This window comes from Somniosus microcephalus, chromosome 9 (assembly GCF_052327205.1).
Source record: "Somniosus microcephalus isolate GS21.2 chromosome 9, FLI_Smic_1.0, whole genome shotgun sequence".
In the NCBI taxonomy this organism is placed as follows: Eukaryota; Metazoa; Chordata; class Chondrichthyes; order Squaliformes; family Somniosidae; genus Somniosus; species Somniosus microcephalus.
The window spans coordinates 90054611-90126699 of NC_140995.1; the positions used below are offsets into that span (position 1 = coordinate 90054611).

The 72089-nt window shown below is 45.6% G+C and overlaps 1 protein-coding gene across 1 annotated transcript; it reads right to left on the reverse strand.

Annotated features, from left to right (window-relative positions):
• Window positions 1-17878: 17878 nt before the first annotated feature.
• Window positions 17879-29834, reverse strand: gdf7 (growth differentiation factor 7). The gene is made up of 4 exons (XM_085996214.1): window positions 29415-29834; window positions 22740-22747; window positions 20456-20473; window positions 17879-19078 (listed from the first exon to the last, which is right to left on the reverse strand). Exons 1-4 carry the CDS (start codon window positions 29737-29739, stop codon window positions 18197-18199), a joined length of 1233 nt encoding a protein of 410 aa, XP_085852340.1. The 5' UTR covers window positions 29740-29834; the 3' UTR covers window positions 17879-18196.
• Between the last annotated feature and the right edge of the window lie 42255 nt (window positions 29835-72089).

Consider the following 72089-nt stretch of genomic DNA (forward strand, 5'->3'; position numbering starts at 1 on the left):
ATCTGTGACCTAACTCCATATACTCGTCTTTGCACCATATCCCTTAATACCTTTGGTTAACAGAAATTTATCAATCTCAAACTTAAAATTAACAATTGATCCAGTATCAACTGCCATTTGCGGAAGAGAGTTCCAAACTTCTACCATCCTTTGCATATAGAAGTGTTTCCTAGCTTCACTCCTGAAAGGCCTGGCTCTAATTTTTAGATTATGCCCCCTATTCCTAGATTCCCCAACCAGCAGAAATAGTTTCTCTCTATCTACCCTATCAGTTTCCCTTAATATCTTGAAAATTACAATTAAATCACCTCTTAATCTTCTAAATTCCAGGGAATACAACTCTAGTTTGTGTGATCTCACCTCGTAAGTTAACCCTTGCAGTCCAGGTATCATTCCAGTAAATCTACGCTGCACTCCCTCCACAGCCAATATATAATTCCGAAGATGTAGTGCCCAGAACTGCTCACAGTACTCCAGGTGTGGTCTAACCAGGGCTTTGTATCGCTGCAGCATAACTTCTACCCCCTTGTATTCTAGTCCTCTAGATATAAAGGCCAGCAGGCCATTAGCCTTTTTGATTATTTTTTGTACCTGTCTATGAAATGTTAATGATCTATCTACATGGACCCTTAAGTCTCTTTGGACCTCCACTGCTTCTAGCTTTTCACCATTTAGAAAGTACCCTATTCTATCCTTTTTAGGTTCACACTTGCCTATATTGAAATCCATTTGCTACAGTTTTGCCCATTCGCTTAATCTATTAATATTTCTTTGCAATTGTATGCTTCCATCTACACTGCTTACAATGCTGCCTGTCTTTGTGTCATTGGCAAACTTGGAAACGTGGCTCTCTGTCCCATCATCTAAGTCGTTAATAAATACAGTGAATAGTTGAGGCCCCAACACAAATCGCTGGTCACATCCTGCCAATTAGAGCACCTACCCATTATCCCTACTCTCTGTCTCCTGCCGCTCAGCCAATCTCCTAACCAGATCAATAATTTGCCCTCAATTCCATGAGCTTCAACTTTTTCATAGAATCATAGGATAGTACAGCACAGAAGGAGGCCATTCGGCCCATTGAGTCTGCACCGGCTCTTTCAAAGAGCAATCCAGTTAGTCCCACAGCTGCAGGAGTGAAGCTAGGAAATACTTCTACACACAAAGGGTGGTAGAAACTTTAGCTAACAGTCTCTTATGAGGGACTTTATCGAATGCCTTCTGGAAGTCCATATAAATAACATCCATAGACAATCCCCTCTCTCTTACTATAGTCAGTCAAATACTTTCATTTCTTTATGCTGAATTATAATCTCTTTAATAAGTGATGATGAAAAGATCTACTTTAATTTTTTTATTAATACATAATTGGAGAAGTTGATCTATTCCACATTAATCAGTCTAGTTGAGAAAAGACAAGTCAAAAAGATATGCCATAGTACCCTGAGAGGAAAACAGGACTGGAGCATCTTGAGTGCCCGAAAGGCAAAGTGGACCTAATTCTTTACATAAGTGGATAGTTACAATTTTAATGAAAATTATGTTCATTTTAGCTTTACTTTTAAAATAATTATTTTCTTTCAGAGGCACAAGTTTGTGGAAAGCTAAACACCAAAACCAGGCTTCATGCAGTCATGACTTCACAACGATGCATTGGATAAAGGAAAACCAATGGTGGCACCTCCCCTATCCCCCCCCCCCCTGCCCCCCCCCACCGAGTACAATGATATAAACTTGATTTCTGCATGTCACAGATTATGATTCAGGACACTTGTCAGAATACTAGGTTCAGAAATCCATGGGCCCAACACCCCAACATAAGTTCCAGGATGTGCCTGCCTTTGGTCCTGACCCCACCAAAGTTTGTGGAGTCAGGGGGAGGTCACGTAATTTTGGTATTATGGGAAGGCACCCATGCCACTAGGGGTGCATTTCAGCCATCACCACAGGGGAAGGCCGAGAATCCTAGTGAAGTGTATCTGATCTGGGGCGGGGGGGGGGGGCGGGGGGTGGGAGGGGGGAGGGGGGAGGGGGGAGGGCACCTCCCCCAGAAAATGTCCGAGGTTTGCTCAACGGCCCCCAATAAAGCCCCACAGAAACTATTGGGGTAGGTTGGGACCTGGTATATTCAGGTCCCAACTTAAGTCATTGCCCCTCCATCACACTCTCACCAGAATTAGATTGAGAGTGCATCAAAAATACTGTGAATTATTGGCCCCATTGTGTTTGTGAGTAAAGTATAATATGTATAATCTTTTAAACAAAGTTCAGGTCTCCTTAAGCAAACTGCTACTGATTACATGACTCTGTCTATGCCCTAGCAATAAATCTGAAATGTGCAGTGAGATATTCTGATTATATAAAAGATAATCTACTACAGTACATCATTTAGGTTTAAGCCATTTCATCTCTTATTGTAAGAAATCTCACAACACCAGGTTATAGTCCAACAGCTTTATTTGAAATCACAAGCTTTCGGAGCGCTGCTCCTTCGTCAGGTGAAGTGGAGAGATGCATAAAAACACAGCTTATATAGTCAGAGAATAATGTCACCCCAGTCCAACACCGGCATCTCCACACCATGGCACCCCAGTCCAACACCGGCATCTCCACACCATGGCACCCCAGCCCAACACCGGCATCTCCACACCATGGCACCCCAGTCCAACACCGGCATCTCCACACCATCTATTACTGTGCAATCTGTGTAAGCAAGCTTCTGTGTGTACATATGGAAATTTCTGTCCATTTGAGTAGGTCAGACTGTTGAATCAGCCCAAAAGTTCTGCTTCAATAATTGAACTTCTAGTAACTTGCTTTATACTAACTTCATCTCAAATTGATTTTTTTTTTAACATGGAGAGTTTGAGTCTGTGCCAAAGAGAGCTATTTTTTTCCTTCACTAAATGGTCAATGTTTGCCCTTTCAGGCAGATTCTGTTACAACATTTTTTCGGTTTGTCTTAATTTTTATTTTTCACATGCTTATTCACAAAAACGTTTACACCAGCAACTACAAAATGTTTTGTTTCTTCTGAAGAATTTGGCCGTGCTCAGGTTTCAGGTCCGTTTATATTTGCTAATGCAATGATCCTGCCAGCGAGTAAGTGCACTAATATATTTCTGGGTTGTATAGGCATAAAGTTCAGAAAGTATTTGAAAAACCATGCTACAAAACTGCATGTCTTTCTTTTGCTATTGCATGTCTGAGGAAGCAATTTTACACAGCGACAAATTGTGTCTTTCATGAGTTTATCCCCAAACTTGAATATTAGCGCGAGGCCTTTGATTTATAGTTTTCATGGAAAAATGGACCCCCAAAGTAAAGGTAAAATTCCAGAATCCCATATAATAAAAACAAAATTCAGCTTCTTCAGCCACTATAAATCAGTGATCCTACTCATGCACCATTTAGTTCACATTGGTATGGCTAATCTTTGGCATTGCACCAGTGCAAAACATGCAATACAGCAATGCTGACTTAATAGAAATCAGAAGTTTTGCACCAGCAACGAGATTACCTGATAAAGCAAAACTACTTCTAGCTTTGCACATTAGCTGCAGCTTCCTAAATTTCAAGAAGAAGCTCGGGTGGTCCACTGTATTGCCATTCAAATTTCTAATGATTGGAAAGTGTTGGCTATCTCAGCAGCCTTTTTCAATCAGTGATTTCATCAGCAATTGATGGACAATAATCATAGAAACTTAGCAATGTACAGGCCCATAAAAGACTATTGGCAACCCACTCCAATTGTTTACCATCCTTTGTGTAAAGTAGTTAAATCTAAAATTGCCAATTTTCCTATTGGGACCCCTGCAAGGCACAACATATTGCGCCTGCAATTTTCCTGGCCTAGACTATTTGCATGGTCCTGGCACACTCCTGGCAAGGCCTGGCCCAGCCCTGCCCTGGGATCGGAGGGTGGCAACAGAAGTGTACTTGCAGGCCTGGCAGGGTGGGAAGAGAATACATCAAAAAATGTTAATACCTGCTGTTCTTTTATCTTCGGGCTTCTCATAGGAACCCTGCAGGCACCTTTGTCTACTGAGGGTCCCAGCATAAGCTCCATCACCAGGTGTCTTCAGGTACCCCTCTTCTTAAGAGTACCACGGGTTGATGAAGAAAGCTGGGAACTCTCCCTCCCACCTCATTAACATTCTTACACTAGGTGTGTGCCTGTTCCAGGTGCATATCCAGTATCATCCATCTGGGGAGGCCCCAGATGTCTTGACACAACGCAGGGGAAAATCTCCCCTAGACCATTTTTTTATCTTCCCTTTTCTAAAGTTAAGGCCATGCACTCTTGCTGTAGAATCTCTTTCTTCATCTTGTCTGTACATTTTAGGATCTTGAATGCTTTTATAAGGTCACCGCTAAGCTTTTTCTTCTCCAGTGAAAACATTCCCAACTTCTGCAGCTCTCCTTATAATGCAGATTGCTAATCCCAGCTAACATGTATTTGATTTTGTAGCACTATCTCTTACTACACTCAGCCATTGTGGGAAAAAAGCATGTGGGGTAAATCAAAACTACTTGTTTCTATACACACATAAATCTTTGTACTCTGTCCTGAGGTCCCTTTATTAGCAATGTCCTATTTCAACACTGCTAAAATGCTGAGACTTGGCAGGGTGATTTTCACTGAATACTTTAGGCGCTAAAGAGGTGGCCAAGATAGGGTCTTAAGCTGAAATGATTGTTTAGCCCGTGTTTAGCGCAAGTTGCCATCTTGGTAAAGAAGTTGAAGCCAGCACTAGGAACGGCCAGACTAGAGGCTGATTAAACAGCTGATTGCCACTTAAAATGTCTGCTAGCACTCCTTAAAGAGGCTGCATGGCATTTTGATGGCTAGCGCTTCAACTAACACCCTCTGTTTGTAAAACTGGGGGTTACCCGTGCCTGCTTGTGGGAGCTGCCTGTCTTCTACCAGGAACTGCTATGGGTCTGGAACAAGGTCGCCTGCAGACAGAGTTCTCCCCCGTCAGGAGTGGCGGCTGTCCTTTGGGAGCCGCTGTTCAGGAATCTGCACCTCCACGACCACGGGTTCATGTGGCTGGCGGAGGGCAGGGCTGTGTCTGGCAAAGTGACCAGAGTCGGGGACCTGCTCGATGACGGAGGAGCGGGCTGGATGGTGCCGGAGGAGCTGGTGCAGTGCCTGTCTTGGGCCAATGTCTGGCTCATGGCCAAAGCCATCGAGTCGCTGAAAGTGGCACTGGGCCCTGACTCCACTAGGTGTACCGAGGAGGCTCAGGCACATGGGGCGATCCCATCCGAACTGACCCCCATTCGGCCGGAATTCCTCATTGGCGTCTGGCCCTGAGACCCCTCACGGGAGCCGACACCTCACAACTTGAGCCATCTTGGGGAAATCCCCTCCATGCCTTTTCATTCTGCGCGGAGGGGTTTCCTGTACAGACTGCTCTTGCACACCCTCCATTTTGCCATCCTCGTCTGCCATCCGGACACACCTTGGTGTACCATCTTGCCGTCCAAAGGAGGCGGGTTCCCCAAAGGAGGGCTCTCTATGCGGGAGTCCTCCCTTTATCTATTGGGGACTTGGCCTGGAGGGTGTTGCACGGAGCAGTCCCGTGCAATAAATTTTTAAGTCGGGTCACGGACTCTGAGGCTGCCTGCCTTTTCTGCGGCTTGGAGGAGTCCGTGTTCCACGTTTACATGGAGTGTGAGAGGTTGCAGCCCCTCTTCCATTATTTGAAGGGGCTGCTCCTTGGTTTTTGGCTGCACTTCAGTCCCACGCTCCTGATCTTTGGTCACCCGGTGCGGAGGGGAGTGGGCAGGTCAGGGGACCTCCTCGTAGGACTGCTCCTGGGCCTGGTCAAAGTGGCCATCAACTGGTCCAGGCAGCGGGCAGTCAAGGGGGTCATTCGGCCCGACTGCCTGCCTCTCTTCCACGGTCACGTTCGCGCCTGGGTGGCCCTGGAGATGGAGCACGTGGTGTCCACTGGCTTCCTTGAGGCCTTCCATCACTGGTGGGCACCGCAGGGACTGGAGTGCATTATCACCCCCAGAAACCAAATTTTAACTTAATTTGTTTAGTTTCATTTGATGTATTTTTGTTAAGTTACAGTTTTTGTTGATCGCACCAAAAACAGCTCAAATAACACCGTCCCCTAACTGTAACCAATTGTCTAGGAGTAAACATGGCATTGATGTCGATTTCAAGTGCTGCTTAAATGGATACTCAACATTTAAAAGGATACTCACCATTTCATAATCATTGCTGCTGGATCTCTGAAGAGGACCTCTGAAACACATTGGTAGACTTTCTGGGACACTTGTCAAGACTTCACCCAACACCCGAACAACATTTATTTCAGCAATTCCCTGAGGACTTCACCTAAAAACATAAGTGCTGTGCTACTCCCTCTTATAGGAGTCACCAGGAGAAAGACAGTGCTTGGTCATGGGCATCTTGCTAGGGCTCCCCTTGGTCTGGACAAGAAATGGGAGGAAGACATGAGACCACCTGCTGCAGGAGAGAGGGTCAGAAGGGCGAGGTGGCATCCTTCACCCCTGCGAGTCAGGACATCCCTCCTCCTCTGGAATAAAAATTGAAAATGCTGGAAATAATCAGCAGGTCAGGCAGCATCTGTGGAGAGAGAAATAGAGTTAACATTTCAGGTCAATGACCTTTCATCCTTCCTCCTCTGGATCTCCTCCAAGGGAACCTCCAGTGCTACATCCGAGAACCTGTGCGCCCTCTCTTTCGGACCCTGAGCCAACCTGAAACCTGCTGCTGTGTGCCAGCCAGAGCACTCTACACCTTCAGAGGAAGTGGATGTGAGGAGCCCACATCTACTGCGCCACAAAAATTCCATCTAATCAGCACTTGAGTGCTAAACCTGAACGTTTCTGGTTAGTGCCTACAGGCACATTCAAATCCTGATAATCATCAATTAGCAAAAAATTATGTGCTAAATCCAAACTTTTAATCAGGCATTTTTGATTAGCATTGCACCCATTTAGAGCCTGTTTTCACCAAAATAATCCCCTTGATCTCATTTAGTCAAAAGGCTTTTAATTAATTCAGTGTCATAATCTGAAACAGTCTGTGACTTGTAAGCATTAATGAACTTTGAATTGGGTAATATTGCCCTAGATCTCCTGACTTGATTTTGCTTACCCAGGCATCTTCAGCTAGGTATGTTGGTCTTTGATCTGTAAACATTAATCACTGTATTTATATTGTTTTCATGTTGTTATTGCCTATGTAACTCGTTTTTAGTATCATTATGTTGTGCTAGCTAACCAGGATACCTGTGTAAAGAAATCAGACATACATTGTTATCTTAACAAAATATCTTAAAGTGGCATGAGATCACCTCTGTTACATTTTACCTGGAATTCAAGTCTAGACTTTTAAGAGCATTCTCATCTGATCAACAGGCCATTTTTCAAATAAATATTTTGACACCATAAGTGCCATTTTGAGTTGTCAGGTGTGTTAGTAGACAGACTTCAATTTGAAGGTTTGTGGGTTGTCATTGCAAGTACTGTAATATACCAGATCATTTTTAATGATTCTGTAACTTGAACAATTTGAACTAAGAATTCTGAAATGTGAAATCTGGTCACCTAATTGAAATCACAATATAAAATAATCATTTTACATGTCAACCTGGTGGAACAATTGGGGCCTTTATGCCGTATGACTTATTTGAATATAGTGTATATACAGTAAATACTTTGAAATCACGCTGTTTGGCGTATGTTTCAATGTAATAATATTGCTGCTTAAAACCGAACAGGCATGTGATCTTAGAATAGAATGATACAGCACAGAAGGAGGTAATTTGGCCCATCGTGCCTGTGCCAGCTCTTTGAAATAGTTATTCAATTAGTCCCACTCCCCTCTGCTCTTTCCCCATAACTTGCAAAATGTTCCTTTTCAAGTATTTATCTAATTCCCGTTTGAAAGTTATTGTTGTAACTGCTTCCACCACCCTTTCGGGCAATGCATTTTAGATCACAACAACTTGCTGCGTAAAATTAATTCTCCTCATTATACCTCTGGCTCTTGTCACTTTCTCGCATTCCAGACACCTTGAAAGGACTTGGAGTGTATTCCCCCTCACCCTCATGTACTGTTTTGGAAGTGATTTTCTTTCCTAAAATACATTAAATTGAAGTATTTCCAGCGTATAGATCCCTGTGCCTGTGGTGATCATGTTTTCAACAGATGCACCTACTCCGATTAGACTGTAATATTCCCTTCATTCTCTTCCTCCTCCCTGGGTTCCTGATGAATCTGCCTGCCCTTCACATTCCGTGCTGAATTCTACCATTACAGGCTGCCCTATTTAAACCCCAAGGTGTGCAGTTACAAGCACCTTCTGATTCGCATCCGTATCACAAATGAGCAATTAGAGAGCTTCCCAATGTTTTAAGACTGATGTAGCAATTACAATTGCACCGCCCTCTAAAATGTTTTTCCTTGCTAGTGATTAGCTGTGTGTAAAAAAAAACAGCGATTTAACTAAAAGGTGCCGAACATCCTGAACAGGCAACAATTATGTTAAGTCGTGAAAGTGGAAATAGCATCATTATTCCATGATGCCATTTCCTCCAAACTTGTTGATTTCTCGGAAAGATGTTACAATTATCTGCTCGGCCCAGTCATGCAAATGGTGTTTGTTGCAGAAGCGACTGGAAAATATCTGCGTGTGCCCTTGGTGGAAATTCCTCATCCTCCTGTTCTAGTAACAGTGGCCGAGAGTTGCCAACAGGACGATGTAGCAGAGTGTGCCGACAGGTCCAGCGACCCACTCTCTCCTCCAGTCACTGAAGAAGACAGATACTTCGTGTAAATGTTTACTTTAGCTAGTCCTAGACAGAAGCCAACCCGAGTGAAGAGAGAGCTTGTGTGTGTGCGCTTATGTGTATCGGGGAAATGGGGGGGGGGTGGGGGGAGGAGAGTAAAACCATTAACCAAAAATGCATGAAAAATGTTTTGTTCTCCACTTAACTGTGCCGAATAAAACCACACACACTAACAATTTTCAAACGGCTCAGACAGCTCGTGGAAGTTAGACTTCAAATTATATTTCGGATCTTTTTAGCGATTCAGTGGAGCAGCCGCATTGTCGCCCTATAGCCAGACAGGTTGGTACCTGATGATCAGAATTTTGGGTGAGCCCAGAAGAATAACGAGGATTGACTAATGTTCGTCCAGTTAGTATTGTATTTTCAAAGCCGCCTTTGCATCTACTGCCACCAACTAACAAGGAGAAGGAGACACCAATACGAGTACCTTCCGCAACCTAAGCTCATAACTTGAGTCAGCGCCTTTTTTGTCCTCATTTCGTAGGCTACAGTAATACTGTAGTTACTGAGTTCAGATTGGTACCTACAGTATCGATTTATAGCCAACAGTATCGATTTATATTGCCTGCCCGTACACCATCAGGAGAGAGGTCTGCCCGTGCGTACTCGCCGGCTGGTACATTTTGAAATGTATTGGGAGAGCAGGTGGAAGCCTCCCTATTGCCATAATATTCAACTAAGGTGAGCTCCAATGTATAAAGTGACCAGGAGGGCCAGCGGAAACCACTTATAGTAATGCAAAAGTAGCAAGGAATCGCGCCCTGTTTATTCACCCTCTCAAAGTTTTTTTCCTAACTAGATCAGGTTTGCCTAAATGAAGAGAGAGCTTGTAGTTATAACAATAATCATTTAATACAAGCATTTCATCCTTTATAAAAATGAATGATTCTGCCCTGAACCCCTCTATCGGTGTGTTAGTATTTGGGTCTCGACTGGCACTTCTAACTTAAAGGTGATTCGCCTGTTGTTTCCAAGTATCAAAGTGCAAGACTGTCGTGGCTTGTTCTGTTACTTTTCTTGATTTCTGGTTGTTTTTGAAACGTTTTACTTTTATCTGCCTTCTTATTTACGTCACCCCTCTTCGTTCTGCTTCTCCTTGCTCTCCGGATGAAAGAGAATCCATTGTGCCACGGGAGACGACCCTCTACTTATGGGAACCGATGACAATTCTCTACTGGTTATTGAGTCATTTCACCAGTGCTAATGAGCATGAGAAGTCTCTGCCTCCCACGGAGGAACTCTTAGTTCCGCTTTGTCCGGGGAGTGAGCAGGATCAAAAAGAGAATGCAAAAAACAATGAGTGCTCAAGATAGGAAACAGAATCAAGAAAAACTGAGACAAGCTGGGAAGGAAAACTAGTGACAATGTGGCCAGATAATCGTTGCCAGTTGTGCAGAGGTTTTCTGGGAACATGTTTGAGTTCCATACAAACACATTTGGTTTGATAATCAGTAAAAAAAAATGTTTTACGGACTCCTTTTCTGCAATTGATTACTGGTCGTGGTAGGGGAAACGTTTTATTTTCACATGCAAAACTTCAAACCAAAAATGCAACAGCCAAAACTGTGAACGGTACCCCTAAACTGTACTCAATATAATTGAAATCACAGAGAACTGTGATATCACAGTAAATCTCATCGCACAATGGGTTATCTTTCATTGGAGAAGTAGAAGTAGAAAAAGGATAGCTGAAAGTAAAAATGCAAGAGGAATAGAAAAGTGGCAGAAAGTAACACAAAATCAAGAAAGGCGACAGAAACGGGTTCCAGTGATGAGGTTAGGTTGCGAAAGGTACTCGTGCTGGTGTTTCCTCCTCATCGTTGGTCGGTAGCGGTAGATGCAAAGACGGCTTTTTACATACAACTATATTCAGTCCCTTAGCTCCTTTGCTCTTTGTCTATTGAGCAATCTTGCTAATCATTAATCTGCCTATTTGAGTCTTTGCCCTCAACATGTTGGCCTTTACTATTAATGTTGGTATTTGCATGGATTTAACATTAGTGGTCAATGTAGGTGGCACAATCATTGCCGTTTCCACTCTGTGGTAATGGCCCACGGTTATGCTTTTATCACCAGTCATTAAAAGCCCATTAATCTTCTAATGAGGGGGGCATTCTTGAGGGTTGCCACTCAGTGCAATTTTCAGTGATAAATTCCGGCATTAAATGCTCATGGCTTTATTTCAAAGTTAATTCGGCCCTCAAAGTACTAGAACACTGTGAAAGTATTCTTCGAAACGTATTCAAAGCACAAGCGTGGGCTCGCCTCAAAGGCCAAGAAAAGAATGAAAGCAATCTTCCAGTTCCCATGTTACCTCTAACCGGAATCATTTTAAATTGGAGATCGGACACTATCCTTGGTTTTAGGGTGCTGTTTTTTTTTAGGTAGAATTTTTCTTTATATTTCCCGAGCAGCATGAGAGCAAGTCCCCGATGTCAGGTCGAGAATATTCAGTAAGCAGTATTCCTACGGTAGGCAATTAATTGCAAACATTTACAACTTCAAAGCAATGGTCCAGAAAGAGATGGGACGGTATGATGGGGGTGAGATGATCTCGCCGTTTCCCACAGCTTCCCACTGAGGCTAGTGCTATTTTTCAATTAAGGATTGTCTCATGTCTGGGTGGTCAGCCTGAAACTTGAATTTGATTAAACCACTAAAACTGCGCCTCCAGTACTTACAGCTCATAGCAGAAGACGGAAATGCGACCAGCCAATTTACCGCCAGGCATTGAAATCCAGGTGATACTAGATGGAAGTTACATTTAAAAGTGATGCTGATTATGATGGTTCAGCGGATAAATACGGTGTTTTATGTTGTACCGAGTCACACAAACCAGAGAAGGCTGAATGTTTGATTCCTGGTTGTGATTTTATATACTTGCGTTACCAGAGGGAAACCAGCCAGTGTTCCAAATCACTATCTGGTAATTCCGCTGGAAAACGCAGGCTTATGGACATCAGGCGAGGCAGGGATTGGACTAGGTTGTGATGGTTCACGTTGTTAAATAGCCCACCAGCACTCATTAGGGTTGATTCTGCGGCCGGGTGCTAGCCGAGAACGCTGGCCAGGAAATCGTAAGCCACGGGGGATGGGTTTTCCACTGGAATCGGACCTGTTGTTTGCGCTCAAACGCGCGAACAATGGCCAATTGGGTGAATTACAAGAGGGCGGAGGATGCTCCGGGACATCACCTTCAGAGTGGAGAAATAAAATAATCGTTCCTTCTAAATAGGTATTGATCTAACACGTAGGACGGAAAGTCCCCTTTAATCCCCTTCCAGTCTGACCGGAGCTCTGCGTGTAGCGTTTTCTAAGCTAGAGGAGACGAACATCAGTCAAATGCTGCAACAGCGAATGAAAACTGGTGTTACAGTGCTCAACTCTGAGTCCAGCTTTCATACCAGCAAGTCGCACTAAGATACCCTTTTATTTCTGCATTAATTTATACTTCACTTGTTTTGAAACTAAGAAAAGTGCCCCTGGCTGAGAGCTGCTGAGATCTGGAGCAAGCTCCCGGAAAGCGTTTCCTTGGTCCAAGCCATCCCACAAACCCAATCCAGATGCCAAGTGATTCCAGCGACAATTCATTGAGATAATAATGAATCTGCGCGTTGTTTGAAGGTGCTCTCTTTAATTATTAATAAAAATATTTAATAAAACTTATAGTCTGTACAAAACAATTTTAAAAAGAGTATTAGAAGAGATACAAAGAGTGCTTACTTTCAATATATACTACTATATAATATTTCCAGGAAAATAGATTGCCGTTTACATTTAATTTACAGTTCAATATATACAGTCAATATAAAGCATAGAATACATATAAACAGTCCATGAATATCTGCTGCAGAGTTGTGGCACCAGTCTGTGCAGAGACTGCGAGCTGTGACAGTGAGGCTGCTGCCTTCTCAGCTCTGGTGTATTGCAGTTTCATTCTCAAAACGAGAAGTGAGTTATCTCACGCGTGGGTCACGCTGGCGGCTCGAAAGTTATTTTACCAGCAGAGTGGATTATTGGCAGTGTAAATAATATTTCTATCCGATCTATACAACCCAGGATGCGGGGGTGGGCGTCGCGTCCAGTTCCCGACAGCACAACCATAGAACCCACTGTGCACTTTACACGCAAAACTGTTCATGTTACAATTGTCTTCAACGGAGAGATGTTAACGAAACGACATACTTTATGCATAACTGAAATGTGAAACTATCCAAGCAAATATATACCGTTTCCCGAAAGGCCCCCAACCTTCGGTTGCATGGGACATTTTAGACAGAACCGGGGTGAAGAGTGGAGCTGTGGAACTGTAACCATATTTGACTAATTTATGTTTAAAGCACAAAGCACTTCAGCCGTTAACTGAGTAGAGAAGAACATTGTTTAGATTTGATTTGAATCCAGCCTAACCAGGCCCGCAAAAGCCATACAAGTCTCTTCGCATTGTAAAAAGCTTGTAGATTGTATAGTGCAGTTGAATTCCGATTAAAGCGTGTTGGTTTTTTCAGTTTGATCATGGTGATGCACCAATCAGGTCTTCGACGTACTGAGATTGGATGTGAATGGCACATTGGGATTCTCGAAGCGCTCTGCGTTTATCCAGAACTCAGTGCATAAAGAGTATTGTGCCAGGATAAAGAGATCCTCCCAACTGGAGACAAGCTTCTTCTTTGTGATAAAAAGTCTCCATTACTATTCCTGACAGTTTATACCCTGTGCATCCACTGGAACACGAAAATGCGCAAACTTAACTTAAAGACCAGGTAGAGTCAATTCAGCAAAATGTTTTTAATTTGCTGCTGTCGGGAGCATTTTGGACTAGCATAAGGTTTACAGTGTGTGTAATAGAACACAGATGGTTCCTTTAAGATGAAGATTCGGATAAATGTTAAGGTCAGGATACGGGCTGGTTTCATACTTGGATTTAGACTGATATGTCAATTGCTTTTATGGATGTCTCTAAATACACATATATATGGGAAGGAGTTAGAGCTGTAAAAACACAAATGAGAGCGCCATGTGGTGTTATCAGTTTGATAGTCTACACTTCGCCTATACTGAAGGCAAATGAAGATGTAAAAAAAAGCGAACGTGTGATGGGGGTGGGGGACTATAAAGAACAGAGCCAGTTTAGGGCATCCGCTAAGAACCCTCAGCTCACCATTCTTGCTGGTTTCCTCAATTTCCAGTGGCACGAACAGGGTCGAGGTCCGTGTGATTGATGCACGGGGCCAGATTCCAGGTTAGCGCCGGTGCACTCGCCGCCGATCAGCCGGGGCAAAAATCAGTTCAATCAACAATCGGCTACTGATGCGAACGCACGTGGCTATGGTTAACAAACGAAATGATCTTAGAAATGGCACATTGTAACAATGACATTTTTTAAACTGAACAGTTTACCTAGTCATCGTTTTTTTGTAATAAGGGTCTCGCTCGCCTTTACAGCAAGGCACAAACCGCACTCGGGTTTCCTAGTTTGTGAACCGTTGTCATGAATGGCCTATTTTAGGGGGGGAAAGGGTTTCCTTTTATTCCCTTGGTTTTCTCAGAAATATATTTCTCGAAGTTAATGCATTGCATATTCAGCATTTCTATGCCAGTAATCTTGGATAATTACAGGCAGCCATTAGATCGCGGGTGACTGTTGCCGCATTCAGGAAATTATAAGTAGACTGCAGATATTGAAAACAGGACTTTATAAAACATAATTCTTTAAAGATGCAGTATCCTTTCTTTCTGCGCCTGCATGGGAAGGATGTAAAACCGTGTATAAAATAAAATCTATTTTAAGTCCTCGTTTACAAATGTTACATTTTTAACATCGCGTCTGTAATGAGAATGCACAGCCGTCGTTTGATTTGACCACACAAAGCAATAGCTGAAAGCTTGATTTATCTCTGGCACTGGGAATTCCAAAAGCAGTGGACGCTTTTATGGAAGGTGTGCTGTGGCATACCTTGAAACCAATTGTAAAAGAATGCCTTCAACTTTAAATACTAATCTCCTTACTGAGTTTATGATCCAGGCATCTGTTGTCATTTTAGGCGAAGTTTCAGCGCTACATTGAATACACTTCATCTGCGCTCATGACCTTGGGCCACGTAGGAAAGTCTATCGACCAATTAACTAGCAAAAGAGGTCATGGGCAATAGGGGGGTCCTTAGAACACGGAGTTGGTGACGTTCATAACAGTGAACACACAGATTTATGTGTAATTGGTCTCTCGTCAATATGCAAAGTCTGAATTGAGCACATAAAGTGCCATCATTTTATAGTAATAGGTTTGTTTTTGTTTCAGACCGTCCTTCCAGCCAGAAGCATTGCATATTGCTCACTTCCAGCGTTTGGATCAGGCGCCTCTTTGGCTCTACTGGTATGATGGAAGAGCGCACGTCAACCCAAGCACCCCACCCACCCGCCCCTTCAACCACCATCTGCCCCACCTGTGACAGAGACTGTAGGTCCCGCATTGGGCTAATCAGTCACCTGTGAACTCATTTTTAATGTGGAAGCAAGTCATCCTCGGTTCCGAGGGACTGCCTAAGAAGAAGAAGACTGGTAGCTTTTTTTCTTTAATAATGTAGATATATGTCCCAGTGTCACAGAGGTGCGGCACCGAGGCTTCATATATTTGCAGCTAGATGCCCGAGTCTTGGTGAACACAGGCCAACTAGCTGAAGGCATGTAGGCGCGGGGAGGAGGATGTTCCCTGCTACGCCTCCCTCCACGTTCAGGTGCACACAGCCTCTCGGTGTTACCGTTTGATAGACTTTAATTCGCCCAATATCTCAGCTGGAGGTGGAAATAACACGGCCAGCAATTTATAAGTGCACTGGGGTTAAAGGGAGACTGGCACAATGAGTTGATTGGCCATGATAAAAATTGACCCTTAGTGTTAGGGGGGATTAAATACGTGGGGTTACGGGGTTATGGGGATAGGGCTTGGGTGGGATGGCTGTCGGTGTAGGGACCGGGTGCTAGGGTTTGGATGATCAGCCATGATCGCATTGAATGGCGGAGCAGGCTGGAAGGGCTGAATGGCCTACTCCTGCTCCTATCTTCTATGTTTCTATGTTTCTATGAGACGCCGAATTTCCTGTATAGTCGAGCCGTAGATATAGTTAAATTTCAAGGATTTCTAGGGATCAGGGGTATCCACTGCTCTTTAGAATTATTACTGTAGGGTTTTTGTCATCAGAAGGCCAGAGAATGACGCTTCATTTCAACACATCACCCAAATGGCAGGGCTCAATGAGTGAAATAACCTTTAGCTTCACTGCTCCCTGGCTGAAACCCTAAGTCTTCTAATCTGGAACTAAACAGTCACTTATAACTGAGTAAATCGCAACAATGAACCGAGTTTCTCCTTATGCCAAGATTGTCCAAAGCCATAATAAAGGCACAATTTCCTGATTACTTTTATTTCATCCTATTTAACACTAAATGATCGAGATCGTTTAATTTCCGACCCTATGCCAATTCTTCTGCCATCTGACGTAAGTGTTATTGTACAGTACGAAACAAGAAATTAGGGGGGAATACATTAAGTAAATTTGAACAAAAGAATCAGCCTCTGATTCACACACTTCACACGTTTGTGCGAAGTGTTGTATTTATATTTAATTCGTGAGGTATAAAATCTATGGATTCGGTTAATTCTACAGGAGCTTTGCCATCTTTGAACTGCTTTTTTCGTGTGCCTCTGGTGTATAAATACAGAGCTGCAAAATCAGTTTAAAGCTGCACTTTTCTGGGTTCTTTCTGTTGAAAAATAAAATAAAATTAACACTATGGCCGTTTACATTTCTGAGTTTATTTCATTCTCAGCAGAGCAAGGAATTCTCCAAGTTTGCTGGGCAACACGCCTCCTGCAAGCAGCAGCACCCAAAACAGATTCCTGGCCATTCATCTCATTGCTGCTTGTGGCAGGTTGGTGCGAGTAGAATGGCTGCCGCTTTTGTCTACATAAGTGACCGCACTTCAGAAGTAATTCATTGGATGGGAAGGCTTTGGAACACAACGAGAGACTGATAAGGCGGTATGCAAATCTAAGTTCTTCAATATTTTACTTGCATTTATTATAATGGTGGGCAAAATCAGACCGACCACTTATTAGTTTGCTGACTCTTTTTAATTACTCCAAATGTTTAGTGGAAATTCGTTCCGACCTATTTAAAGAAGCAGCCTCCCTTTAGGATTATGACAATTTCGTGTCCATTTCATATGCCTTAATCAATGACGTTGAATGGTCAGTAATACTTCACTAAAATAAATTAGAAAAGGGCTTTAAAAAGTATAAAAATGGGGGCAAGATTAACGTTTCCAGTAGTTGCTTTTGTTTGTTTCTATTCGAGTCTGAGCTCAATGGACATGTTACAGCTGAAACGGCGGCAGCATCCATAAATACTTGGTACAAATAAAAAGCTTTAGAGCAGGGGGAATGTTTTAAATAGTTCGAATCTAACACTGGTGCCAGTTTACTGTGAAGTTGATATTGAACGTCCTAATCAGACTTTCCCAATGGTTTAACTGATTTAGAATTGTAATGGAGTAATATTCTACCTAATCAATTTTTAAAAAGTCACTGTATTTGGTTTCCTCTAAATACAATTGTACTTCTGTGCTATTTCAACAGTCGAATTTTTCAGATTCACGAGGGGAGGGGTGGTATAATGCCCAAACAAGTTTGCGTTTCAGTCCTCGAAGGGTTAATTTGTGATATGTAAATATGTGATCTTCGCAAGGAGAGAGCTGGGCTTTCTTTTCAATGAATGCAGTCTAGGCCTTCCGCTTACAGCTGACTCACATTTGTTAGCACATGTTAATAATGATGAAAACCAGATCGGCCGCTCCTCCGCTACAGCAGGGATGCCCCCGCTAGGGCAAGTCAGTGATCAGATTGCAAATAATGACTGAATGTGGGCGCTAAGTCACGCTACAGAAATAGCAGATGGAATGGATTTTACGTTTAAGTGAACTTCCCAACCTGTCAGCACCCGTCCCTGGAGGGTTTAAAAAAAAAATCTGTAAGCATCAATTGGCACATTGGGGTCAGTCTTTCCATCTCATTTCAAATTAAGAATATCTGTGTGTTTGTGTGTGGCTCGTAATCCAATTCACAAAATGTTGAGACGCAAGACTGTTGAGTCTTTCGCTGATTTGGTGCAAGGTCCCTCAAACCCAGAAAATCGCCATTCCCTTTGACCAAAGGTGAGCATCCCTTCCGGCGGGACCTCGGTGAGATGCACTTTCGAGCAATTTGGCGCCTTAGCATTCATCAACTCGCTGCAGTATTTAGCTTCACGTAAAATCCGATTGTGGAACCACTGGCCTCTCGTCGACCAATCGCAGGGCGCTACCTGCATCCACACGATTCCACCACCATGTCTTCGTACTGTTTATAAACCACATTGTTGCCCGAGTCTATGTACAAAATGCTAATGGGGCTGAGTTTGGATGGGATACAGCAGCTGGGCGGCGTGGACTCCGGGTCCATGGAGTTCATCAACGTTTGTATGATGGCATGGTTAGTGGGTTCAAGGTGGGATCTGAGCGGGAAATCGCAGATCCCTTCACAATGGTACGCCTCGTAATCTAGAGGAGCAATGATCCAGTCGTCCCAGCCCAGCTCCTTGAAGTTGACATGAAGAGGTTTCCGGCTACATCTCGATCTGGCTTTTTTCCCGCTTCCTCTGCTGGGTCTGCTTGAAAACGCAGTTCTCCTGTTCCTACGGCGCTTGACACTGGGTTCCTGACTGGCGTGTAGTGAATCCGACCCACCCAGCGATTTGATCTTATCTCTGATCTCCCGGAAGAGGTTTTCCCTTTTCCTCGTGTTGCTGAACGCCACCAGAAGGGCTTTTTCCTGAGGCTGGAGATCAGAGCGATTAAATCCCAAAAGTCTGGGATCTAAAGCCTCCTGGGAGTAATCGGAAATAATTTCCACATCTAAACACAGTAGGCTTGCAGTGATGTGGCCTTTCATTAATTCCCACACGTCAAACACTTGCCATTTGGATGAATCGGCGTCCAGGATGTCAACTGTCCGCGAATCGAGTCGTTTTGGTGGGTGATTTCCCAGCTCTTTACAGGAATAAAGTAAAACCCGATACATGCTGCCTCCCCGGGACAGCGTCGCGTGCAGGTTTTCCGGGAACTTTCTGAAAATCCTCAGCTCGGCTCCCACAAGCTCGTCAGTGTTTGGCAGGTTGGAGATATCAAACAGGTATCTCTGCTTCTTCTCAAAGGAGGCTCCGTCTGAAAAAAGCGAGTGATTCAACTCAGCAGAGGTCACGTATGAAGCAATGGGAGAATAGTGAAGGAAGGAAGGAAAATGCGTGCAGACAGGAAACAAAGAAAGATAAAATAAAACCAACACTGAAATAAGATAAATAGATCGTGAAAAAGGACTTGCAAGTTAAAGATAGTTGTACACATTTGTAATAGTTGTGCACACTTTGATAATTTTCTAATTGGTCGCTATTTAATGCAAAATACTGCGGATGCTGGAAATCTGAAATAAAAACAAAATGCTGGAAATACTCAGCAGGTCAGGCAGCATCTGTGGAGAGAGAAACAGAGTTAACGTTTCAGGTCGATGACCTTTCCTCAGAAAATATATATTGGCCCCAAAATTGCGGTGGGCGGTGGAGCTCTGGAGTACGCATCGGACCTGTGAAAAGAATAGGCAGCTCCTTGACGGGGGCCCTCCTGTGTCCACTTGCTCTCTGACGCTGCGTGCTGCAGGGCGGCTCCTGGATCCCCGCGGCGCAGCCTGTGTGGAATCATACCTAGGATCACGCGGGCCTGGTCCTCCAATCAGGAAATAGAATTAGATTTTACATCATTTCAGAAAGGAATCCCGTAATCAGATTTAATTACATTACAGGATTGGAATTTAATTCCTAATTAGCTTCACCAACTGCTCTACATCTTAATTCTGTTAGTGAAAATTTAATTTTGCTTATAATTATCTACATCTTTAAAACTCTAATCTTCGCAGAAACAAGAAAACCTCGTGATACAATTAATCTATCCAATTTCTGAGATGAATATGGTTAAAACATGCCTGAGGTATCCTCTTACGCTGATGCAAACAGGCCCTGCCTCTGTTTGCATCACCCATAAAATTTCATACGCAATTGCTGGGCAGTTGGTGGGCAAATAGCCCAACTGCGCAAGCAAATGGTTTTTTTTGGCCGTGCGGATGATCTGTCAACGTGTATGTTGACAGATCGCAAGTTCAGGATCTCGCACATGCAAAATCCCAAACTTGCGGGCCATTTGAAAGGCAGTATGATGGTGTACTCTGCGCCGTCATACCCATTGCAAATTCTGGCCCATCGTTACACTGGGACACAGCTAATTGGTCGCATTTTATTATTTTATTTTTATTTGGGGTCTGCTCTGCAACGTTAACCTGTCTTTTCTCTTTTCAAATGCTGACCTACCTGCTGCATATTTCAACCATTTTTTAAACATTTTGGATATTTTATTCAACATTTAGGTTAGGGGCACTGCCCAATCACTAACCTAAAGGAGAATAACGGCCTTTCATTGAGGCAGCAGACTCTGGTGCGGTTTTTACTCTTCCCACCTGTTTGAAAGATTCAACATTTCTGTGAGAATGTACCTTTAGATCCTTACTCATCCTATTCACGTTGTAGCAAAACAAAACAAAAATAAAGTTGTGGTTATGCTCTAAAACAGTTTCCACTGCATACAATGCCACAATCAGGCCTGGTGTGGCTGTAGAGACCATGTACGAGATGTCAAACTTGCTTTGTAAACCTACCCCAAGTTAATTTAAATGTCTGGAAAATGCACGCACTGCAACCAGTACTCTTAAACATTTAAATTTTAATTGTTGGACAGGAGGATTCCAGATAATGGCAGAATAGCAGTTCCAGTTAAGCAGTATCAAAAACACAAGAGCTGAATGCCAGGGAGATTGAGAGCACCTGCCCTAACTGTCACTGGCATCACCATTGCCGGGTCCCCCACCATAAATATCTTTGGAGTCACCATTAACCAAAACCTTAATGGGACCAGCCATATTAACACCATGGCTATGAGAGCAGGGCAGATGCTGGGGATTCTGCAATGAGTTGCTCACCTCTTGACCCCTCAACGCCTCCCCACAATCTACAAGGCTCGTCAGGAGTGTTATGGCATGCTCATCACTCGCCTGGTTGTGTGCTGCCAAAACAACACTCAAGTAGCTTGAAACCATCCAGGACAGTGCAATTGGCTTGATTAGCACCCCTGTCATTGAACTCAGCATTCACCTCCTCCATCATCAGTGCACTGTGTCTATATCATGTGCGGTCTACAGGATGCACTGCAGCAAGTCACCAAGGTTACTTTGACAGCACCTCCCTCACCTGCCACATCTACCATCGAGATGGATGGTAAAGCAGTACTAATGGAACACCATCATCCCCAAGTTCCCCTTCAAGTCACACACCACACTTGCCATTCCTTCTTCGTCAGTAGGTCAATATCCTGGAATTCACTACCTAACACCTTTTGGGAGCCCCATCAGCACAAGAACTGTAGAGGTTCAAAGAAAAGCTCCATCACCATCTTCTCAAAGCAACTAAGGATGGGCGATAGGTAGAACCGTGCCAGCATCACCCATGCTCCAAGAAGGAATATTAAAAAAGTGGTATTGCCTGTCTAGAACAATAAATGCACCAAAACTCTGCCAACAGACAACATGAGTGCCCATAGTTGTAAACCTCTACATTCTGCATTAAATATTTCATTATTACAGTAGCCTGGTGTTCCATAACCAGTAAAGTGCATTCTCTAATAAATCAAACAGAAATGCCCATGTATCTAACGTTATTTTTGTTTTTATTTTTCTTACCAATTTTCTACTTTCCCCTCTTCTGAAGACATATCGTACTTCCTGGGTGCAGATACACAGATCACTCATCATTACCTCACCCAAGCGGCTATTATTGATGCATGAGCCTTGTCCGTGACAGTCTATTGGTTCACGGGGTGGGGGGCATCACAAAGCTTCCCTTTCCTGTCGTTGTCCAGTGTCCACACACACAACTTCCAGCACGGATCACTGGAGTGATATGGAGTGGAAACCCTGCATGATTTCTCCTCCGTAACACCAGAGTGCTGAAGCCAATTTTAACCCCGTCAAAGATCAGCGAACCCAGCACAAACCGGGGATGGACACTGGAATCCTTTTGGTCTCTATGATTCAGCTACTCACCGAGTCATTAATGAGCGTTGTGCTTCGTAATTAACATTTTCTAAATTATGACAAAATATGAGGAGCACACAAGCAAATAAAAAAATACATTCCAAAACTAATGCTGGGACTAAGATGTATTTTTGTTAAAAATCTGTGTCAGTAAAACCGCCGAGTCATTACGTTGGTTTCCTTTGCTTGAGAAAGTACTAAATAAAAGGAACTAAATTCAACCGTGCGCCCTTTATTCTGTGTTTCAGCGCACACAAGACACAATACGGGCTGTTATGGACAAGAAAGATTGTTTAATGAATATTTCCATTATCTCCCAAACGAATTGATTGTCGCGTTGTATAATTATATTACGCTTTATTGACTCGTCTCTGTGTTCAATTTACTCTGCAGTTATTTTACACAGAAGTCTGATGCACCTGTAAGTGAAACAACAATCGCTGCATTTTGGTACAAATATCCCATGGCTTGGAACTCAGGAAACTGGGGCAATGCACTGTAACAGCAATGATAAACCCGGTCCCACAACAGCGAGCATTCCTATTTATTTTGGTAACTGCTGTATATTCCAATGACGAATTTAAGGATTCGGGAAAAGGAAGGTTGTTGCCAAAGGAAAGTGAGGAAGGGCCAATCGCCGATTAAAGATATTTTTCCGCCCCAGTGCACAGACCAATTCGTCTGTTTACTACCGTCCAAAGCCCAAAAGACTTGGTTTGACCTGCTTCACCGCGAGTCGCTGTCAATCTGTTCTCTGTTGTGATCTTACAAGCTGATAACAGCTGAGGTTAGACGTTGTTACACTGCTCTGCAGTTTATATTGAGTGGAAACGCATCTGCATTTGCCAACGCATGTTCCTGAGCCCGTGATACACTGCTCATAAAATGCTCAATTATAGATCCCAGCACAGTGGAACCTCATTATTATAATAAATTCCGATTGTGCAATTATATTATTGATCGGGTTTCAGCCCAGGGCCACAGGCAGCAAAGCAGACCAGAGTTATACTGCCATAGGTGTCTCCGTGGACAGCACTGTGCTCAGCGACAATGGAACTTGAACGCATGCACAGCCCTCCATTGCCCTGGTGACTCGTTTTTTAAATGTTCGGGTTGGAAGCGCAGCAGCGTCCATTTTCTGATATTAAAGACTGTGGGCCAGAACATCCACTTTCTTCCAAGATTAGAAAGTACAGACATGAGTGTTGCTTTCTTCTAACACTAGAGAGTGCAGGAAGAAGTGCGCGCGTTTTTTCTTCCTAACGCTGGAACATCCATTTTCGCCTCACGTGAAAGAATGCTGGAGGGGGCACGCACTCGCTTCCAGTAAAGGCTGCGGAAAGGATTGTCAGCTTTCATAGTCTTACAACATTCAAAACAGTGAGATATATACCTCTAACATTCCCGGAGCTCCAGTGGACTATCTGGCCATTTCTAAAGTCTCAGTTTGCACTGGGACAGAAATCAGACTGCAATAAAAACAGGAACGCTGGAAAAGCACCTCAGATCCGTCAGCGTCTGCAGAGAGAAAATATAGGTTTCAGACGGTAAAGGGCCACACACTGGAAACATCATAACCTGTATTTTCTCTTTACACACACTGAATGATCTGCTGGGAACTTTCAGTTTTCTATGTTTTTATTTTAGATTTCCAGCGTTTAGGTTTTTCATTGTTATTTTATTGAAGTTATACTGCACCTGGTGCCAAGTCAAACAGTGTGAGATAACATCTTTGGAGTTTCAGTATATTTGGGAGGCCGGTCGCGACTTTATTTCCGAGTTTAGCTGGGGATCTTTTAATATTTTGGGGAAGCCAAACTGGCTGTCGAACTCACCAAGTCACAAAAGGCGAGAAGCCAAGAATGATTGGGAATTGGCTGTGCATTCATCATAATGTAACCAGGCAATACAAATCTCTTCCTGTCACTAACTTGCTTCTTTCTCGTTCTGGGAAAAATATCGTTTAGTAACCCCCTTGACTTATTAACAGAGAAGACTAGCATATCTGAATCTGAGATAAAAGCCTTGGTCCCCGTCGCATTCCCTCACTGAACTGCATGGCAGTTCTCGGGGGAAATCTTTAGTATGCGGTAGTTTGATTCCAGGGCGCGCACTGGGTGAACGCGTTATTCGCGATGTAATCGAACCAGTGCTGATGAATACAACATTTCTCGCAGCTAAACACAGCGCTGAAATGCTAATTGCACATTAACCTCTTGCCTTCTGGTGAGCCGCATTTTAAACACATTTCTTTCTGATAATTTACTTAGATACAAACCAGATAAGGTTACCTGTGCACCTTTGCCCGCGGCTATCAGTCATTCGGCTTTTGTGTAAACTGTGAATAATAAATTATGGAGAGAGAAAAAACCGCGTTTAAACAAATCAATGACCGGGTCAGGTCCCGACTCCCCAGTAATATCGACTTTCTCATGTCATAGTCTGGTATTTAAATGCAATTCCATCAATGCTAGGGTCACCTCGGGATTTTCCTCTCGTAAATTCATCTCAGCAGTGCTTGACTGGGGAAGTAAAATGAAGTAATTTTGCTAATTCGTGTAATACAGGAGCATGGTGCTGGATTGTAGAGTTTGCTGGATCTTTAGTTAAGGCCTATTTTGGTTTTAAAAACGCATGAGTCTAATTGAATTCTTGCAGCTATTTAAAAGCCCGAACGCGTACACTCTCTGTTGGGTTAATGTGGGTCAGAGTAATAACTGGATGTTTAAAGCGGCTCCGTCGTCTGCAGGTATCAGATATTTGCACGCAATGGCTTGGAAACTAGCTCCAGGATGGCAACCCCCGCCACCTCCCCCCTTCCCCTAACAGCAGCTGCGGCCTGAGTAATGACACTGAACAACGACATGTTATGGATCCGTATCAGGAGCATCGAATCCAAGCTTTCAAGTTTGTATTTACGAAATACAAACGCAAAAACGTGGATGTGCCGCCTGTGTGTGTGAAATAGGTTGAGTTACTTTCACTAACAGCTTCATAATCAATCAAATGGCCGTTCAATGCGCCCGCGGCCCTTACACCGAGTAACGATGCAGACTGAGGTTGCTCTCATGTGCCAGGGACCAATGCTTTAACCTGGGGCTAAATACTGCACTCAAACGCTTTTTATGTGGAATATGAACAGTCCCATTTACTTCATTTTTTCCCCTCTCTGCGGTTTTAAACTATGTAGAATGTCAAAACGATAATGTGATGTCACCAGTAATCTGATATGAAAATAAAGCACAACAGATTCATTGCCTATTTTTAAAAGTCTATCTCCTACAGGTTATTGTCGGGTGCCAGCATATGATTGAAATATGAATGCACAAATTGTCCTTTATTTGGATTCTAATCATCAGCGAGGTCACCAAACATTAAACAGCGCCACATTAAAAAAAAATCGTAAATAAACTGCCGGTGTTTTGTGTGGATAAATACAGCCACTTAACACAATGTAGCCGTACAGTACTTTTAGAGTTATCATGAGAGCGAGTAATTGCCCCGTCCAGTTTCTCAAGACATGCTCAAGTATGCTTTGCATGTGACGTGAAAATCAGATGGTTTATGAATGGACGGCACCTGTCCATATCACTATTAATGGCGCGTTAGTGCCCTGGCTCTGCAATACTGCTGGAGAAGTCGGCTTTGTGTCTCACTGTGCGCTGCAACAGGTATTTACTGAATGTCGCACTTCCTGATAACCTTTCGGCTGGAATGACATCATCCACGAGTACTGTCTGGATTTAACAAATCTCAGATATGCAGTCTGTTTAGGAAATACTTCGGTGCTTTAAAAAAAGGCGGATCACCTTACGAGAACACAAGTGACACAGAGTTATCTGGAGAAGCTCTCATCACTTGTTACGAGTGCAGCCCAAACCAATTTAGCTGTACTGCTTGTATTGCCACATTCCCTGGTAGTACTGCATTGAAACATGAGGGTATCTCGCCAGAACATTTCATTCAGAGCTGGTGTGTGGTTATTGTTTATCGGCTGTTACATCTTTAAAATGTCACTCAGGCTGTATTCATTTTAACTATCTAATTATCATAATATACGCTGTTTGGATTAATTTTTACATTACAACAGTAACTACACTTATAAAATAGTACTTAATTGTCTGTAAAGCGTCTTGGGACGTCCTGAGGTCGTGAAAGGCTCGATATAAATGCAAGTCTTTCTTTTTAGTATTTTAATACAGTCCTACTAAGGTGAGTGCTGGTAGCCAATGGTATAAGCTAGGTAGGAAATAATTTTAGCATCTGGGCAAATTCGCAAAGGAGTGGATCCACGGTACAGGGTAAAACACAAACATATGCATAGAACCCCGGTCTAAGCGTGATGGAATGGAAAGGACACATAACAAGAACAACATTGTGGGTCTCTGACGCGAATTGTTAATTGTTCGACGCCTTTGTGCCTTGGCTGCTAAAACTGTAATAATAATTAGTGGGGGGAACTGCAGCAAATGTCTGAAAATCTAAAATCTATCTAGACGTTATAGGGAGACTTCCCGTTTAATAGTTTTACAAAGTGTATGCGAGATATACCCAGACATGCAGAAACCGCAACTTGGATTTACTGCCGAGCTTCCGAATGCTGCGTTCATTCGCATCGGAAATGTCAGATGCTGGAAACGTGCAGCAGCCGCCAAATTACTGAAAACTCCATTTCACTTTAGGCTGAACGTTTGCCAAAACACCTCCTTTTAATGAAACACGGTTTAAGCACTTTCGAAATGGTTTAACATTGATGTCATGCTTGATTTACGGATTTCTTCCTGGCGAAGTTTCTTAATGTTGCCGCATTGGAATAAGACCCACTATTAAATGTGGCTGGCCCCGTTTAGAACGCCTTGTGAAAAGCTTGGTGTTAAAGTCGACAATTTTCAAAACTGACACGCAAATTAACAGTTGGATAAGAGCGTCCTGTCTGAACAAACCACGTGTATTTTTTAATACATTTTTAAGCATTCTTTCATTTGTTTTTATTTCTTGGACTGACTTAGGCTGTTTCAGCAACTAGGTTTAGGACAGACATCAGCGACGCTGCAGCAACAGGCAATTTATCAAACGGCAATATCTATGCGTCCAGCCTTCAATTTACCTGGGATTCTTTCCTACTTTATTCCCAATAACGAATTTAACGGTACTGGCGCGTTGCTTGTATTGCCACATTTATAGGCACTGCTGCATTGAAACATTAGGGTAGCTCACCCAGAACATTAGAGTTTGTGTGTGGTTAATGGTTACAGGCTGTTTACCTCTTCAAATGCGATATTTCAATAAGCGACGTTATGTGTGTATAAGGCAGTTGTAATATGGTGATGTTTTCTCCTCTCAAAGACAATGGCGTGGATGATCTTGACAAACATCGTCCCTGTCAGTCAGTCGCAGAAATCGTTCATGTGTTCCCCCCCCCCCCCGGAGAAAACCCTTTAACACAGGACATACACGTTGTCTTGGGCTTCGGAACTGCCATGTAACTGTGGTAAGAAACAGTTAAAAAAAGAAATATTGATTTTGGCTGACTTTCAAACTACATCCAAACATCACTCACCTACTTTTTTTTAAAAGGCCGTGTTTATAAATGAAATATTAATTACCCTTTCGAAGGGATGTGCACGAACCTGCCACACAAACCCCAAATAGCATTGTATCAATCGTGTTCTATCACATTTTATTGGCGACATTGAGTATGATTTAAGATGGTGCTGCAGCGGGGGGGGGGGGGGGGGGCGGTGATATTGATCGTGGGCTACCTTGGACAATAACAGTGGTTTTGTTTCCTTATACGTCGATTATTTAGCCGTTAAGAACTGGAAAAGCGTTTCCACAGAGAGATACATTAACTCAGTATTTCCGCCTGAATTTAGTCCATTTCATTGCTGATGCTCTAATGGTGGAGATTAATAAAACCCAGATGGTACCCAGTTAAACTTCATTTAAATTGGCAATGCAGCAGCCTGGCAACATTTAACCAGCCGCCTAAAAGAGACGACACAAAGATACATAATAGAATGGCAAGTGCTGAAGATACACAACACGACATCAGCATCTGAACGAACGATGCCCGGAACGTTAACCGTCCCTTTTCAGTTCCTGGCGGACCTGTCGTGTATTTCCAAAATGTTCTGCTTTCATTCACTACAAGGAAAGTCGGCGCAGTGACCTGAGATATAACGGGGGAGGGGGGGGGGGGGCTCCTTAATCTTGACAAGATGACATCCTTCTGATCTCGACGTTATCGCGTGTCCCAACTCTACTGTTTTATTGGCTTCATTGGAGAAAGGATCACTTTCTTCTGAAAATGAACCCCCCACCCCCGGCCCTCACCCACACATTTTTTTTGCAAATTTGGGTTGAAAGGCTTTGGACAGTGATCTAACCCGAATTGAGCTGATTGCGTGGGGTTTATGTGGTTTCGAATATTAAACGGGAACCATGTGTTGTGTTTGTCTCACTGTATCATTAAATGTTCCAAGTGGTCCACCTTTCAAAGGACATTGTGATCTACATTTAAACCGCGTGTCAATTTCTCGCTCACATACCCAGACTGCAGATACTATACAGGTCACATCCCGCATCTAACAGCTTATCTGATTGCTTAATATGCGATCGTCACCCCACTAGCTTTAAGTGCTGTGCGGCCCCTCATATACCCAGAAATTAAAATGTATACAACTGAAATGCACGGTCCAGAACAGGTACAGGATTGACCTCGGGTCTCTGGAGCTTTACTCTACCCTTGGCCATGTTTCTTGGATAGATGCTGTCGCTATTTCGACCCTCTCTATTTGTCGAGAACATCAATGGTGGGCCAGCGAATCAACATCTATAAAACGAATCCATTACGAGAATACCCAGGATTTCCCGTGCAATTTAAATTGCAACGCGCCACAAACAGTAGGTTTTAGCAAATGTTTATTACGTCAAACGATTGGTTCAGTCGATAGCTCTGTGAGTTTAACTGCAGAAATGCTTCTGGCGAGTATATTTTAAGAATTCTTACAGTAATTTTGGATCAACTTCTCTTCCTCAGGACATATCCCAGCTGCAGACTGAGCATGCAGTCTGCGTGAGATCAGGTCAATGAGTTGATGGTTCTCTCTGTCCCTATCTATACGCCTACATCTAAATATATAGATATGTCGTTAATCCGTGCCTCTGTCTGTTTATTCAAGAGAATTGATTAGAATTGGAATGAGAGAAATGACTGCTGGGAGATGAAAACAATAAATACTTGTATTTCGCGCCGCTGAGCTATTTCCAGGCTACTGTTAAAAACGCATTTCCAGCTAAAACGGCGAGCTTTCTGCTCTTTAACGGAATCCCCTTTATTACCCACCATTTCCTTGGTCCACGAAGCTGGTGACAGTGTTGGCACGGGTTCGGGCTCGGAGCAGACTGCTGTTCAACCCTTTCCTTTCACTCTCCGACAAGGCCCTGTAAAGGGACATCATGTACTCATGCGGCACCACCGTGCCGGTGCGAGTGTGATGGCGCTTGAAGGTCCGATCGTGCTTTCTGTCCAGAGATGATGAGGAGCCAGGACCATCCTGAGAAGAGGAATCCTGCAGAGATCCCAGCGTAGCAGCTTCGAGGACATAAAGAAAATCCCAACAACAGCAAAGCGCACACCACACAAGGGCTGCAGCCTTCGGTATATCCATTCTGGAAGAGCTTGTGTCCGAGATCTGAGGACTTTAAGCCGGTGGCTGAACGCGTGTTCAGATGGCTTTCGATGGAGTTTGCACATTCACCTTCCCCCCGGATGGCTGACTTGGTTACATTAGAGAGAGCGCCGCTCAAACTCCAGCACACACAGCCATCCGCGGAGCAGGGCGCCCCCACTGCGCTTCTGATTGGCTCAAACTTTATCCCAGCAAAACTTTTTTTTAAATATATAACTTTTTTAACAATTTGGGTTCAGAAAGCACGAGATATAACTCCTGGGATAGCATTACTCCGCAAATGAATTCTGAATAAGGGTGCAATTTTAATCAATGATTTGCACTGCAAAAAATAAAGAGAATCTCCGTCTTGCTCCGTTGTAAATCTCCTTTGCTCCCTTATCCTCAATGTGTGGGTTGGGGGAAAAATGCTAGCGTTTTAGTTTTTGATACACGATTCACGCTGCTGTGTAACTTTTGCAACGACTAGATTGCAGGTGCCGTCGAACGTGCAGTGTCCCTCAAAGCATGCAGCAATACTCGGATGATGCCACTGTCTGATGGTGCTGGGTTACTGCGCTTTAACCGCCCGTGTGCGAGTGTTTTTTTTGGGTGTCATAGCACATAATTATTTATTGATTTATTTCTCAGTTCTCCTGCGGAAGTAAACAGATTTGCTTGGGGTGGGGTGAGATCATTATTCCCCCAATTGTTTTAAATCTCACGATCATCCAACCCCTGCAATGATCTGACGGCGTGAGACATAAGCGAGAGTAACCCTGAACTGTCCTGAAACACACTCGGTGTCTCCTTACACTATCACATGACTGCGCTGCTGTTCCGCACCAATCTTATATACATATATATATATAAATAAATATATATGGGCGAGGGAAATACGCGGGCCGGTGCGGGGCAGACCACAAGTGCAATGCGATCCCGCTACCCGTGAAATAGTCCTTCTGTTTCTCATGCAGACTTCTTGTATGAAACACTTCCGCCCACCGGCACTGTTAAATCGGGGCCAGGGTATCGTGTATGGCCAAGAGGGGGGGGGGGGGATTTCTGGAAATATGATTTTAGAATATTTTTCGAGTCTCAAAGAGGTGTTTAACATTGTGAAAATTGAGAACCCGTGACCTCACGTAAGGACAAGTGGTTGAGATATCGGAAGTCGCTGTTCCTATAAGTAATTGGTTTTATTTGGCAATAATAATGGGGAGGAGGTCCTGGTATCTGTAGTACATCTAACCCCCCCCCCCCCTCTCTCTCTCTCGTCAGCTCAGTTCTGCAGTACTCAGCATTTACTTCCCAGCAGGTTCTGACCTTTTTTTAAGGGGGCGATTTCCCTGTAAAGATCGGAGATAGCCAAGAGCGAGGTACAAAACAACAGCACGTTTTAACATCAATGCAGAATCTAGTCAACGTTACAATGCAGTCTTTACTACTGTAAGAAACTTGAAATATCCAGACCAATTCTAATCAGGTAAGACGCGTTTTGGAACACGGCTAGGCAGACATATAACTCATTCGCCTTACTAATTCGCTATGTATATGTTTATTATGGAGAACACATAAGACGGCTGCCTATAATTTTGGAAAATAAAATGTAATGAGGTCTATGGAAACTATGCTTATTTGGGGTTTACCGCAGTTTTCTCTCGAGAACTCCCGTGTGAGCATATTAAAACAGTTGGACAATATTACTCCTTCCAGGGAAACACTGAACCACAAAAGCCTTGCACCTGAGAGGTCAAGAGCGACATTCCTCAGAAACAAACAACACAATCAGCACAAAGGGAGTGATTAGAAAATGCAGTAAGTGGGATTGATGCAGCTGCAGGTCGCCAGCCTCAACTCCTTCAGTACCAATGTGCAGTACATTGAAATGATGTCAGGATAAAAGGTGGAAAGTGAAAGAAGCAAGCAGATAAACGCTTTCAGCTGTCGGGGTGAAACACGCCCGCCCACAGACGCACACCTTTCGATTCGTGCCGCGGTTCACGTTCCCTTTCATGTTTGCTTCAGTACTCATGCTGCCTCGCACATCAAGTGGCTGCAAACCAATCTAGCGCTTTTCAACTAGCAAGACACAAATGGATATTACAGTAATATATTGGGCCATAATACTGTCATCGAACGGCGCATTTAGTAAATTTACTGCTTGCCGGTGTAATGTACTCAACACACATCAGACGCAGAGGCTTGCGTCTGTTCACAGCAAGCGGGTCTATGGGGAAACTGTTGGGAAGGAAAGCCCAGGGGGCACTGCATAGTTTCTGGTTCTATCGGGTAGCACCACAAGAACACTGGGGCAATTAATAGTGGGGACGGGGAATCGATCCGGCCACTTGATGAGATCAAGTGCATTAAATAATCCAACTCCTTTCTTCAGCAACGATTTAAAAGGTCCATTCTCTGAATTGCCTTTAAAAAAATCAAGTATCTAAAACGAAAATTGTCGACGGAAGCACCGGGCATAAGAGCATTGACCACAGTGAGAATGAATTGCCAATGGTTTATATATTTCCCTTCTGTAATACTCTATATGCAATTCATTTAAATATTCGCGTTTATACCTTCTGGGTTTATGGTTCATTTAGCTGATGTTTGATCTATCATTCAGTCTGATGCGGTTCCCTCAAGGGAAGCTGAACTTTCCATGATTTGCAAATTTAAGACAAATTGAACCAATCCCCACCCACAATGACACTGCAACTTATTGATTACATAACGAGCGAAGTTCAAAGCAAATACACACTTAAAACGTTACTTAATTGGAATCATTCTCTACGGGCATCCCCAACTGTAACTCTTAGGGAAAACTCAATTACTGCCACCATGTACAATGAGACCTCGGGCAAATACATTCAAATGATTTCATTATAATATTTAAATGTGTTGATGTTATAGGTCTTCATTCTTTATAATTACAACGTTGAACGACAGATATGGGGTGTTCCTTTTATCCTCTGAATCTGAAATTTGAACAATTTCTAGAGTTCATTGCCTTCAGTTCCAATTCAGTGTCCATCGCGTTATTCAACTGTATGTGAAGAGCGACATCTTCTGTTCCAGTTTAATATTACAATGACACCTTGCACCAACTTCCACATGCACACTTTTGTTGCTTTTACATCCTATGCATGGATACAGTCCAGGGTATTTTGCCTGTGGTATTCAAAAAAGATGGTAGAGACAAAGCGGGGAATTATAGACTGGTAAGCCTGACATCGGTAGTGGGGAAAATGCTAGAGTCCATTATAAAAGATGTAATAGCAGAGCACTTGGAAAGCAGTGACAGGATCGGACAAAGTCAACATGGATTTACAAAAGGTAAATCATGCTTGACTAATCTACTGGAATGTTTTGAGGATGTAACTGGTAAAATAGATAAGGGAGAACTGGTGGATGTGGTGTATTTGGACTTTCAGAAGGCTTTCGATAAGGTCCCGCATAAGAGATTAGCATGCAAAATTAAGGCACATGGGATTGGGGGCAAGGTATTGACTTGGATAGAGAACTGGTTGGTGGATAGAAAGCAAAGAGTTGGAATAAACGGGTCGTATTCCGAGTGGCAGGCAGTGACTAGTAGGGTACCGCAAGGATCGGTCCTAGGACCCCAGCTATTCACAATATATATTAATGATCTGGACGAGGGAATTGGATGTAATATCTCCAAATTTGCAGACGGCACAAAGCTGGGTGGGAGGGTATGCTGTGAGGAGGATGTCGTGAAACTCCAGTACGATTTGGACAGGTTGGGTGATTGGGCAGAAACATGGCAAATGCACTATAATGTGGATAAATGTGAGGTTATCCACTTTGGTGGCAAAAACAGGAAGGCAGACTATTATTTGAATGGCAATAGATTGGGACAAGGGGAAGTGCAAAGAGACCTGGGTGTTCTTGTGCACCAGTCGCTGAAGGTAAGCATGCAGGTGCAGCAGGCGGTTAAGAAGGCAAATGGTATGTTGGCCTTCGTAGCAAGAAGGTTCGAGTACAGGAACAAGGATGTCTTGCTGCAGTTGTACAGGGCCTTGGTGAGACCACATCTTGAGTATTGTGTGCAATTTTGGTCGCCTTACCTGAGGAAGGATGTTCTTGCCATGGAAGGAGTGCAGCGAAAATTCACCAGGCTGATACCTGGGATGGCAGGAATGACGTATGAGGAGAGATTGTGTCAATTGGGCTTATATTCACTGGAGTTTAGAAGATTGAGAGGGGATCTCATCGAAACCTATAAAATTCTGTTAGGCCTGGACAGACTAGATGCAGGAAGGATGTTTCTGATGGCCGGGGAGTCCAGAACCAGGGGTCATAGTCTAAGGATAAGGGGTAAGCCATTTAGGACTGAAATGAGGAGGAATTTCTTCACCCAGAGAGTGGTGAACCTGTGGAATTCTCTGCCACAGAGGGCGGTGGAGGCCAATTCATTAAATATATTCAAGAAGGAGTTGGATATATTTCTTAAGGCTAAAGGGATCAAGGGATATGGGGAGAAGGCAGGGACAGGGTACTGAATTTGGATGATCAGCCCTGATCTCATTGAATGGCGGAGCAGGCTCGAGGGGCCGAATGGCCTACTCCTGCTCCTATCTTCTATGTTTCTATGTTTCTGTGTTTCTATGTATTGGATTATCTGGACTCAGATTAAAGTGCAGGTCAATAATTATTTTCTGTACCATGAAACCAAATTGGTACAGACTTTGCACTCACTCCTATCTTGTTTCTGCTCAGATTCAAATTCCAGATCTAAGCACTGCGATTCACCACCTCTTGTTTGTGGAAAACTTCCAATTTATACTTTGAGGCAGTTCCATGAATTGGGGGAGGGGTAGGGGGAACATAGCTGCCATCAACCCAACTGCAATATGTGCCTTCCTGCACTGCTCTGCTCTCTGGCTCAATGGTTTATATTGCACGTAATTTCAGTCACATTCTTTCAACCTGTTTATAATAAAGTCAGAGACAAAAATGACGTGGATTTTAAAAGGGGAAGAGGATAGAATCATAAAATGCTACAATGCAGAAAAGGCCATTCAATTAAGTCTATGCATATGTTTTCTCCACATGAGCCACAGTCCAATCCCATTCTCTGACATGTTCACAGTAGTCTTTAATATTCCACTTTCAAGCAACTGTCTCAATCCCTTTTAAAATAATTTATAGACTGTGCTTCATTATGGTGTGTAGCAGGGAATTCCAGTCTAAACCCCCCATGTAAAGATTTTTTCCTAACCTCCCTTTTAATTGCTTTAGTGATTATTTGAAATATTCTATGACTATTTACCCTTCCTTATCTTGGAGACCCCTATCAGGTCACCAGTTAACTTACCCAGCTCTAGCGAAAGAGAACACTGACATCTTATTTCTCTCTTTATCATAATAATCAATTATCTATAGAAACACCTTAGTGAATCTATTCTGCACCTTTCCCATTGTTTACACATCCTTCCTATAATGGGGTGCCCAAAACTGTAAGCAGTATTCCAACTAATATATTGCACAAGTTTAACATTATCTCCTTCCTTTTGTCTTCTATAGGGATAATTGATGTGCCTCAATAAATCCGAGACTCGATGTTAGCGAAACAAAACAAGGCTTTTATTGACTTAGAAGGTAACACACAGAGGAGAATGTATCTTCCATCCAGAGGTCTGCCGTACTGGATGTGCTGCAGGCTGGGCCAGCTTACATAGGAGCCAGGTATGGGCGGAGCCCTACACACAGTACAATACAATGGAAATGAAACTGAAACCAACCACAGTCATAGGCAGAGAAATACTGATGAGTGATGAATGGAATATTTCATCACAATAATATTGTGAGTTTGTACTCGCATTACAGAGCCTTGCCCTTTGGGAACAATCTGGGCACATGCTGCCTTCAATTTTCCACCTATTAAAATTCCTGAATTCTTGATATACGCTGCCAGTGGGTGAGGCAGTACCAGGAACTCATACAATTATCCCTGTGCCTCTGGATACAACACCAAGGATTCTCTTTGCCTTTTTATGGTCTTACCTGCTTGTGCTGTCACATTTAATGATCTGTACCCCAAGGCTCCTCTGATCCTCAACTCCATTTAAAATCTTACCATTTTGAGGTGCATTTCCTTTCCTTATTCTTACTTCCAAAATGTATTACTTCACATTGAACTGTATCTGCCATCTATTGGCCTATCCTGCTAGTCAATTTCTTCCTGCAGTTTTTCACAATCCTTTTCACAGTTTGCCATATTACTCCACCCCAAAGTTTGGTCTCATCAGCAAATTGTAGAATTGTTTCCTCAATTGCAGGGTGGTGTATGTTACTGGATTTAGTGGATCTGGATTAAATAATGTACATCTGTGCACCCAGAGAATGTGAGATCAAATCCCACCATGGCAGCTTGAAACATAGAAGATAGGAGCAGGAGTAGGCCATTTGGCCCCTCTAGCCTGCCCCACCATTCAATGCGATCATGGCTGACCATCCAAGTTCAGTACCCGGTCCCTGCTTTCTCCCCATACCCCTTGATCCCTTTAGCCTTAAGAACTATATCCAACTCCTTCTTGAATATATTTAATGAATTGGCCTCTACTGCCTTCTGTGGTAGAGAATTCCACAGGTTCACCACTCTCTGGGTGAAGAAATTCCTCCTCATTTCTGTCCTAAAAGGCCTACCCCTTATCCCTAGACTGTGACCCCTGGTTCTGGATTCCCTGACCATCGGGAACATCCTCCCTGCATCTAGTCTGTCCAGTCCTGCCAGAATTTTATAAGTTTCAATGAGATCCCCTCTCATTCTTCTAAACTCCAGCGAGTATAAGCCCAATCGACCCAATCTCTCCTCATACGTCATTCCTGCCATCTCAGGTATCAGCCTGTTGAATCTTCGCTGAACTCTTTCCATGGCAAGAATATCCTTCCCCAGACAAGGTGTCGAAAACTGCACACAATACTCAAGATGTGGTCTCACCAAGGCCCTGTACAACTGCAGCAAGACACCCTTGTTCTTGTACTCAAACCCTCTCGCTATGAAGGCCAACATACCATTTGCCTTCTTAACCGCCTGCTGCACCTGCATGCTTACCTTCAGCGACTGGTGCACAAGGACACCCAGGTCTCATTGCACTTCCCCTTCTCCCAATCTATTGCCATTCAGATAATAATCTGCCTTCCTGTTTTTGACACCAAAGTGGATAACCTCACATTTATCCATGTTATATTGCATCTGCCATGCTTCTGCCCAATCACCCAACCTGTCCATATCATCCTGTAGTTTCTCGGCATCCTCCTCACAGCACACACACCCACCCAGCTTTGTGTCGTCTGCAAATTTGGAGATATTACATCTAGTTCCCTTGTCTAGATCATTAATATTGTGAATAGCTGGGGTCCAAGGACCGATCCCTGTGGTACCCCACTCATCACTGCCTGCCACTCAGAAAAAGACCCATTTATTCCAACTCTTTGCTTTCTATCTGCCAATCAGCTCTCTATCCAAGTCAATACCTTGCCCACAATCCCATGTGCCTTAATTTTACATGCTAATCTCTTATGTGGGACCTTATCGAAAGCCTTCTGAAAGTCCAAATACACCACATCCAATGGTTCTCCTTTATCTATTTTACTAGTTACATCCTCAAAAAATTCCAGTAGATTAGTCAAGCATGATTTACCTTTTGTAAATCCATGTTGGCTTTGTCCAATCCTGTCACTGTTTTCCAAGTGCTCTGCTATTACATCTTTTATAATTGACTCTAGCACTTTCCCCACTACCGATGTCAGGCTTACCGGTCTATAATTCCCTGTTTTCTCTCTACCACCTTTTTTGAATAGTGGGGTAACATTAGCTACCCTCCAATCCATGGGTACTGTTCCAGATTGCATCGAATGTTGGAAGATGATCAGCAATGCATCTACTATTTCTAGGGCCACTTCCTTAAGTACCCTGGGATGTAGATTATCAGGCCCTGGGGATTTATCGGCCTTCAATCCCATCAATTTCCCTAACACCATTTCCCTACAAATACTGATTTCTTTCAGTTCCTCCCCTTCATCAGACCCTATGTTCCTCGACATTTCTGGGAGGTTATTTGTGTCCTCCTTTGTGAAGAGAGAACCAAAATATATATTTAATTGGTCGGCCATTTCTTTGTTCCCCATTATAAATTCCCCTGATTCTGACTGCAAGGGACCTACGCTTGACTTCACCAATCTTTTTCTCTTCACATATGTATAAAAGGAATTTAAATTCAGTTTTAAAATATCTGGAAATAAAAAGCTGGTTCACTAATGTCCTTTAGGGAAAGAAAGCTGCCATCCTTACTCAGTTTGATCTATATTTGACTCCTGTCTCACACTAACATGGTTAACTATTAACTGTCCTCTGAAGTGGCCTAGCAAGCCACTCAGTTGTATCAACTGGCTCACTACCACCTTCTCAGAGTAACTAGGAATGGGCAATAAATGCTGGTCTTGATAGAGATGCCCACATTCCAAGAATGATTTTAAAAAATCTAAAATGGTGATCATTTATGAAAACAGTCAATGAGAGCAGCCTCATCCCTATGGAACACCACTCCCCAGACCTTTTCAGCCTCCAACATTTCCTTTTGCCCCTTCCTTTGCTTTCTGCAAAGAAAGCTTTTCTTTGTAAAATGGTTTGAAATAAGGCATTTAACAAGTACCGAAGTTTCCATTTACCTGGGAAAATTGTTCAAAAAAATCTTTAATCCTGCTCTGCTGTGAAGAAAATTCAGTGGAAATGACCCAGTGAAGATTTTGTGAATCTGTAACCCAATTCAACTTCCAAGATCAGAGCTCTCCGCTTGAACCAACTCTGAATATCAGCCCCCTTCACCTTTTCCAAATCCCAATGGCAGCTTAACACTTAATGGAATGATTTTACGTCTGACAAATGCACCATTCTTAATATGGGGAAATTTGGCTTATGTGGGAGATAAAGTTACGTGTCAGCATTAGTTTTAGATATGAATGAAATTGATAAAATTGTGGTTGATTTGTTTCTGCAGTGTTGCTGACTCACATCACTGGAGTTGGCAGCCTGTTTCACCTCTCTCCCGATTTCTATTTCTGTTGAAGTCAAGGTCTACTACTGTCTTCAGTGAATTCCCACTCATGGTTAACTTCCTCAGGTGGATTCCTGACAACCTTTCTGAAATAAAAAGAATACAATACTTTCACTGTATTAAATTGAATAAAAGTAGTAATCATGAGACACATCCAAGGTTATTGGTGATATTCATAAAATGAGATTGAAGTCAGACTCACATTTCATGAGACTGAACTTCTTAATGCGTAACAGCCTTAGAACACAATCCTAATTATCTGTTATCCTATAAATATGTAGCGTGCTGAATCTCTTGATTGGTAGTAGAACCTGCCCATGTTCCTAATGCTTAGTATGTTCCAACATCAGAGAAAACATTGCAGCCTAGAAATCCAAAAGCAAGCACACAGGTGGCATGCTGAACATACCCATTTACGTGGTCCCAGGGACCATGTGAAATTGGTGCTGGAACCTCATTGCAATGTTTCACACATGCAGCCAGCTCTACCTGTGCTAATCATTGGCTGCACACCTGTTTAGGGGATTGTTTCTAAACACCTCACAAGACTGTCCCGACCACACTTCCTTCTTTCTTGCAGGAGAAGGTCGCGCACCACCTCCACCAGGAGGCTGCAAGTGGAGGAGGCCAAGCCTACCTGCAGATCCTCTCCCCCATGAAGAAAGCATGTTGGCCCTCATGGGCAGGGCTAGGCTCATGGCCATGGTGAGTGGCAACATAGAAACATAGAAGATAGGAGCAGGAGTAGGCCATTCGGCCCTTCGAGCCTGCTCCGCCATTCAACGAGATCATGGCTGATCATCCAAACCCTAGCACCCGGTCCCTACACCGACAGCCATCCCACCCAAGCCCTATCCCCGTAACCCTGTAACCCCACGTATTTAATCCCCCCTAACACTAAGGGCCAATTTTTTTATCATGGCCAATCAACCTAACCCGCACATCTTTGGAGGAAATGTTGTGCAGGGTTTCTTCACACCCTTATCCTCTTTTCCCTTCTAATATTTATATCACCCAATACACTCTGCATGACAAACTTCAGCTGGTTTCACCATCCACTTCTTCCCCTGCTTTTCCTTCTCACTAAAAGTTAACCCTTGTCCCACTCTTTTATTTCAGGTGCTCAAAATGTGGAGACAACTCTGTGTGATGAAATATGCCATTCATCACTCATCTGTATTCTCTGTGTGATTGTGCCTGTGACTGTGGTTTAGTTTCAGTTTCATTTCCCTTACCTCAGTTCCGTTTCCTCACCTTGTATTGTATTGTGTGTAGGGCTCCGCCCATACCTGGCCCCTATGTAAGCAGGCTCAGCGTGCCTCACATCCAGTACTGCAGACCTCTGGATGGAAGACACCTCTCCACTGTGTGTTACCTTCTAAGTTAATAAAAGCCTTGTTTTGTTCCGCTAACATTGAGTCTCGGATTTATTGAGGCACATCAATTTTATTAACTTACTTTTCAACACAATGGATCAAATCTTGAAACCCGAACGTTTGGATTTGGACCAGCATGCTTTGGACGCATCGGCACGCTTCGGACACTGGTTTATGTGTATGGAATTCTTCCTGGACAATTCTGCAGCCGTCACAGGCGCTACGGACGCTGAAAGTATGAAACTCGGAATCCTGCGGAATTGGGTAAGCCACAGGGTTTACCCCCTCATCCAAGACGCCGACACGTACCCGGCCGCCTGCGACATCTTAAAGGTGCATTACCAGCAGCCTACGAATGAGGTGTATGCTAGGCATCTGCTCGCTACTCGCGCACAGCGACCTGGGGAATCGCTGGATGAGTTCCTAGTCACCTGAAAACGCTTGGCAAAGACTGCAAGTGCCAAGATGTAAAAGCCGCAGTGTACACTGACGAGCTTGTTCACGATGCCTTCATCACAGGCCTCAGCTCCACTTACATCCGGCAGAGACTGCTGGAAAAAACGGGATTGGACCTGAACCTGGATGTGGCCCAGAAAAACTCGGACGCCTACTCTTCAGCCCGCGCCGCCCACGCCGCCACGTGTGCACCAAGGGTGCCGCCATCTTGGAAGGCATCTTCCCCGCCCGGCAGCCCGACACCGTCGGGGCCCCGCTCTCCCCCCAGAAGCCCTACGACAGCCGCGACGCGTCGGGGACCCAACTGCTACTCCTGCGGGCAGTCGAAGCACACCAGAAACCTGTGCCCGGCGAAAGGCACCACCTGCTTTAAGTGCGGTAAGAAGGGGCACTTCGGGAAGGTGTGCAGAGGGAACCCCGCCGGAAAACCCGCCACCGCCGCGTGTGTGCCGTGGGAGCAGCCATCTTGGACGCCATCTTGCCCGACCTCGTGGGGTCCGCCATCTTGTGAGCAGACAGCGTGGACGCCATCTTGTCTCGATCAGGGCCCTACAGTGGCATCGGTCACAGTGGACCAGACCAGGCCGCACCCACTATCCAAATCAATGGTGGACATCGAGGTAAACGGGTGCGGGGTTAAATGATTAATTGACAGTGGAAGCACAGAGAGTTTTATCCACCCTGAACTAGCACAACAACTCTCCCTAAAGGTGGTCCCTACTCGGGGTACCATCTCTATGGCTGATAAAACCCAAACATCGACCATTATGGGTTACTGCACGGTACAATTGTCCGTTAACGGAACTGTATACGATAATTTTAAAGTACTAATCATGAAGAATCTATGTGCGAGCGTGATCTTGGGCCTGGATTTCCAGTGCCACCACCAAAGCATCACGCTCAATTACGGTGGGTCCCAGCCGCCCCTCACAGTGTGCGGTCTGTCTACCCTGAAGGTAAAGCCACCTTCGCTATTCGCGAACCTTACCCCTAACTGCCGGCCAATAGCGACCAAAAGCAGGAGGTACAGCTGGGAGGACAGGCGGTTTATCGCGACCGAGGTAGACAGGCTCCTGAAGGAGCGCATTATTGAACGCAGCAACAGCCCGTGGCGCGCCCAAGTGGTGGTGGTAAAGGGTAGCGAGAAGAAACGGATGGTGATCGACTATAGCCAAACGATCAACAGGTATACCCAACTAGATGCCTACCCGCTACCCCGCATATCAGAAATGATGAACCAAATCGCCCAATACCGGGTGTTCTCCACCATCGACCTCAAGTCAGCGTACCACCAGCTCCCCATCAGACTAGAGGGCCACCCGTACACCGCCTTCGAGGCGAACGGACGCCTCTACCAATTCCTCAGAGTCCCCTTTGGGGTGACGAATGGGGTCTCGGTCTTCCAGAGGGAGATGGACCGCATGGTCGATGACCACCACTTGCAGGCAACCTTCCCCTACCTCGACAACGTCACCATCTGCGGTCACAACCAGCAGGATCACGACTTGAACCTCGAGAGGTTCCTGAAAACCGCACAAAAACTCAACCTCACTTACAACGAGGACAAGTGCATTTACAACACCACGCGCCTCTGCATACTAGGCAGCGTGGTGGAGAATGGGGAAATCGGACTAGACCCCGACCGATTGAGCCCCCTACGGGAGCTGCCCCTGCCCAACACTCCCAAAGCCCTGAAAAGGTGCCTGGGGTTATTTTCTTATTATTCCCAATGGGTCTCCAACTACTCCGACAAAGCCCGCCCCCTCTTGAAAGCATCCTCTTTTCCGCTCTCTGCTGAGGCCCACGCCGCCTTCAAAAGCATTAAGCGGGATATTGAGCGGGCCACGCTACAGGCAGTGGACGAGAACACTCCCTTTCAAGTGGAAAGTGATGCGTCTGACCTTGCCTTGGCGGCCACCCTCACCCAGGCGGGGCGGCCCGTAGCTTTCTTCTCGAGGACCCTCCAAGGGCCCGAGATCAGACACTCCTCCGTGGAAAAGGAGGCCCAAGCCATCGTGGAGGCAGTGCGCCACTGGCGCCACTACCTAGCCGGCAAACGCTTCACCCTACTTACCGACCAGCGGTCAGTAGCGTTTATGTTCAATAATAAACAGAGGGGGAAGATTAAAAATGATAAGATTCTTAGGTGGCGGATCGAGCTCTCCACCTTCGATTATGACATCATTTACTGGCCAGGGGCCCTTAACGAATCCCCCGACGCCCTCTCACGAGGGATGTGTGCCAGCGCCACCGGGGATCGGCTACAGACCCTCCACAACGACCTCTGCCACCCAGGGGTCACGCGGCTGTTCCACTTCATAAAGTCCCGTAACTTACCCTACTCGATTGAGGAAGTTCGGTCTCTGACCAGGAACTGCCGCACTTGCGCTGAGTGCAAGCCTCGGTTCTACCGCCCAGATAGAGCCCACTTAATCAAAGCTACATGGCCCTTTGAGCGGCTCAGCTTAGACTTCAAGGGCCCCCTCCCGTCCGTCGACCGCAATGTTTACTTCCTGAACATTGTGGACAAATACTCCCGTTTCCCATTCGCCTTCCCCTGCCCAGACATGACCAGCGCCACGGTCATTAAATGCCTCAACAGCCTGTTCTGCCTGTTCGGTATGCCGAGCTACATCCATACGGATAGGGGGGCGTCCTTCATGAGTGAAGAGCTACGCCAGTACATGCTGTCCAGGGGGATCGCCACGAGCCGTACCATCAGCTACAACCCCCGGGGTAACGGTCAAGTGGAGCGAGAGAACGGGATAGTATGGAAAGCAGTCACTCTAGCTCTAAGGACCAAGGGCCTCCCTATCTCCCGCTGGCAGGAAGTCCTCTCAGATGTGCTCCATTGGATACGGTCGCTATTGTGTACTGCCACTAATGCCACGCCTCATGAACGAATGTTTGTCTTTCCCCGGAAATCCACCTCAGGCGTATCCATGCCGTCATGGCTCTCCACCCCAGGTCCGGTATTCGTGCGAAGGCATGTGAGGGGCCACAAGACGGACCCTCTCGTGGAGTCAGTGCACCTACTCCACGCCAACCCCCAATACGCGTATGTCCGGCACGCCGATGGAAGGGAGGACACCGTGTCCATAAAAGACGTCGCCCCAGCCGGTAACGACAACAACCACGACAACAGCAGCAACAACGATCACAGCAACTCTTACCCACCCACTACTCTTTCATCACCCCCGGAAGAACATCGACCAACGGTACCCCCACCAACTACCCCTTCAACAACCCTGGTGGCGCCCCCGGCAGAGACCCAGGAGGCCACCGGGGACACCCAGCCGACACCCGCGGCACCACAACAGCCACGTCGGTCACAGAGGACTATCAAACCCCCGAACAGACTAAATCTATAGAAGGGGTGAATGTGATGAAATATGCCATTCATCACTCATCTGTATTCTCTGTGTGATTGTGCCTGTGACTGTGGTTTCGTTTCAGTTTCATTTCCCTTACCTTAGTTCTGTTTCCTCACCTTGTATTGTATTGTGTGTAGGGCTCCGCCCATACCTGGCCCCTATGTAAGCAGGCTCAGCGTGCCTCACATCCAGTACCGCAGACCTCTGGATGGAAGACACCTCTCCACTGTGTGTTACCTTCTAAGTTAATAAAAGCCTTGTTTTGTTCCGCTAACATTGAGTCTCGGATTTATTGAGGCACATCACTCTGTCTCTTCAGGAAGAGGTGGCCAGTCTTCAGTTTTGGGCAGTGAACCTCAGGGAAGATACATTGGCCTTGGATGAGATACAACACAGATTCATCAGAATTATACCAAGGCTGAAAGGGCTAAATTATGAGGACAAGTTGCATAAACTTGGCTTGTATTCTTTGGAGTTTAGAAGGTTGAACAGTGATCTACTCCAGGTATTTTAAATGATTAAGGTATTCGAAAGGTTATTTCCTCTGGTGGGGAAATCCAGAAGAAGAGGGCATTGTAGTGTATGTAACTGTTCTACCTTTAAGAGAACTATTGTATGTAACCGTCCACCTTTAAGAGAACTATTTTAGGTGTGGCACTACTTTATCCTGGCTGCTGTATACTGTAATACCGACGGTGACCACACCGGTATATAAGTGCTGTGGCAGAATTTATTGGGCAGATTCGCCCTGACCTTCGAATAGTAAAGTCCTGTTTAAGTTACTCTTGTAGTCTGTGTATTACTTCGCTATACAACCCACAGACTTTACAGGCATAATCTTAAAATTAGAGCTAGGCCATTTAAGAATGAAATCAGGAAGCATTTTTTCTCACAAAGGGTAGTGGAAATCTGGAACTCACTCCCCCAGAAGCCTGTGGCTGCTGGGTCAACTGAAATTTTCAACACAGAAACTGATAGATTTTTGTTACGCAAGGGTATAAATGGATGGTAAATGGAGTTGAGGTACAGAACAGCCATAATCTAATTGAATGGCGGATCAGGCTTGAGGGGCTGAATGGCTTGCTCCTGTACCTATACTAGCTCTGCTGCGGAGGACTCAGATGCTGCTTTCGAGAGCCCAGATTACTGATGAAGGCTGATGGGCATACAGCAAGAAATGGTAAGTGCACTCTGCAGCCTGCCAGCTCTAACAGGTGTCACGGCTTTGCACAGAGCACGGCGACCATCTGTCCAACATGGACCAAGTAGCCAGGTCCATGAGCACAAAAGTAGTGCCCACCATGATGGAGCCTCTGCTGACAGCTCTTGCAGCTTCCCTGGCAGCTTACACTGCTGCTTTGGAAGCTCAGATGGATGCTATCTTGGCTCTGGGGGCCCGTGTTGACAGGCGTTTCCAGAGCGTTACATCATTTCTGCACTCTGTTCTCGTGCAAAGCCATAGGAGCACTGAGGCACAGTTCCAGGAGAGTGTCTTTGGCTCCATGGGAGGTGCAACTGCTGTCGTCTCTCAGGATAATAGCATGCCAGCTCCGCCACCACCCGCTCCACCAGTGCCCTTGTTAGTGCCACACAGCCAGCTGGACCAGACGGCCCAGCCTATGTCGAGATACAGCAGCCTGTAGCTGGGCCCTCAATGACCTAAGCTGGTTGAGGTCGCCCATCTGAAGTGGCTTCAATGGAAGTTCAGCAACCTTCCAGCTCCCATGCTGTAGTCACTGGGGAAACACTTTGGGCTGGATTTTCCGATTGGAGGCTTCCTGCGGGCGGATGCCTCCGATCGGAAAAAATTTACGCACTTACCTGCTGGCTCTGTAGGTCCCGAAACGTGCGATCCTGGGCCTCTGCTCTACGAAATGCGCAGAGGCCCAGGTATCGCAGGGGTGCAGGCGGGTTGCAAGCGCCCCTGGGATCAAGTGGGCCATGGGGATCCAATCAAAGAAGGGAATCCCTCTTCACACTTTTGACAGGTCTTTACGCATAGGTCTGTCAAAAGTATGCATGGGAATCACTTAAAAAACACACTAAAACATTAAATAAATTTTTTTTTAAAAACATCATGGGGGAAAAATTCAGTTGTTTGTGCCTCCTGTTAGCACCTTAAGATGGCGCTAAGGGGGCGCAAAGTAACTAGCGCCCGGGCGCAGCGATGTTTGCGTCGCTCGCAAAATTAACTAGACATTTTGCGGCGGCGCTAAACACTACCGGCACGATCTCCTGCGCCGGCAGATTGTGACGTCAGTCGAGTGCGCAATGCCTGGTTAGCGCCCCGGACCGGAAATTGAGTGGCGCCCCCTGCCTTACCACCTGCCGCTAGCAACGACAGGTTGAGGGGAGTGTTATGCTGTCAGAAAGGGACTAGGGGAGCGCTATTTAAAGGCGACCGCTTCCTGCCTTTTTTTGTCGGTGACATTTTTGCACCACGCATTCTGAGAGAGAGAGAGAGAGAGACTTCTGGAGAGATTCAACGCTGTGTGAAGGAGTTTTGGGTACTGAGCAACACTTTGCAGGTTGATTTTGATTTGCCCTTCCTTGTATCGATCTAGAAGAGACGATGGGGTCTGCACTCTGAGCTCTTTCCCTGGTTCTCTCCATTGTTCTTTCCAGCAGATTTGATGTACAGGTCTCTCCAGGCCGAGATTCAGGCCGAGATTCAAGGCTGCAATGAGCAGGATGTGGATGGAATGCAAAATCAACCCTCCCCTTTAAGGTAAAAACAGAAAAATGCTGGAGAAACTCAACAGGTCAAGAAGCATCTGAGAAGAGAGGAACAGAGTTAGCGTTTCAGGTCGATGACCTTTCGTCAGAACTCCCCTTTAAGAACTGGCTGGCGCCAGTGTGTCGGTGTTCCATTGCTGACTGACATCACAAGAGCTTCGCCAGCGCTCTGAGGTAGCGCCTCATTCCTCGGCCTTTGCGCCTTAAGAGAGGTGTGTAATGCCTGCTTTAGCGCTCCAATCACCTCCAGGGGTGAGAAAAGCCAAGTTTGCAGTCAGAGGCGATAATTAGCGCCAGGTGCTAATCTTTGCGCTCGGCCGATAATTGCGCCCCAAATGGGGCGATACTGAATTTCTCCCCCATGTATTTAAAATGGCTTAAAATTACATTAAGTTAAATATTTTAAACAAAAATTAAATTTTTTGAAAAAACGAATTGATGTTTTTTACGGGGTTAAAAATAAACTTACCTTTTTTAAAAGTATTTTTAATTATAAATGAGTGAAAACATTTTTTTCAAAACTCTTATGCTGGTAAAAGCAGGTCTTACGCCTGCTTTTACCAGGCGTAAGATTTTCAAAGGTTTTCAGTGGGCAGAGGTTGTGCAGAAAGCAGAAACATAGAAGATAGGAGCAGGAGTAGGCCATTCGGCCCCTCGAGTCTGCTCCGCCATTCAATGCGATCATGGCTGATCATCCAAATTCAGTACCCTGTCCCTGCTTTCTCCCCATATCCCTTGATCCCTTTAGCCTTAAGAAATATATCGAACTCCTTCTTGAATATATTTAATGAATTGGCCTCAACTGCCTTCTTTGGCAGAGAATTCCACAGGTTCACCACTCTCTGGGTGAAGAAATTCCTCCTCATCTCAGTCCTAAATGGCTTACCCCTTATCCTTAGACTGTGACCTCTGGTTCTGGACTCCCCCGCCATGTGGAACATCCTTCCTGCATCTGTCTAGTCCTGTTAGAATTTTATCAGTTTCAATGAGATCTCCTCTCATTCTTCTAAACTCTAGCGACTAATCGACCCAATCTCTCTTCATATGTCATTCCTGCCATCCCAGGGGTCAGTCTGGTGAATCTTCGCTGCACTCCCTCATGGCAAGAACATCCTTCCTCAGATAAGGTGACCAAAACTGCACACAATACTCAAGGTGTGGTCTCACCAAGGCCCTGTACAACTGCAGCAAGACATCCTTGCTCCTGTACTCGAATCCTCTCGCTATGAAGGCCAACATACCATTTGCCTTCTTAACCGCCTGCTGCACCTGCATGCTTACCTTCAGCGACTGGTGCACAAGGACACCCAGGTCTCGTTGCACTTCCCCTTTTCCCAATTTATTGCCGTTCAGATAATAATCTGTCTTCCTGTTTTTGCCACCAAAGTGGATAACCTCACATCCACATTATACTGCATCTGCGATGCATCTGCCCAATCACCCAGCCTGCCAAATCATACTAGAGTTTCTCTGCATCCTCCTCACAGTACACACGCCCACCCAGCTTTGTGTTGTCTGCAAACTTGGAGATATTACACCTAGTTCCCTCGTCTAGATCATTAATATATATTGTGAATAGCTGGGGTCATAGCACCGATCCCTGCGGTGCCCCACTAGTCACTGCCTGCTACTCGGAAAAAGACCCGTTTATTCCAACTCTTTGCTTCCTGTCTGCCAACCAGTTCTCTATCCAAGTCAGTACCAGACCCCCAATCCCATGTGCTTTAACTTTACACGCCAATCTCTTATGCGGGACCTTATTGAAAGCCTTCTGAAAGTCCAGATACACCACATCCACTGGTTCTCCCTTATCTACTCTACCAGTTACATCCTCAAAAAATTCCAGTAGATTAGTCAAGCATGATTTACCTTTTGTAAATCCATGTTGACTTTGTCCGATCCGGTCATTGTTTTCTAAGTGCTTTGCTATTACATCTTTTATAATGGGCTCTAGCATTTTCCCCACTACCAATGTCAGGCTTACCGGTCTATAATTCCCTGTTTTCTCTCTACAACCTTTTTTAAATAGTGGGATTACATTAGCTGCCCTCCAATCCATGGGAACTGTTCCAGAGTCCATAGGATTTTGGAAGATGACCAGCAATGCATCTACTATTTCTAGGGCCACTTCCTTAAGTACCCTAGGATGTAGATTATCAGGCCCTGGGGATTTATCGGCCTTCAATCCCGTCAATTTCCCTAACACCATTTCCCTACAAATACTGATTTCATTCAATTCCTCCCTCTCATTAGACCATATGTTCCCCAATATCTCTGGGAGGTTATTTGTGTCCTCCTTTGTGAAGACAGAACCAAAGTATGTATTTTATTGGTCTGCCATTTCTTTATTCTCCATTATAAATTCCCCTGATTCTGACTGTAATGGACCTACACTTGACTTCACCAATCTTTTTCTCTTTACATATCTATAGAAGCTTTAACAGTCAGTTTTTATGTTCCCTGAAAGCTTACTCTCAAATTTTATTTTCCCCCTCTTTATTAATCCCTTTGTCCTCCTTTGCTGAATCCTAAACTGCTCCCAATACTCAGGTTTGCTGCTTTTTCTGGCCAATTTATATGCCCTCTCCTTGGATCTTATGCTATCCCTAATTTCCCTTGTTAGCCACGGTTGAGTCACCTTTTTTGTTTTATTTTTATGCCAAACAGGGATGAACAAATTCTGTAGTTCATCTATGCGATCTTTAAATGTTTGCCATTGCCTATCCACCGTCAACCCTTTAAGTAACGCTCCCCAATCCACCCTAGCCAACTCGCACCTCATACCATCATAGTTTCCTTTATTTAAATTCAGGACCCTAGTCTCTGAGTCAACTACTTCACTCTCCATCTTAATGAAGAATTCTATCATATTATGATCGCACCTCCCCAAGGGGCCTCGCACAACAAGGTTGCTAATTAATCCTTTCTCATTACATAATACCCAGTCTAAGATGGCCTGATTTCTATTTGGTTCCTCGACATATTGGTCCAGGAAACAATCCCGTAAACACTCTAGGAATTCCTCCTCCACAGTATTGTTACTAACTTGGTTAGCTCAATCTATATGTAGATTGAAGTCACCCATGATAACTGCTGTGCCCTAACTGGGAGCAGTTTAGGATTCAGCAAAGGAGGACTGAATTTGGATGATCAGCCATTATCTCATTAAATGGCGGAGCAGGCTCGAGGGGCCGAATGGCCTACTCCTGCTCCTATCTTCTATGTTTCTATTGCACGCATCTCTAATTTCCCGTTTAATGCCATCCCCAACCTCAGCATTACTGTTTGAGTGTCTGTATACAACTCCCACTAACGTTTTCTGCCCCTTGGTATTTTTTAGCTCTACCCATACAGATTCCACATCATCAGAGCTAATATCCTTCCTTATGGGCAGGTGGATGATCTGTCAGATCGCAAGTGCCGGGTGACGTAATAAAACTCACTATGCACTTGGTTTGACCATAAAGCAAGGCTTTAATCAACTTGTTTCAGAACATGGAAGTCTAGTTGTATTCCACTAGCTCCTTGTCTTACAACATGTCCCTGGCAAGCTGGGGCCAACGTCTGAGTATTTATACTCCTTGGACGGCGCCACCAGCTGGCTGTCCAGCGTTATTTCATAAGTAGTTTCTTGATGATGAGATTTATAACCTTCTTCCTGCCTAAAAGATTTGGAAGTCTGACGACTTCCTCTTAACAGACCAGGAATAGCCGCAGTCTTTTAGATTTTTGTTTATGGCCCGAAGGCACGTGTCTTGGTCCCTGGGCTGCTTGATCCGTGCCGGTGGATCGACAGGGCCCGTGTTGCTCTGATCAACCCGAAGGAGGCTGGGGAGACCGTGACTCTGGGTGCGGGTCCCCACAGGCGCAGAACTGGCTTCGTCCCGTTGGTTAGCTGGAGATTGACCAGCATCCTGGCCCAGGGTGGCCATCCCACGGGGAGCGCTTGGCTCCCCGAGCGGATCCGGCAGGGCAGCGGGCAGATCCCTCGATGTCCCAGGTAGGGCGCCATCCTCGGGGGAGCGCAGAATGTCGGCCTCATCCCCGCAGGTCCCTCCATCAGTCGGGTCCGCGGAACCGGCCGGACAGGGAGCCAGGTCCCGGAGCGAAATGGTGGACACCCGGCCATCCAGGTACCGCAAGTGGGCATACGTGGGGTTGACGTCCGTAAGTTCTACCTCATCGACTAGAGGATCGGTTTTCGACGATCGGACTTCGACGATCGGATGAATCTTCGGAGCAGCACGGGGCCAGGAGCTGCCAACCATGACGGTAGAGACGTCCCATGGGTGGAGCGACGCTGGAAGCTGAAGAATCGCTCGTGAGGTGTGACATTGGTAGATGTAGAAAGGAGAGACCTGATGGAGTGCAACACGCCAGGGAGCATAGTTTCCCACTGCTGGTCTGGTAGATTGCGTGACCTCAGCGCAAGACGAACAGCGTTCCAAATGATAGCGTTGTATCTCTCAACCTGTCCGTTACCAATGGGATGGTACGGTGTCGTTTTACTTGTGGCGATTCCCTGTTGGGAGAGATAACTTTTGAGTTCGCTTGACATGAAGGAGGAACCCCGATCAGAGTGGATGAAATTGGCCGTACCGCAAAGGGAAAAGACTTGATCAAGGCATTTCATCACTGTGGAAGTAAGCATATTGGGACAGGGGAAAGCAAAGGGAAAGCATGCATATTCGTCCACCATAGTCAGTAAGTAGGAGTTCTGCGTTGAGGAAGGCAATGGCCCTTTAAAGTTGATGCTGAGTCGCTGCATAGGCTGCATAGCGTGTATGAGCGAGCCATCCAATGGACGGAAGAATTGCGGTTTTAACTCCGCACAAATTTTACAGGAGGAGCACGTTCTTTTCACATCTTCCGTAGAAAATGGGAGATTTTTAGATCACACAAAGTGCAACATACGGGTAACACCAGGATGGCATAAGTCAGTATGAAGATCCGCCAGAGTCGAAGTTGACATAGAAGAGCAGAATGCCTGCGTGAGGGTATCCGGGGCCACATTCTCTTTGCCGGGTCGATAATGTATGGTGTATCCAAAGGCAGCCAATTCCATCCTCCAGAGTTGTATTTTGTTATTCTTGATCTTAGTGCATTTCCAGTTATCCAGCATAAAGGCCACGGAGCGCTGATCGGTTATAAGTGTGAAATGGCGACGAGCGAGAAAATGACTCCATTTACGTACCGCTTCGATGATGGCCGTAGCCTCCTTCTCAACAGGAGGATAATGGAGCTTGCTACCCTGCAAAGTTCTGGACAGAAATGCAACGGGTCGACCACCTTGATTCAAGGTAGCCGAGATTGCCACATCCGATGCATCGCACTCGACCACGAAAGGAAGATTTTCATCAATGGAACAAAGCGTGGCTTTTTCCAGTTGTCGCTTGAGGAGGTTGAAAGCTGAAATAGCCGTTGCCTCCAATGGAAATGACTTTGCGTGCAGCAGGGGCTGGTTCTTGCCGGAGAAGTGGGGTCTCCATTTCGCATAATAGCCGACGAAGAGAGCCGAGATTCGTAGGGGGAGGGAGCTCCTGAAGCGGATGAAGTCGCTCCGGATCCGGTTTGATGACACCGTTGCCCACCCAATAGCCAAGGATGTTGACTGATGGTACTGATTTTACAGATTTGGACTCATTTAAGGTTATGTTGCGATGACGGAGAACGTCAAAAAATTTCTGGAGGTTGGCATCATGCTCCTTCTGGTCATGACCAGCAATGGTGATATTATCCAGATATGGAAAAGTGTCCGTTAAGTTCTCCTGTTTGACTAGGCTATCCATTGCCCGTTGAAAGACGGCCACCCCATTGGTGACCCCAAATGGAAGGCGACAAAACTGATAAAGCCGACCATTGGCCTCAAAGGCCATATACTTTTTGTCAGCGTCCTTTAACGGTACTTGATGATATGTGCTCTTTAAATCAAAAGTTGAAAATACCTTGTAGTTGGCAAGGTTATTGACCATGTCATCGATGCGTGGTAGTGAGTAGGCATCCAGGTCGGTATACTGGTTAATAGTTTGCGAGTAATCGATGCAAAGACGTTCCTTGTGTTGCTTCAGAGGATTTTTAACAATGACGACTTGAGCCCACCAGGAAGATGAACATGGCTCAATGATACCGTCAGCTAGAAGGCGAGAGATTTCTGCCTCGATAAAGGCTCGATCATCTTGGCTGAAACATCGTGATTTAGTGACTATGGGCTTACATCGGGGGGAAAACAAGGAGGGCTCGTCGAGCGAAGCCACCAAAAGCGCACAAAACGGTACTTTGGAAATAGTAAGCTCCGGCTTTGACCCTCCAAACTCGAAAGTGAGTCTTTTGTGTTGTTTCTGGAAATCCTGTCCAAGGAGCACATCACTGCATAGGTTCTTGAGCACCCCGAGCCGGGTGGAGAAATAAGTGCGGCCATTGAGAATAAGGTCGACAAGACAAAAGCCGGAAGAATTGGTGGTCAGTGTCGTCAGAGCCATTGCAATTTCCCTGTCCGAGGGGTAAATACGCAGTTTTAACTTACTGACAGCCTGCTCACTAATGAAACTGTCAGAGCTGCATGAGTCGATTAGTGCACTCAAAATGTGTCCATTTACCGAAACCTTCGTGGCTACATGGGACAAACTTTGGGGAAAAACAGCTGTGATGGGTGGAGGGGCAGTTTTACCCTTGACAGCTGTAACCTTAGTAGTGGTTCTTGGGGGAGGAGCAGTTTTATAGATTGCAGCTGTAACCTTAGTAGTGGCTCTTGGGGGAGGAGCAGTTTTATAGATAGTAGCTGCAAAACTAACCGGAGCTCTCGACCGGTATGCCTTAGAAAAGTGGCCTTTCTTACTAACAGCGGCTCTTGACTGGCATACCTTAGAAAAGTGACCTTTCTTGCTGCAGTGATTGCAGGTCGCGTTACGAGCAGGACAAAATTTCCTATAATGGAACGCTCCTCCACAGAAGAAACACTTCCTTCCAGATTGCCAAGATGCCGCTAGGGTGGGGTCATCATCAGTGTAGGTTTCTAGGGTAGGGTTGTCATCCGTCGGGTTGGGGTCATCATCCGTGAGGGCTTCCACCCGAGGCCTATTGAAAGAGTCACTAAAAGAGATAGCAGCAGCCCGTGCACGTGGTGAAAGATAGGTGTCTGCATTCCTCTTTACTAAGTCCAGAGAACATGCCTGGTCATAGGCAGCCTGTAACTTGAGGGTTTTATTCTCCAACAGACGCTGACGTATGAAGGGAGACGCAATCCCATTAATAAAGGAATCACGAATTAACTCCTCCTGGTACTGCTCATCTGTAACAGCTTTAAGATTACAATCCTTGCTGAGCCTGCGAAGTTTCTGAAGGAATTCGTCAAGTGATTCCCCGGGTTGTTGTCAAGTTGTGGCCAGTAGATGCCGAGCAAAAATTTCATTTGGGAACTTGACATATAGCAGCTGTAGTATTTGGATAGCGGCGTCATAGTCTACACAGTCTTCGATATAATCAAACACATGAGGGGATATATAATTAGCAAGTATCTCTAATTTATCAGGAACATTCTCACCACACACCCTGAGGAAGTTGCTGAAAGTACAATACCAGTGTTTCCATATCTTAGCAGCTGTAAGTGAATTCGGGTCCAGGTCGAGACGGGCGGGGCTGAGTAGTTTCTCCACGATGGATCGATTACTTGTCTGAGTTCCCTTCTACGGTTCGCGTCGTAGCTGGCTGTTCCCAAAATCACCCAAAGTGTGGAGTCGATATCAAGTTGATTAAATTGACGTAACAAAACTCACTACGCACTTGGTTTGAGCATAAAGCAAGGCTTTAATCAACTTGTTTCAGAACATGGAGGTCTAGTTGTACTTCACTAGTTCCTTGTCTTACAACATGTCCCTGGAAAGCTGGGGCCCACGCCCGAGTATTTATACTCCTTGGACGGCGCCACCAGCTGGCCGTCCAGCATTATTTCATAAGTCGTTTCTTGATGATGAGATTTATAACTCCCGGTTTTAGCGCATATAGTACACACCTCGTACGCACCCGTGGGGGGTCAGAAAATCCATCCCAGTGTAGGAGCACAATGATAGGTAAACGAGCAAAGAAGACAGGCACTAAGGGGTTGCACAATAGTGATTCTTAATTATTTCTGTGAACTATTAGACAGATGGAATTGGGCTGCTGGATCAATTTGTTTTTCATTCTGAATATGGTGTTGGTGTTTATATTTGTAGTGAAGTTGGTTTGACTGAAGGAAGGCAATCGAAAAGGTGGTAATAGGGATGGTGGTGAAAAGGATTGTGGGACCATTGGTGTGGTGAGGATGGTATGGCTGGTTCATGTGAAGCAATCTTGGATGAGCTGGTCTCTGAGAGCTTTGACAACTGGGGCACTGGTGGGCAATGCTGCTCCTGCTCTTCCTCCTTCTCGTGCTGCTCCTCCTGCTGGACTTCTTGCTGCCCAAGCATAGGATCCTTATTTAAATATTTTATTCATCATTTTACAACATTCCGGCGTGCTCCCCTGGACGCCTATGGAGCAACTTGATCCAATATGGCAGGTGCCGCACGTCTAGTGCAGCATGAGTCTGAGCGTGAGTCTGAGCGTGAGACTGAGCATGAGTCTGAGCGTCCAAAGCTATATTGAACGCTTAGGCGCCAGTTTTGCGCCTGAAAAATGTGTGTGGCGCCAATGAATTTCTAGACTTGCGTTCCTATAATTTTGCAACTCTGACATTGCAGGCAATATATCCATTACATTTGTGTCATGACAGATTTTTTTGCAATGGAACTCAATGAATGCATTCAACCTTTTCTTCAACTCCTCTCCCCCTCCATTCCCACTGACACATATTTCTGGTGCACCTTAAAGAATGCTCATTAATGATGTGCTCAGACACTGCCAATATAATTGTGTTCATTTTATGCGAGCATATCTGTTGTGAGCACTAGATTAACCAATACTTTACAGAAGAGTTGAATATTAGCATAGGAATAAAAGCCACTAAAAGAGAAACAATACATAAAAGATAAAATAAGATGAGATCCAAAGAAGAAGAAAACACATCAGAAGCAGTATATTTTGCTGAGGTAAATTACCACACAGTAACAATTGCTATGGCAACCTTAACCCTGACATGTAATGGTGATCAAAGCATTGTGTCTTCATTAGGAATTTTAAGGTGAGAGACTATCATGGAAGATGGGACTGTACAACAGGTAATCAAGGGATTGAGAGGGAGACAATATTGTCTGGCCTGACCAGAGTCAACTATTAATTTCTAGCTGTATACAATTTTTGGGGAATTATTTTAGTTTCTTGTATGGCTGTCAATAATGCTTTGAATGATGAAGCTGTAGTGGTTGCGAAGACACAGCAGGCCTGGAATGCTCCCTCCCAGTCCATGTGGTGTTACCCATTCTTAATGGGAATAAGTTTCCACAGAAATCTATTTATACCATGTGCAATAGATTTACATATATAGCAAATAGAAAAAGGTTCCTGTAACAACCACATGCCATCAATGAACAAAGCCAAGCAATTAAATGCTACACAATAGCAAAATACTGCGGATGCAGGAAATCTGAAATAAGAACAGAAAATGCTGGAAACACTCAGCAGGTCAGGCAGCATTGAGGAGAAACAGAGTCAATGTTTCGGGTCGAACCCTTCGTTAGAACTGGAAAAGGTTAGGGAAGAGAGATTTTTAAGCAGGGGCAGGGAGGAGGGGAGGGAAGAACAAGGGGAAGGTCTGTGATAGGATGGAAGGCAGGAGAGATTGAATGACAAAAGGGATGATAGTGCAAGGCAAAAGGAGAGGTAATGGGACAAGTTAAGAAACAAAAGATGACTCAGGATGATGTGTGAATGATGATGGCAGCAACATTAACAGCTACCATGTGAGGAAACAAGAGAGAAAAAAATATAAAGAAATACAGGGGCTGATTTATAGTCTGAAATTGTTGAACTCAAACTCCAGAGGGCTTAAATGCTACATACAGCCACAGCTATGCCAGCAATGGCAGAGCTACAAATTCTTTTTTGATGGTTTGAAAAAGCATCTCCTCTGATGTAATCACATCATAAGAACATAAGAAATAGGGCAGGAAAATGGAGTTGAGGAGAAATTCAGCCATGATCTTATTGAATGGTGGAACAGTCTCAAGGGGCCATATGGCCTGCTCCTGCTCCTATTTCTTATGTTCTTAAACAACTTTGACATTCTTGCATGTGTTGCGAACCTTGCATTTGGTGTGTTGCTCTTAGTTGGTTGTTCTTCCAAAGGGACTTAAATTAGGGGAATCAAAATAGATCCCGAAGTACCTGAAATAAATATCTAGGGGGAAAATTGGGTGGTGCCCCTTTTGGGGTGCTAACGTCACCGGGGCGCCGGAAATTCAGTAGTAGCACCCCAAGCAGGAGGTGGAGTGCTACTGGTGCTACTGGAAGCGCTCCACCTCCTTCTTGGGGCGCTACAACTGAAGATTGCGGCACGTAGCGCCGCGTCATTTCAGGCTTCCTCCCCTGATTAAAGGGGAGGGGCCTAGCACTGTGTGTACCGGGGCCCTGCTAGACCACCGGGGAGCGGGGTGCTGTGAAAACAGCCCAGCACTCAAGTGGAGTGCCAGGCACCCCGAGGAAAAAAGGGGAAGGGGGCAGGTGCTGGCAGTCGGACAAAAAAAATGGCCGCCTGAAACCTTTTTTTAAATTTGTTTTTATGGGATATGGACGTCGCTGACAAGGCCAGCATTTATTGCCCATCCCTAATTGCCCTTGAGAAGGTGGTGGTGAGCCACCTTCTTGAACTGCTGCAATCCGTGTGGTGATGGTACTCCCACAGTGCTGTTAGGTAGGGAGTTCCAGGATTTTGACCCAGCGACGATGAAGGATCGGCGATACACTTCTAAGTCAGGATGGTGTGTGACTTGGAGGGGAACTTGGAGGTGGTGGTGCTCCCATGCACCTGTTCCCCTTGTCCTTCTAGGTGGAAGAGGTCGTGGGTTTGGGAGGTGCTGCTGAAGAAGCCTTGACGAGTTGCTGCAGTGCATCTTGTAGATGGTACAAACTGCAGCCACGGTACGCCAATGGTGGAAGGAGTGAATGTTTAAGGTGGTGGATGGGGTGCCAATCAAGCGGGCTGCTTTGTCCTGTATGGTGTTGAGCTTCTTAAGTGTTGTTGGAGCTGCCTCATCCAGGCAAGTGGAGAGTATTCCATCACACTCCTTACTTGTACCTTGTAGATGGTAGAAAGGCTTTGGGGAGTCAGGAGGTGAGACACTCACCGCAGAATACCTAGCCTCTGACCTGCTCTTGTTGCCACAGTATTTATATGGCTGGTCCAGTTAAGTTTCTGTTCAATGGTGACCCCCAGGATGTTGATAGTGGAGGATTCAGTGATGGTAATGCCATTGAATGTCAAGGGGTGGTGGTTAGACTCTCGCTTGTTGGAGATAGTCATTGCCTGGCACTTCTGTGGCGCAAATGTTACCTGCCAAATATCAGCCCAAGCCTGAACGTCGTCCAGGTCTTGTTGCATGCGGGTATAGACTGCTTCATTATCTGAGGAGTTGTGAATGGCACTGAACACTGTGCAGTCATCAGCGAACATCCCAATTTCTGACCTTATGTTGGAGGGAAGGCCTTTGATGAAGCAGCTGAAGTTGGTTGGGCCTAGGACACAGACCTGAGGAGCTCCTGCAGCAATGTCCTGGGGCTGTGATGATTGACCTTCAATCACCACAACCATCTTCCTTTGTGCTAGGTATGACTCCAGCCAGTGGAGCATTTTCCCCCTGATTCCCATTGACTTCAGTTTTACTAGGGCTTCTTGATGCCACACTCGGTCAAATGCTGCCTTGATGTCAAGGGCAGTCACTCTCACCTCACCTCTGGAATTCAGCTCCTTTGTCCATGTTTGGACCAAGGCTGTAATGAGGTCTGGAGCCGAGTGGTCTTGGAGGAACCCAAACTGGGCATCAGTGAGCAGGTTATTGGTGAGTGCCGCTTGATAGCACTGTCGATGACACCTTCCATCACTTTGCTGATGATTGAGAGTAGACTGATGGGGCAGTAATTGGCCAGTTTCGATTTGTCCTGCTTTTTGTGGACAGGACATACCTGGGCAGTTTTCCACATTTTCGGATAGATGCCAGTGTTGTAGCTGTACTGGAACAGCTTGGCTAGAGGCGCGGCTAGTTCTGGAGCACAAGTCTTCAGCACGATAGCCAGGATATTGTCAGGGCCCATAGCCTTTGCTGTATCCAGTACGCTCAGCCATTTCTTGATATCACGTGGAATGAATCAAACTGGCTGAAGACTGGCTTCTGTGATGGTGGGGACCTCAGGAGGAGGCCGATATGGATCATTTACTCGGCATTTCTGGCTGAAGATGGTTGCAAACGCTTCAGCCTTGTCTTTTGCACTCACGTGCTGGGCTCCACCATCATTAAGGATGGGAATATTCATGGAGCCTCCTCCCATTAGTTGTTTAATGGTCCACCACCATTCACGACTGGATATGGCAGGACTGCAGAACTTTGATCTGACCATTGTTTGTGGGATCGCTTAGCCCTGTCTATATCATGCTGCTTCTGCTTTTTAGCATGCATGTAGTCCTGTGTTGCAGCTTCCCCAGGTTGGCACCTCATTTTAAGGTACGCCTGGTGCTGCTCCTGGCATGCTCTTCTACACTCCTTATTGAACCAGGGTTGGTCCACTGGCTTGATTGTAATGGTAGAATGAGGGATATGCCGCTCCATGAGGTTACAGATTGTGGTGGAATACAATTCTGTTGCTGCTGATGGCCCACAGCGCCTCATGGATGCCCAGTTTTGAGCTGCTAGATCTGTTCTGAATCTATCCGTGGTTTCAAACCCCACCCAGCGGCTGACACTCCAGTAAGCAGTGATGTATTGTCAGGTGCCATGCACCCGATGAGCCATCTGTCTGTTTTGGTGGTTGAACTGGACATTAAGGCCGCGATTTTGCCGGCACTCAGAGGGCGGGTTTGGAGGCAGGTCAGGAGTGAAAATCTAAATGATGACGGCGGGTTGCGATCAGACCCGACACCAAGCGGCGGGAGAGGCATGTGATGAAATATTTCCATTCATCACTGCCTGTGACTGAGATCGGTTTCAGTGTCATTTCCCTTCCCCCAGACCTCATTGTATTGTGTACTGGAATGTGCTGTATTGTATACTGGAATGTGCTGTGTGTAGGGCTCCGCCCATACCTGGCCCCGTTTGTAAGCTAGCTTCAGTCTAGCCCCATTCTCCAGAAGGACGACATCTCTCTCGCTTACGTGTTTCGTTCTAAGTTAATAAAAGCCTTGTTTTGTTCTGCTACCTTCGAGTCTCGGAATTATTGAGGCACATCAATTTTATTAACTTATTTTCAACACTATGGATCAACTCCTGAAACCCGAACGTTTGGATTTGGATCAACATGCTCCGGACGCATCAGCACGCTTCGGACACTGGTTTGAGTGTATGGAATTCTTCCTGGACAATTCCGCAGCCGTCAAAGATGCTACGGACACTGCAAGGATGAGACTCGGAATTCTGCGGAATTGGGTAAGCCACCGGGTTTACCCCCTCATCCAAGACGCCGAGACGTACCTGGCCGCCTGCGACATCTTAAAGGTGCATTACCAGCAGCCTACGAATGAGGTGTATGCTAGGCACCTGCTCGCCACCCGCGCACAGCGACCTGGGGAATCGGTGGAGGAGTTCCTAAGCACCCTGAAAATGCTTGGCAAAGACTGCAAGTGCCGAGATGTAAAAGCCGCAGTGTACACTGACGAGCTTGTTCGCGATGCCTTCATCACAGGCCTCAGCTCCACTTACATCCGGCAAAGACTGCTGGAAAAAACGGGGTTGGACCTGAAACAGGCTGCGGACACCGCGCGATCCCTGGATGTGGCCCAGAGAAACTCGGACGCCTACTCTTCAGCCCGCGCCGTCCACGCCGCCACGTGTGCACCGAGGGCGCCGCCATCTTGGAAGGCATCTTCCCCGCCCGACAGCCCGACACCGGCTGGGCCCCGCTCTCCCCCCAGAAGCCCTACGACAGCCGCGACGCGTCAGGGACCCAACTGCTACTTCTGCGGGCAGCCAAAGCACACCAGAAACCTGTGCCCGGCGAAAGGCACCACCTGCTTTAAGTGCGGTAAGAAGGGGCACTTCGGGAAGGTGTGCAGAGGGAACCCCGCCGGAAAACCAACCGCCGGAAAACCCGCCACCGCCGCGTGTGCGCCGTGGGAGCGGCCATCTTGGACGCCATCTTGCCCGACCTCGTGGGGTCCGCCATCTTGTGAGCAGACAGCGTGGACGCCATCTTGTATCGATCAGGGCCCTACAGTGGCATCGGTCACAGTGGACCAGACCAGGCCGCACCCGCTATCCAGATCAATGGTGGACATCGAGGTAAACAGGTGCCGGGTTAAATGCTTAATTGACAGTGGAAGCACGGAGAGCTTTATCCACCCAGAACTGGCACAACAACTCTCCCTAAAGGTGGTCCCTACTCAGGGTACCATCTCTATGGCTGATAAAACCCAGACATCGACCATTCTGGGTTACTGCACGGTTCAATTGTGCGTTAACGGAACTGTATATGATAATTTTAAAGTATTAATCATGAAGAACCTATGTGCGAGCGTGATCTTGGGCCTGGATTTCCAGTGCAACCACCAAAGCATCACGCTCAAGTACGGTGGGTCCCAGCCGCCCCTCACAGTGTGCGGTCTGGCTACCCTGAAGGTAAAGCCGCCTTCGCTATTCGCGAACCTTACCCCTAACTGCCGGCCAATAGCGACCAAAAGCAGGAGGTACAGCTGGGAGGACAGGCGGTTTATCGCGACCGAGGTAGACAGGCTCCTGAAAGAGCGCATTATTGAACGCAGCAACAGCCCGTGGCGCGCCCAAGTGGTAGTGGTAAGGGGTAGCGAGAAGAAACAGATGGTGATCGACTATAGTCAAACGATCAACAGGTACACCCTACTAGACGCCTACCCGCTACCCCGCATATCAGAAATGGTGAACCAAATCGCCCAATACCGGGTGTTCTCCACCATCGACCTCAAGTCAGCGTACCACCAGCTCCCTATCAGACCAGAGGACCGCCCGTACACCGCCTTCGAGGCGAACGGACGCCTCTACCAATTCCTCAGAGTTCCCTTTGGGGTGACGAATGGGGTCTCGGTCTTTCAGAGGGAGATGGACCGCATGGTCGATGACCACCACTTGCAGGCAACCTTCCCCTACCTCGACAACGTCACCATCTGCGGCCACAATCAGCAGGATCACGACTCGAACCTCGAGAGGTTCCTGGAAACCGCACAAAAACTAAACCTCACCTACAACGAGGACAAGTGCGTTTACAACACCACGTGCCTCTGCATACTAGGCAGCGTGGTGGAGAATGGGGAAATCGTGCCAGACCCCGACCGATTGCGCCCCCTACGGGAGCTGCCCCTGCCCAACACTCCCAAAGCCCTGAAAAGGTGCCTGGGGTTATTTTCTTATTATTCCCAATGGGTCCCCAACTACTCCGACAAAGCCCGCCCCCTCTTGAAAGCATCCTCTTTTCCGCTCTCTGCTGAGGCCCACGCCGCCTTCAAAAGCATTAAGCAGGATATTGAGCGGGCCACGCTAAAGATCCAGTACTGTCTAGAGTTCGAGAATATAGAAACATAGAAACATAGAGATAGGAACAGGAGTAGGCCATTCGGCCCTTCGAGCCTGCTCCGCCATTCAATGAGATCATGGCTGATCTTCGTCTGAGATCATAGCTGATCTTACCAGTTCAGTACCCCGTCCCCGCCTTTTCTCCGTAACCCTTAATCCCCTTAGCCTTCAGAAATATATCCAATTCTCTCTTGAAAATATTTATTGAATTAGCCTTCACAGCCCTCTGTGGCAGGGAATTCCACAGGCTCACCACTCTTTGAGTGAAGAAATTCTCCCTCATCTCTGTTTTAAATGATTTGCCCGCTATTTTTAGACTGTGGCCCCTGGTTCTGTGCTCCCCGGCCATTGGAAACATTCTCTCTGAATTCAGCCTGTCCAGGCCTGCCATAATTTTATATGTTTCGATGAGATCCCCTCTCAATCTTCTAAACTCCAGTGAGTACAAGCCCAAACTATTTAATCTCTCTTCGTAGGTCATTCCCGCCATTCCAGGTATCAGCCTGGTGAATCGCCGTTGCACTCTTTCCATGGCAAGAACATCCTTCCGCAGATGGGGCGACCAAAACTGTACACAATACTCCAGATGCGGTCTCACCAGCACCTTGTACAGCTGTAGTAAGGTATCCCTATTCCTATACTCGAACCCCCTTGATATGAAGGCCAACATACCATTTGCCTTCTTAATCGCCTGTTGCACCTGCATGCTCTCCTTCAGTGACTGGTGCACAAGAACACCCAGGTCCCTCTGCACTTCCCCATCTCCCAATCTATTGCCATTTAGATAATAATCTACCCTCCTGTTTTTACCCCCAAAGTGGATAACCTCGCATTTATCCACATTATAGTGCATCTGCCACGTATCCGCCCATTCCCCCAACCTGTCCAAATCGCACTGTAGCCTCCTGACATCCTCATCAGAGCCCACCCCTCCTCCTAGTTTAGTGTCGTCAGCGAATTTGGAAATATTGCATCCAATTCCCTGATCCAGATCATTTATATATATTGTGAACAGCTGGGGTCCCAGGACAGATCCTTGCGGCACCCCGCTGGTCACTGCCTGCCACTCCGAAAACGAGCCGTTTATTCCAACTCTCTGTTTTCTATCCGCCAGCCAGTTCTCTATCCACGTTAATACTTTGCCCCCAATCCCATGAGCCTTAATTTTGCATGATAATCTTTTGTGTGGAACCTTATCGAAGGCTTTCTGGAAGTCAAGGTACACCACATCCACTGGCTCTCCCCCATCTATTTTACCAGTTACTTCCTCAAAAAATTCCAGCAGATTAGTCAAACACGATTTACCCTTTGTAAATCCATGTTGACTCTGTCCGATCCTTTCCCCATTTGTCAAGTGCTCCGCTATTTTATCCTTAATAATGGACTCTAGCATTTTGCCCACAACCGATGTAAGGCTTACTGGTCTATAATTCCCTGCTTTCTCTCTACCCCCCTTTTTAAATATTGGGGTAACATTAGCTACCCTCCAATCCACGGGTACTGTTCCCGAGTCAATGGAGTTCCGGAAGATGATCCTTAGAGCATCTGCTATCTCCAGGGCCACCTCCTTAAGTACCCTAGGATGTAGTTTATCAGGCCCCGGGGATTTGTCGGCCTTCAGTCCCCTCAACTTACCCAACACCATATCCCTAGAGATACTAATTTCTGTCAGCTCCTCCCTCTCATTAGTCCCTATGTTTGCCGATATTCCTGGGAGGTTATTTGTGTCCTCCTTTGTGAATACAGAACCAAAGTATGAGTTTAATTGGTCTGCCATTTCCTTATTCTCCATTATATATTCTCCCGAATCGGACTGCAAGGGACCGACTTGGGATTTTACCAGTCTTTTCCTCCTGATATACCGATAAAAGCTTTTGCAGTCTGTCTTTATGTTTGCTGCAAGTTTACTTTCGTATTCTATTTTCCCCTTCCTGATTAATCCCTTTGTCCTCTTTTGCTGTATCCTGTACTGCCCCCAATCTTCCGGTCTGGTGCTTTTTTTTGCCAGTTGATATGCCCTTTTTTTTGATTTTATGCTGTCCCTAATTTCCCTCGTTATCCACGGTTGAGTCACCTTTTTAGGTTTATTTTTATGCCAAACCGGTATAAACATGTTCTGGAATTCTTCCATTCTATCTTTGAATGCTTGCCATTGTCTATCCACTGTCAATCCCCCCAGAAACACCACCCAATCAATCTTACCCAATTCCCGTCTCATACCCTCGTAATTCCCTTTATTTAAGTTCTGGACCTTAGTCTCTGATTCAATTTCCTCACTCTCCATCTCGACTGAGAGCTCGATCATATTATGATCGCTCTGACCCAAGGGGCCTCGTACAAGAAGATTGCTGATAAGTCCCTTCTCATTGCACAATACCCAGTCTAAAATGGCCTGTGATGAGGGGATGGCCACAGCATCTGGAAGGGGCTGACTTCACACCCTACAGTGTCAGGAAAACAGAGCTGAGTGTGCAGGATGGTTGCATGTTGTGGGGAGCACAAGTGATTATTCCACAGCCAGCACGACAGTCTATCCTAGAGCAGCTGCATCAGTGTCATCCTGGGGTCTCGCGTATGAAAGCCTTGGCTAGGAGTTACTTGTGGTGGCCAAAGCTAGATGAGGAGATAGAAAATCTAGTCAAGACATGCAGCACTTGTCAGGAACACCGGAAGGCACCAGCAGCGGCTCCTCTCCACCCCTGGGAGTGGCTGGATAAACCATGGAGAAGATTGCACTTAGATTATGCGGGTCCATTCATGGGGAAGATGTTCCTCATAATCATTGATGCACATTCCAAATGGATGGATGTTTATCCTGTAAATTCTGCTTCCGCCACTACTACTATAGACTGCCTGCATCGGAGCTTCAGTAATCAAGGGCTACCAGAGATCGTGGTGAGTGACAATGGCACTTGTTTTGTGAGTACAGAGACAAAAGAGTTCTTGAGAAAAAATGGCATAGTGCAGGTGACCTCGGCTCCATATCATCCGTCCTCGAATGGACTTGCGGAGAGAGCTGTACAAACATTTAAGGAGATGATGAAAAAAAGTGCAGAAGGGAGTTTAGCAGCCAAAGTGTCACGGGTTCTGTTCAGCTACAGAATAACACCTCAATCCACCACAGGACTCTCTCCTGCTGAGATGTTATTAGGTCGTAGATTACGCTCCACTCTTGACCTTGTCCATCCAGACCTAAAAAGGAAAATGGAAAACAGACAAAACAAACAAAAAGAGAACCATGACAAAAGAACAAAGAGCCGAAGTTTTGGAGAAGGAGATGCGGTCCTTACCAAGAATTTCAGTTATGGACCAAAGTGGATTCCTGGCTTCATAGACTCAATGACAGGTCCAGTATCATACAAGGTCATGTTGGGAGATGGTAGGGTAATACGCAGACATGTAGATCAGATACTTCCCAGACGGTGCGCACGGACGCAGCGGCTTTGTCTCTCCCGAGACTGAGCATTTTCACCCTCCTTCTGAGTCTCTTCTGGACTCTGCTGATTCGGGAATTAAAGGCTGACCTACCGTACAGCCGGCAGATGCTCCTAGACATCGGGGCCGACTGCGTGCGGCTTACACTCGGTGACATCGATCTGCCTCCCGACATCGCCCGACCCCCAGGACCAGCGTGGCGTCCTTCCCCAGCTGGAAGTCAGCGCAGACCACGCAGAGAATGCAAGCAGAAGCGGGGTAAGAGGGCTGGTATCCAAAACAGGCTGAAGAGGGCCCCACACAAACCCTCCCTCCCAAGTATTTTCCTGGCCAACGTCAGGTCACTGGAGAACAAAATGGATGAGATCAAACTGGATCTCTCCACACAGAAAAGGACAAAGGAATGCCGCGCCATGATCTTCACAGAGACCTGGCTGAACAACGGCATCCCTGACACCACCATCCAACTAGAAGGACGCACGGTCTTCCGCGCCGACAGAACTGCAGACTCCGGTAAGAGCAAGGGAGGCAGTTTGTGCATTTACACTAACAATGCCTGGTGCACTAACACGGACATAATTGATAGATCCTGCTCGGCTGATTTGGAATTCCTCATGGTAAGGTGCAGACCCTTCTACCTGCCTCGGGAATTCACGGCTGTTATCATCACTGCAGTCTACATCCCACCACACGCTAATGCCAAACTAGCACTGAAGGATCTCTACAGGGCCATCAGCGAACAACAAACTGCGCACCCAGATGGAGCTTTTATCGTCGCGGGGGACTTCAATCACATAAACCTAAAAACTGTACTACCGAAATTCCACCAGAATGTCTCCTGCCCCACAAGAGGGGAGAACACACTGGATCAAGTCTACACGAGCATTGTAGACGCTTATAAGGCCATTCCCTGCCCCCACCTTGGGAAGTCTGACCACCTCTCCCTGTTTCTAGCCCCGGCATACAAACCGCTCATCAAAAGAGGGAGAACATCAGTGAGAGCAGTGAAAGTATGGCCAGAGGGGGCAGTATCGGAGCTTCAGGATTGCTACGAACGCACTGATTGGGGCATGTTTGCCCATAATGACATCGAGGAATACGCATCCACAGTGCTATTCTACATCAACAGCTGCGTCGAGGTCGTCACGACCCATAAAAATATCAGGACATACCCCAACCAGAAACCCTGGATGAACGGAGAGGTCTGCTCACTCTTGAAAGCACGCGACGCAGCATTTAAATCTGGCGACGCGGCGGCTTACAGTGCAGCTCGGACCAACCTAAAAAAGGGTATCAGGACTGCCAAAAGGAAACAGACACTGCGGATAGAGGATCACTTCCGCAACAACTCGGACCCCCGGCGCATGTGGCAAGGCATCCAGTCCATCGCTGACTACAAGGGCAAAAACACCAGCCCCCCGGTTAGCGATGCCTCCCTTCCGGAGGAGCTTAACAACTTCTACGCTCGCTTCAACAGGGACAACAGGGAGCCGGCTACCAAGGCCTTGCCACCCCCGGAAGACCAGGTGCTCACTCTGTCGACCTCCGACGTAAGGGGTGTTCTACACGGAGTGAACACACGAAAGGCTGCTGGACCGGATAGCATCCCTGGATGGGTACTCAAGGAATGTGCTGATCAGCTGGCTGATGTCTTCACCGCCATCTTCAATCTGTCATTGGCGCAGGCAGTAGTCCCTACATGCTTCAAGACCGCTACCATTATTCCTGTGCCAAAACAAACGTCTGTGACGTACCTGAACGACTATCGACCTGTCGCACTCACACCCATCATAATGAAGTGTTTCGAGAGACTGGTCTTAGCCCACATCAAAGCCAGTGTTCCTGCCTCTCTTGACCAACACCAGTTTGCCTATTGTGCAAACAGATCAACGGAGGATGCAATCACAACTGCTCTACACTCGGCACTGAATCACCTAGATGGTAAGGAGACCTACATCAGAATGCTGTTCATAGACCACAGCTCAGCATTCAACACTATCGTCCCCAACAAGCTGGCCACCAAACTCCAAACTCTTGGCCTGAACACTTCCCTCTGCAACTGGACCCTGGACTTCCTAACAAACAGACCCCAGTCTGTCAAATTAGGTAACCACACCTCCCCCACCCCTGACCCTGAACACGGGGGCCCCACAAGGATGTGTGCTGAGCCCCCTCCTCTACACCCTCTTCACCCACGACTGTGTGGCTGTTAATGGTTCCAACACCATCATCAAGTTTGCGGATGACACCACGGTTGTAGGCCAAATCACCAACAACGATGAGTCAGCCTACAGGGAGGAGGTCCAGCATCTCGTGAAGTGGTGCGCCGGTAACAACCTGGCCCTTAACATCAAGAAAACCAAAGAAATCATTGTGGACTTCAGGAAGTCCAAAGGCGGAAGTCACACCCCCATCCACATCAATGGGGCTGTGGTGGAAAGGGTGGACAGCTTTAAGTTCCTCGGAGTCCACATCACGGAAGACCTCTCCTGGTCCCTCAACACCTCCTCTCTGGTGAAGAAGGCCCAGCAGCGCCTATATTTCCTAAGGAGGCTGAAGGGATGTAACCTGTCACCCCTGATCCTCTCTAACTTTTACCGCTGCACTATAGAGAGCATCCTGACAAACTGTATCACAGTATGGTATGGCAGCTGTAGCTACTATGACCGGAAAGCCCTGCAGCGGGTAGTCAAAACTGCCCAACGCATTACCGGCACCCGGCTACCGACCATAGAGCACATATACCAGAAACGCTGTCTACGGAGGTCACGGTCCATCATCAAAGACCCTACCCACCCCAGCCACAGTCTGTTCACCCTCCTGCCATCTGGGAGACGCTACAGATGCATTCGCACCCGTACGACCAGATTTAGGAACAGCTTCTTTCCCAGGGCTGTCATCCTACTGAACTCCACAAACAAACTCTAAAGCCTGCACATCTGCCAATGCACTTTATTATGGTTATGTTATGTTAATATACTACAAGTCAAATGTATGTTGAATGTTTAAATGTCTTAATCCAAATGTACACTCTCGGGAGCCGCAAGCCTACATTTCGTTGTACTGCACTTGTGCACTAACAATGACAATAAAAGTTGATTTGATTTGATTTGATTTGACAAGGGGAAATTGAAATGAAGGTTCCAGATGCAATGACTGAAGACAGGGTTGCCCCCAGTTATCCCCGTGCATCTGTGGTGCCACCACCAGGGACAGAGCCAATTCCACAGGAACCTATTTGTCAAGAGGAAACCATTGTTGCAGAGTCAGATACTCTGAGCACTGCTCAGGAGCAGCTGGTGGCTTCACCACAAACAAGCAGGGACTTTACTGTTAAACGTTCACAAAGGACTCGCAAGCCACCAGAGAGATTGATACTGAACTGTTAAATTCGTCAAGTATGGAACATGATGAATGGAGACTCCTTATGTGACCCTCAGGAATGATTGTTTGTTAAGAAATTCATACTGAAATCTTAAGGGGGGAGGGATATAGTAATCTGGGATGTTATGATTAAGATTATCCACCAGGTGGTGCTGTAGCCAATGCTGCTGCTAAGGTCAGGGGTTTGCTTCTTGTTAAGGTCAGCACAAGGTGGAATGCCAGGATGCTGATGCAGGCTGTCTGTAAATGTGTTTCCCAGTTGTTAATAAAGCACTAGTGTTAATTGTAACATCTAGCGTCTTTGAGTTCCTGGTTCCACTATCTGGATTTATCACAGGTCGCTTCTAAATTATTCTAACCATCGATCCCCTGCAGTTGCACAACAGCTCTAAGAATGACCATCAGCCTTTCAAGAGCTGCTGGCAATGAACAATGACCCATTCCCAGCATGCCATAAACTGTGTGCTGAGTGCATTGATTATTTATTATAATGAAAGGACTTTGCATTGTGGTGCAAGGATAGCAGGGAATATCACAGCTGTGTGCAGCACCTGAATATCATCTGTCCTGGAGCTACTGTGGGGGAAAGCTGTTCAGATGGGCAGGCTTGGTAGCAATGTTCTTGAAGAGAGGTAAATAGTAGTGGGAGTTGATTTAAGATAGTAAGGCAGGGAGGAGGGATAAACAAAACAGAACAAAGAGAAAGGAAGTTAATGAAATAAGTTGCAGAAAGATCAGAAAAGTAATGTTTTGAAAGGCAGGCTTAAATGTTTTTATAGCTGCACAAGAAGCATCTGGAATAAAATACTGGAGTTAGAGGTATGTTCACCTAGCAAGATATTAATACTTTTGGCATCATATTATGGGTTCACAGCATATGGTGCGGAAGAGATGGAGCTGAGAAGGTACAACATGTTTCATAAGATTAGACCTACAGAAAGAAATAGCTAAACAAAGGGTGGATATAGCAGCAGAAGGAGAATGCAAGTATATTGAAACAATGTGAACAGAAATGAATAAATATATTATTAGTTAGCAACCTCTATAGATCAGCAGCAGAAAATGAGTTGGCAGAGACCAGCTGTTTGGACTGATAAGGTTGGTTGGGATCATTGTAATCGTGGAGGATTTCAACATCTCAGAGGTTGAATGGTCGGATCAGCACAACCAGCAGTAAAGGGGTGAAAATACAAACAAATTCTCAGATATAATCAGGAATTGTTTCTCCATACACATTGGGGAGGCTACTACAACAGAGGTTGCATTGGAATTAGTACTTACCAATCCACTAGAGTTAATTATTAACCTGGAACCCTTGGAATATAGAAATTATTACATAGAATTACATGGAATTATATCTCAACAAAAAATATATTCCAGTGAGAAAGAAAGATGTTAAGAGAAGGGAGCACCATCCGTGGCTAACTAAAGAAGTAAACGATGGTATCAAATTGAAAATGAAGGCATACAATGTTGCCAAGATTGGTGGGACACCAGAGGATTGGGAAATTTTTTTAAACCAGCAAAGGATGAGTAAAAAAATAATAAAGAGAGAGAAGATGAATTATGAGAGTAAGCTGGCAAGAAACATTAAAACAGATAGTAAGAGCTTCTACAGGTATATAAAAAGGAAGAGGGTAGCTAAAGTAAACGTTGGTCCCTTAGAGGATGAGACTGGGGAATTAATAATGGGGAACGGGGAAATGGCAGAGACTCTGAACAAATATTTTGTATCTGTCTTCACGGTAGAAGATACTAACAACATTCCAATAATGGATAATCAAGGGGCCACAGGGAGTAGGGAACTAAAGATAATCACTATCACTAAGGAAATAGTACTCGGTAAAATAATGGGACTAAAAGACGACAAGTCCCCTGAACCAGATGGCCTGCATCCCAGGGTCTTAAAAGAAGTGGCTGCAGAGATAGTGGATGCATTGGTTGCAATATACCAAAATTCCCTGGACTCTGGAGAGGTCCCGACGGATTGGAAAACCGCTAACGTAACACCCCTATTTAAGAAAGGAGGGAGACAGAAAGCAGGAAATTATAGACCAGTTAGCCTAACCCCTGTCATTGGGTAAATGCTGGAGTCCTTCATTAAGGAAGCAATAGCAGGGCATTTAGAAAAACATACTGCAGTCAAACAGAGTCAGCATGGTTTTAGGAAAGGGAAATCATGTTTAACAAATTTGTTGGAGTTCTTTGAGGATGTAACAAGCAGGGTGGACAAGGGTGAGCCAGTGGATGTGGTGCATTTGGATTTCCAGAAAGCATTCGATAAGGTGCCACATAAAAGGTTACTGCATAAGATAAGAGGTCACGGAGTTGGGGTTAATATATTAGCATGGATAGAGAATTGACTAACTAACAGAAAGCAGAGAGTCGGGATAAATGGGTCATTTTCTGGTTGGCAAACGGTAACTAGTGGGGTGCCACAAGGATCGGTGCTGGGGCCCCAACTATTTACAATCTACATTAATGACTTGGATGAAGGGATCGAGTGTAATGCAGCCAAGTTTGCACATGATACAAAGGTGGGTGGGAAAGCAAGCTGTGCAGAGGACTCAAAGAATCTACAAAGGGATATAGACAGGCTAGGTGAGTGGGCAAACAGATGGAGTATAATGTGGGAAAGTGCGAGGTTATCCACTTTGGCAGGAAAAATAAAAAAGCAAACTATTATTTAAATGGAGATTACAAAATGCTACAGTTCAAAGGTCCCTGGGGGTCCTTGAGCATGAAACACAAAAAGTTAGCATGCAGGTACAGCAAGTATTCAAAAAGGCAAATGGAATGTTGGCCTTTATTTCAAGGGGGTTGGAGTATAAAAGCAGGGAAGTCCTG

Coding starts and splice junctions, on each gene's coding strand:
- gdf7 (XM_085996214.1), bottom strand. CDS start 29,739: ATGGATATACCGAAGGCTGCAGCCCTTGTGTGGTGTGCGCTTTGCTGT.